Source organism: Rhinolophus sinicus, chromosome 3, assembly GCF_057876585.1.
Source record: "Rhinolophus sinicus isolate RSI-liver-muscle chromosome 3, RSI-T2T, whole genome shotgun sequence".
Taxonomy (NCBI): Eukaryota; Metazoa; Chordata; class Mammalia; order Chiroptera; family Rhinolophidae; genus Rhinolophus; species Rhinolophus sinicus.
The window spans coordinates 194,544,652-194,616,144 of NC_142503.1; the positions used below are offsets into that span (position 1 = coordinate 194,544,652).

Below are 71,493 nucleotides of genomic sequence, written 5' to 3' on the forward strand. Positions count from 1 at the left end.
CCATATGCAAAATAAGAACTTCTACAGAAGTCTCACACCTGATATAAAAAGGAACTCAAAATGGACTTACATGTAAAACATAAACCTATCAATATTTTAGAAGAAAACCTAGGAGGAAATCGTCAGGATCTAGGGCTAGGAAAAGAGTTCTTAGAGCTGGCACCCTAAGTACAATCCAGAAAAGTAAACAGTGATAGGTTAGATTTCATCCAAACTTAAAATAGTGCAAGCGGTCTGGCAGAGGGAGAATTCAGCCTTCCAGCTCCTTTTTGTTCTCTTCAGGCCCTCAGGGTGTTGGATCGTCCCCACCCACAGTGGAAAGGGCCATCTGCTTTGCTCCGTATACAGGTTTAAAGGGTCATCTCTTCTAGAAACGCCCTCATGGGCAAATCCAGAAATAATGTTTAACCAGCTATCTGGGCGTCCTGTGGCCCAGTCAAGTTGACACATAAAATTAACCATCATGGCAACCAAATCAGCATAGGATTAATGCAGGGAGAGATGAACGACGCACCAGTGGAACAGCATAGACAACAGGGAGACAGAGCCACACCTAGAGGGAAATCTATAACAAATTTGGTGCTGTAAATCAACCCCCAGCAGTGGGATGGAACGGTCAATAAAGGGGCTGGGATGTTGATTATTCATATGGGAAAAATCCGTATGAATTACAAAAGGCTTAAATACGAAAAAAACAACAACAAAAAACCACAGGTGACTATCTTTGTGGTCTCAAGTTGGGAAAGGATTTCTTAACAAGAGTTATCTATAGAGGAAAATACTAATAAAACTTTGACTACATGAAAACTAAAATCTTCTGTTCTCATGTCTCTTCTTATGAGGGCACTAACCCCACCCTGAGAGCTCCTCCCCTCATGAATTCATTTCTTCTCAAAAGTCCCATCTCCGATTACTGTCACATTGGGGATTACGGTTTCAACACACGGATTTTGTGGGGAACACAAACACGCAGCCTCTAAGTCAGTAAGTCCCATTCCAATAGCCCCTGCTGGGCTCCTAGCTGCCGATGACCTTGAATAAACCCCTTCATCTCTGGGCCACAGCTTACTTGCCCTTGAGAAAGCTTGAGACTGCCTGGGCGCCTTCCTCACAGGCTGTCTAGAGGCTCATGATGACCATAGGTGAGAAGATCCTGGGAGGAACACCAAATCACCAAGCAGAACCAAGTAATGAGACCTGTCAGAGCAAAACCCAAACCTACCGGTAAGCCCTCAGAGAAGGGCAAAGCTCCCATCTGCTCTTCTGTAGACTAGCCACCAAGTCTGGGTGTCAACACACACACACACACACACACACACACACACACACACACACACAGACACGGGAACAGGCTCCTTTGAGCATCTCTGCTGATGTCCTCACTATGGCGTCTGCACAATTTGGGACACTCGTTCGAAGCAAGGGAAGATCATAACAGAGACATGGTACCAGTTGTACAAGCTGCACACTATGCTGTTATCAGCCATGTTAGAACTCACATTTCTTGAAGACACTACATACCAACTATATGATCCCATTTAATTCTCAAGTTGTTTTCTTCATGTTACAGATGACAAAACCTACCTTGCCCAAGCCACACAACAGAGCAGAGCTGAGATTTAAACCTCCTTCTGCCCAGTTGCAGAGCTCGGAGCACTTCGGACTCTGGGCAATGAGTTGGCGCAGAAAGCCTGGCCACCCTGACCCTCATCCTCAGACCAGGGAGCAAGGCATGCCAGCCCCGCGAAAGCCCTGCTCGCCGTCCCTGGGGAGCTGGGCCCCAAAGCACCGGGAGGGGATGCTAAGACCCCTGGACTTGGGTTCAAGGCTGGTTCCAGCACTGACCAGCTGGGCGGCCTCGGGCTGCAGCTTCCCCATCCTGCCCACGCAGGCAGATTGTGAGTGCTCTGGGGTTCTGCCGGCCCCACCCTCGGGGGTGGGGCTGGGAGTGGTCACGTGGAGGGGCGCTCGGTCCCGGGAGCCCGGCCCCGCCCGGCTCGCGCACTCCGGGTCGTCCTCCGGGTAGCTGTCTGGAGGCGAGAGCTGTGAGCCAGCGGAGCGCGCGGATCTTGCTGGAGAGGCGCCACCGCGTCGGGGCTGCTGAGGTCGGCGCCGCAGCGGCAGGGTTCGGGGACTCCTGCTCACTGCTCCACCCGCTCCCGGCCAGCTGTGCGAGCGGCTGGACCAGCAGCAGCAGCAGCAGCGAGGACTCGAGCGCGGGCGGCTGCAGCAGCCGCGGCAGCAGTGACACCATGGATCTCTCCTTTATGGCCGCGCAGGTAACCGAGCGCCTTCCGTGCGCGCCCCGGTTTGGGCGGGTTCGGGGTCACTGTCCCTGCCTCCCTTCCTAGGCTGGGCACGCCGGGAGGGTTCCGGCCCCGCGGTGACGCCGGCCGGGGATGCACACCCCAGTCTTTTGTCCCCAGCCCACGCATACCCACCTGGTGCGCGCGTCGGAGGTGGCGAGCTCAGCTCCCCGGGGGTGGGGCGGGCCATGCGCCCTGAGCTCATTGGGTTGGCTTTTTTCCAGGCTGCAAGGGGCCTGGGCAGTGCGAGTCGCCCCTTCCCTGCCCATCCCCCACCTGCTGTTCCCCTCGGGAGCCTCCAGGCCGGGCAGTCCAGATGCTGCTAACCCGGGTGGGCGGGCAACCTCGCTCTTCCCCATTCTGTATCTTCCCGAAGCCCCAGGTAATCTGTCACTTGCACCCGCATCTTGCTTTTCTTCTCGTTAAGCGGAGACCACAGCCGGAGCAAAGCAGTAGACCCGCTTTGTGACCAGGCAAACGCAGAGAGTTTTATCTTGTTTTGCTTTGTGCTGAGTCTGTAGCCATCTGTGACAGCGCGACCATAACTCTTCCCTCGACAAAAAACAGGTTCCCAACGTCCGGGAAAACAGATGACCTCTCATCGCTTGATCGTTGCTCCACGAGAATCCCCTTGAATTCTGAGGTTGAGTGATCTATGTTTCCGTGACTTAACTCTCTTGAACCAGAACAAAGGCTCACACCGCTTTCTCGGGCTTTCTGTGGCCTTTGGGCGGACCCCGTGCTGATCGAAGTATGTGCCCAGGGAGAGGCTGCATTTGGTCTGAGAGAGTAGGTCCCAGTGTACCAAATTCAGACACTGCACCTTCTGTGGGGTTGGTTATGTTCGGAGCCCAGAGGTAGGAAGTCCACTGAGGTTCCCTTCCCCGCTGGGTGTGTGGCAAGGGCCCCACTTGCTGCTGTTTCATTTTCCAGGGAATGGAGTTTGAAGAGACACGTTTCCTTACTCCCTCTCCCCCCTTCACTGTGGTGGAAGCCTGTTTAAAAGGTAACAGCAAAACCCAGGCTATGTGGATGGTGAGTCCCCAGCTGCAGGCAGGAAAGGGTGCAGAATCCCCAGGTTGGCTTCTGGGAACCCAGATCCAGCTCTTGGCAGCCTCTTAACACGTTTTCTATAATGCTAATTGCTCCCAGAGCAACGCTGGCCTTTTTTGGCCTAATTTTTCAGCTTCCTGTTCTTAAACCCATGTTTATAAATATGGTGATGCGGGCATCATTTTAAATAGTGGTGACTTTAGCTACACAGTAACCAAGGAGGCTTTGCCAAATTTATTTCTAGAGGGGAGAGCAACTCACACAATGTCTGTCTGCCTTGCTCTCTGGGTCCCACAGAACAGCTGGAGTTCTGTGGTTAAAAAATTGATCTCTGCTCAGCCTGAGGCTGGCTGGACCATTACGAGTTGCTATGGCAACTCGACTAGATAAACATAGAGCTTTTAGCACCTATAGGAACAGAAATATGAAGTGCCATCCAATGGGGAGAGATACTAAGGTTTATTGAGCACCTGCTATGTGCCGGACACTGGGTAGTTGCACACTTTATTACAGTAAACCCTTACAAGTCTGTGACCTAGGTGCTGTTATCCTCATTTTACAGATCAGGATATCAGACTTCAATGAGATTAAATAATTTGCCCAGGACAGACACACCATTAGTAAGGAGGGGAACTGGGTTTCAGATTTCCACCTTATTGCTTCACCCTGAAGCCACAATGTAAGGGTCAGGGCAGACATATTTCAAGATGACTCATCTCTCCCTCTAACCCTGGGAAGTGGTCTTTCCATGGTGTGTTGTGTTCTAATGGTTGCTTTCTGGGGTTGTCCTGTCTCTCTTCTCCCCACAGGGGCGGGAACTTTTACTCCTTTATCTGGAGCATTCGCAGTGCTTTGGCCAAAGTAAAGGCTCCGCACATGCTCGAGTGTGCAGTGACCACCCGGTGTGTGGGACCGAGTCACCGTCCCCATACATCAGCAGTGGGCAGTTTGATAGAGAAATGGTAGTGTCTCCGTCCCCTTCAGCAAATGTTGAGTACCTCCCTGCCTTGTGCCAAGCTCCGTGCCAGGCATAGGGATGGGAATGCTGGGGGACAGAGTTGAATGGGATGCAGATTTTCTTTCTGGGTGCTCACACAGTGTTGGAAAAATAATAAGCCAGGCCATTCTCATCAGGGGCGACCAAGGTGGCTGCACGTCGTATGTCCTCCACAAATATCTGTTAGCTAATTAGATGAGGGTGAGAAGATGTCTGTGCGAAAAGACATTCACAGGAAAAGACAGTGAATGTGAGGTGTCAGATGCTGTCCTTCCGAACACCTGTCATCATCCGGACTTTGAGGATGGAGGTGCTTTCTGATGGATGAGAACAGGCAGGTGTCCTCTGGTGGGCCTGGACATGAAGGCATTCTAGGCAGAAGCATGGAGGAGGGAGGCCCAGAGCCGGAGGGTGAGCAGGGACAGAGGCCAGGGCCAGTTACAGAAGGTGCTGCCTGCTGGGGATGAGAAGGTCACTTTAGTCCGTAGGCAGTGGGAGCCATTGCAGGTCAGGGAAGAAGAAATGGTTTACGCCTGGAGCCGCGGCTCGGAAACCCCAGCCCCAGTAAAGGACAGAAGCTGGAGGGTGGGTGGAGTCAGGAGTGCACACCTGCCTGATTGAGTGAAAGAAACCAGGTCTTTGTGACCCCCGCACCCATCCCTCTTCTTTGGAGTGTTGTGAAGTGTGATGCCCAGCCATGGCTTTAAAAGACGCAGAGGCTATAAGAAAGATTGCCCTCTCGGAAGCTAAGCATTACAAAGACACCTTTCTTGGATGTACAAGGTAGACATCAGTCACCCGGCAAATCCTCTTAGGCAGATAGGCCGTGGTGTAGGACACAGGGCTGTGTGTCACGGCTGAGAAGAGGCAGAGGACGCTGCAGAGGCTGAGGACAACTCAGTTCATGGACTCCCACCTCACACTGAGCCTTGGAGGTGCTCAGCCGCCTTTTCCTCCACCCTGGAAACACCCCAGGCCCCTCTGCACAGTCCCTGGGTCCCTGGAGGCTGGGGGCTAGGGCAGTGAACAGAAGTATCCCTTTCTCTAGCCAGAGGAGGCCAGGAGGGCAAGGCTACCCAGACCCCCAGGGGGCTGGAGACTCACAGACTGAGGACTGAGTCCCAAATCCCTGTGTCAGTGGTGGGGTCGCCCATCTCCACAGACGGCCCCATCCATTCCTTCCCTCCCTCCTGGACGAGCATGCTGGCCCCCACATCAGGAGGCAAATCTGATACCGCCTCCCCTTCAATCTAGGCTGACTTAAATCTATGACTTAAATCTATGACTGACTTTGTTGACCAAGAGAATGCAGTGTAAGTGACACCCTGGGACTTCTGAGATTAGTTTAAAAGAAGCCTGCAGCTTCCCCTGTGACTCTTGGAATGCTTGCTCTGAAGGAAGTCCAGCATCATGCTAGAGATGCAGAGACCCTGAGACGTCTGTACTGCAGAAGGGGATGAACACTTAAGGAGCCCCCTGTGTGCTGGGCCAGCGCATGACATGATGCAGCGGAACCAGCAGCTCCTGTCCCCATTTTCCTAGGTTGTCGCGCCCTGTTGAACAAGCACGTCCATGGCTTAAGAGCTCAGTCTTTTTTTTCAATTTTTTCTTTTTTCTTTTTTTTTGCCTTGCACTGTCCAGCCAGTGACTAGTCTAAACCCACTAGTTCTCAGATGTTACTGCCCTTAGAATCACCTGGGAGCTTTGAAGAGTCCTGCTGCCCGGGTCCCACCCTAGACACTCCCATCAGAGTAAGGGCCTGGGGGCACCAGTGTTTTCTTTTTTTACCCTAGTTGATTCCAGTGTGTGGTTAAGGTTGAGACCCGGAGCTTAAAGCCACACTGTAGGGCTATCCCCTTCCCCTTCTCTAGATGGGACGGATGCTTGGCTCTCTGGTCCCTTTTAGGTCACAAAAGTCATGTGGTCCCTGGAAATCACTCCAGTATCAATTCAGCAACTTAAAATAGTGAGCCCCAGAAGAATCTAACCTGGGAACTTGCTTCACAATTGAGGTGCTCCCCTCCGCCAGACCACACCTGCTACAGGTAGGAAACCTGTAGTTGGGGTGGGTGCCCTTATTATTCCCATGGGACAGACAGGGAGGAAGTGCAGTCAGGGTGGCTGGGCCGACAGGTACAGGAGCCAGGTGGGGAGCCCTGTCTGCTGACACAAGGCTTTCCTGCACGGCAGCACACCACATCACAGGGCAGCCAGGTGATGGGGGGTGGGGGGCGCCCAGGGACCCCCACGCATCAGCTTCAGGGAACCGTCGACCCTCGACAGAATGTTGTGTGTACGTACATTTTAAAATAAGTCCTAGAAGAGGACTTGCGTTCATTTCCTAAGGCTGCTGTAACAAATGACTGCAAACTGGGTGGCTTAACACAAGAGAAATTCAATCTGTCCCAGTTCTGCAGGCGAGAAATCTAAACTCACGGGGCGGCAAGGCTGTGGTCTCTGAAGGCTCCCGGGAGAATCTGTTCCGTGCCTCTCAGCTCCAGGGTGTTGCCTACAATCCTTGCTGGTCTGGGCTCACAGATACATCACTTGTCTCTGCCTCGGTCGTCACGTGGCACTCTTCCTGTGTCTCTCTGTGTCTTATCCTTTTCTTATCAGGGCCCTGGTCATTCTGGATCAGGGCCCACCCTAATGACCTCATCTTAACTTGATTACCCCGGCAGACATCCCGGGGTAATGTCTCAAAGTTTTCAAAGGAGGTCCCATTCGCAGGACTGGGGGTAGGAGTTCAAGATATCTTTTTGGGAGACACAATTCAGTCCATAGCAGGGTCTGAAGACCGATAAAGAATAAGGATCTTAGTTCTTTTGTTAGTGGCCACTGCTCTTAGGCAGTAGCCGTATCACGTCCCTGAGCCTCAGTTTCTTCACCTGCGGCATGGGGACAAAATTGCCTTCCTCACCGAACTATTCATCTTGTCATTCAGCAAATGTTTCCTGTGTGCCAGGCCCCCCCTACCTGGAGCACTGGGGAGGATGGGGGTCATAGGCCCTGCCGTGTGATATGTGACAGGGTAGAGGTAGATGCAGATGCCCTGGGAACCCCAAGGTGACACCCAGCCCACCTCCGGAGGTGCTGGGGTCTCCTAGAGCTGAGTTCGAATTGAGCTGAGTTTGAAGGATGCATAGCTGTTACAGAGACAGAGGAGGAATGAAGACATTCCAGGCAGAGGGACCGCGTGCACAAAGGCTGGAAATGGAATGCGGCTGGAAACTGTGTTCTGTGGGGGGTGGGGGTTGCAAGTAGCCATATGGGGCAGGTGGGGAGGGAGCCGGAGATGAAGCCCGGGAGACGGGGGCCAAGTAGGTGACCTCATGGAGTGGAGCAGAGTGGGGTGGGGGGCTGTGGTGACTCAGAGAGGAGAGGTCTGGCTGGAGGGGGCATGTGCAGCATCCCTGGGCTCCAGCTCTTCACTTGTGCCATGCAGACACTCAGGCCCAGAATTGTGTGTGGGTTCGTCTGCGTTTTCAAGAAAACTGAAAATTCTGATTTTTACATGCATTCTGGATTTTCTAATCTTGGCTCCTAATTAAAATTTTTGAACAAACAAAGCAGCCATGATGTAAGTTGTTTCAGTTACTTATGGCTTATTATTTCAGCTACTTAGTAGCATAAAGCAATCATTTTAATTTTGCTCACAAGATTGTGGGACCAGAATTTGGGCGGGACTCAGACAGTTTGTTTCTGCTCCAGTGGCATCAGCTGGAGCAGCTGGGACTGGATCTACACAACCAGCGTGGCTTCTTCACACACATCTGGCAGCCCAGTGCCACGTAACCACTCTCTCCACTTGGCATTTCATCCTGGGAGTGCTTCTCCGGGCAGCTGGGGCTTCCTGCCAGTATGGCGGTCTCAGGGTCTTTGCACTTTTCATGTAGCTCTCACTGCCTTTCCTCCAAAAAACATTCCCAGGTGGAAGTTGCAAAGCTTCTTGTCACCCAGCCGTGAAAGAAAGTCCCAGAGTGGCACTTATTCTGCAATCTTTTGGGCAAGAAAGTGCTAAGGCTGGCCCAGACTTAAGGGGTGGAGGAGCAGGTTCCACCTCTTGATGTGGGAGCAGAATGTGTGTCCAAGAGGGAGGGAAGCAATGGATGGGGCCGTCTGTGGAGACTGGTTAGACCTCCTACAGCAGGTGTGTGGGCTGGATTCATCCTGGGGCTGCCACTGTACTTTCTCTAACTGGTCAGCTGTGTATAGAGTTTGACAAAACCTTGCAGTAAACGTCCAAGGCCGGGAGAGAAGTAAATTATTACTAAAAAGGTAGGCCATGATTTTGTTAGGCTGAACTTAGAAGTTGCTGAAATTTGACCATTTTGGGGCTACAAAACAACAATTTTACATGGTTCAATTGGTCTAGTAAAATAGTGGAATCACTATCTGCTGGGGAGGTCTGAGGAGCTTTCCTGTGTTTAAGGACTGAGGCCAAGCCCCTCCCCCACTTCTCCCCTCAGCCTGGCTCTTAGAACCTTGACTGGCCCTGCTGGTGGGAGGACAAGGTCACTCCTGGAACATTATGCTGACATTGGGCTGGTCTTTCTGGAAGACAACATGTGTGGTCTAATCATAGCTGAGATGCAGACAACATCCCTCTCCCGTCTCCTTTCCTCCACCCCGCACTCCCCCTGCACTTTGCGAGGCTCATAGTTAATTTGCATTTTAATCATTTTTCATGGAGAGAAAAAAACCCACCAAAGACATCTGGTAGTGTGAAGAGGCGATTCTGTTATCTCCTAAATGGTTATAGCTACACTCAGGGCCTGTAGGATCAATCCAGAGTTTCCGCAAGAAACCAGCAAAAGCTTTCCCTCCCCAGAGGAACCGAGCCCGAGAAAAAAGGAATTCTAGGGAGTCTGGCAATCTGCTACTTAGAAAATGTTTTCCCCAGCCAGAGACTGCTCCTTTTTCTTAAGGCAAGAATTACCATTAAAATACAAATTGTCTATTATCCCAAATGTTTTTAACCAAAGGGCCCGTCTTGTACTTCAGATTCTCATTTAAAAGATTTAAATATTTTATTATTCTAATTAGACCTGCCTCGAGAGAGAATATAGTGCTACATTTTTGCAGGGATGTAATGAGCAGTTAAAGAAGAAGTGAAAATCTGTAGTGCTTCTTGTAGACCAAATTTTTAGGTAGTGTTTTAAGAGCCAAGGCGTTCCATTTGACTTGCAATAATTGTATCTCACAGAGCTAAGGAAACGGGGGCATCTGGAGGTGGATTGCAAGTCTCTAATTAAATGCTTGAGTGTTTATAGAGCACCTGCTGTGTGCTCAGCCCTGCATTGGGGAGTCTGAACCCCAGCTCCTCTTACTCTTGAGATGATGGAAACCCATCTCTATCCACTTCTTCCCTGTTCTGTCCCCTCCTGATGTCCCTGTACCTTCCCATCATAGCTGCCATCAAATGCTTAGGGCTACCAGGCAGGCCCTGTGTTGAACAATGCACAGAATCTCACTAAATCCTTATAAGATCCATGGAATAGACAATTTTAAGATCCATTTTCCAGATGGGGAAACTAAGGCTTAGAGAGGGAAAGTCACTTGCCCTCTTTGCACAGAGCAAAGACTCAAACCCCGATCTCTGTGCCACTTCAGCTTATCTTTTAAATCTAATCCGACAATCTCTGCCTTCTGATTGGAATGTTTGAACCATTTATGTTTAATATAATTTTTTATATATTTGGGTTTAAATCTATCTTGTTGTTTTGTTTTGTTTTTGATTGGTCCCATCTGTTGTTTGTTTTCTTTTTCCTCATTTGCTGCTTTCTTTTTGGAGTAATTGAGAAATTTTTATTCCTTGTAATGTTTTCTCTTGGCTTATTAGCTATAACTCTTTGTTTTGCTATTTTAGTGGTTGCTTTAGGATTTCGAGTTTATATCTTTAACTTATCACAGCCTATCTACAAGTGATACTTTTTCTCTTTACATATAGTGTAAGAACCTTATAATACTATACTTCTATTTCTCCCCTCTCAGCTCTTGTGCTATTATTGTTATTGGTTTCATTTCTTACATGTTATAAACCTCATAGTACATTGTTATGTTTGTTCAAGTCAATTACCTTGTAAAGAGATTTAAGTTGTTAGAAAAAATTTTATGTATTTCCCCAGATGGTTATTTCCATTGTTCTTTTTTCTTTTGTATAGATCCATATTTCCATGTGGTATTTTTTTGTTCTTTTCTTTCTAAGAGACTTGAACAGTTCTACTAGTACAGCAGTGCTGTGATGAATTCGTTCAGCTTTTGTATGTCTGGGAAAAAAAATCTTTTTTTGGCTTTTATTTTTGAAAGTTATATTTTACTGGACATAGAATTCTAGGTTGACCATTTGTTTTTCGACATTTTGAATGTATCGCTCCACCATCTCCTGCTTGCTTTGTTTCCAGTAAGAAATCCACTGCCATCCTTATTTTATTCCTCTGAACATACTGTGTCTTTTTCCCCCCTTACGCTGCTTTTACAATTCTCTATTGATTCTGATTGAGCACGTTGATTATAATTGTGGTTTTTCTTCAGGTTTCTTGTGCTTACAGTTTGGGAGCTTCTTGCATCTGTGGGTTTATACTTTTCATTACCTTAGGAAATTTTTCTGCCATTTTTTCTTTTTCCCCCCAGTTTTATTGAGATATAGTTCACATATAACATTGTATAAGTTTAAGGTGCACAGTATAATGATACCTTCACATATGTATAGGTTGCAAAATGATTACCACAATAAATTTAGTTAACATTTATCTCCTCACAGTTACAATCCTATTTTTCTTGTGACCAGAACTTTTAAGATCTATTCTCTTAGCAACTTTCAGATATATTACAGTGTTATTAAGTATAGTCACCATGCTGTACATTACATCCCCGGGACGTACTCTCTTATAACTGGAAGTTTGTTCCTTTTGACTCCCTTCACCCAATTCCTCCACCCCCTGCTCTGGCAACCACCAACGGGTCTCTGTTTCTGAATTTCTTTTTTTCAGATTCCACATATAAGTTGAGATCATACAATAGTTGTTTTTCTCTCTCTGACTTACTTATTCACTTAGCATCATGCCTTCAAGGTCCATCCATGGTGTCACAAGTGCCAAGATTTCCTTCTTTTTTATGGCTGAATAGTATTCCCGTGTGTGTGTGTGTGTGTGTGTGTGTGTGTGTGTGTGTGTGACATTTCCTTTATCCATGTCTATGGACACTTAGGTTGTTTCAATGTCCTAGGTATAGCAATCAATGCTACAGTGAACGTGGGGGGTGCAGTTATCTGTTCAGGATAGTGATTTCATTTCCTTCAGATATCTATCCAGAAATGGAATTGCTGGATCATTACAGTAGATCTTTTTTAAATTTTTTAATTTGATGTTTTGAATATCCATACTGTTTTTCATAGTGGCTGCATCAATTTACATTCTCACCAACAGTGCACAAAGGTTCTCTCTTTTCCACATCCTCATCAACTCTTGGTTTTTCTTGTCTTTTTGATGATAGTCATTCTAACACGTGTGAGGTGGTATCTCATTGTTTTGATTTGCATTTTCTGATGATTAGTGATGTTGAGCACATTTTCATGTACCTGTTGGCCATTTGAATATCTTCTTTGAAAAAAGAATGCCTGTTCATGCCCTGTGCCCATTTTTTAATTGGATTGTTTGGTTTTTGCCATTGAGTTGTATGAGTTTGCCATTATTTCTTTACATATTTTTTTTGGTTCCCTCTCTGCTCTCCTTAGAGACATTTACACATGTATTAAGCTGCCTGAAGTTGTCTCATAGCCCCCTGATGCTTTCTAATTTCTTTTGGTCTTTTTTCTGTTTGTGTTTCATTTTGGATAGTTAATATTGGTATGTCTTCAAGTTCACCCGTATTTTCTTTGGATAGCTGATCTCTGTAATCCCATACAGTGCATCATCTGAGACATTGTAGTTTTCATGTCTAGAAACTTAATTTGGGTCTTTTTTATATCTTCAGTTTTCTTCACATGTTCAGTATTTCCTCTAGCTTTTTGAACATATGCAATACAATTATAAGAACTGTTTTCATGTCCTCTCTCCTCATTCTAAATCTGGGTCAGTTCTGGGTGCTTTGGGTTGATTGCTTTGTCTCCTCGTTGTGGGTCACACTTTCCTGCTGCTTTGCAAGCCTGATAAGTTTTGATTTGGTGCCAAACATTGTGACCTTTACCTTTTTGGATGGGAGATGTTCTCATATTCCCATAAATGTTCTTGTTTTGTTTTGTTTTTAACTTTAATTTATTTTAAGCGTGTTTTTCCAGGACCCATCAGCTCCAAGTCAAGTGGTTGTTTCAATCTAGTTGTGGAGGGCGCAGCTCACAGTGGCCCATTTGGGGATCGAACTGGCAACCTTGTTGTTAAGAGCACCGCGCTCTAACCAACTGAGCTAACCAGCCACCCCTCCCATAAACATTCTCAAGCTTTGTTCTGAGATGCAGTTATGTCACTTGGAAACAATTTGATCATTTGGGTCTTGCATTTAAGATTTGTCAGGTGAGACCAGAGCCATCTTTAGTCTGAGTAATTATTTCCCACTCCTGAGGCAGGGCTATTCTGAGTATTCACCCAATGCCTTCTGCGTTATGAGATTTTCAAAATGGCTGGTGGAGACAGGCACTATTTCTGGTCTGTGCGGGTGCCAGGCACTGTTCCCTGTCATCTTTTGGGGTGATTCTTTCCTGTGTCGGGTGGTTTCCTCACTCACATTCACTCATCAGTCCTCTGAATGTTTGAGCGGTCCTTCTGCCGATTTCCAGGATTCTCTCCCTGTACAGCTCTCACCTCTCCATACTCTGCCCTGTGGTCTCCAGCTGCCTTGCTCTCCCCACATTCAGTCCTGTCTCTTCAATCAGGAAATCCACCAGCCTCTGCCAGGGTTCCTCTTCCTTGTTCCACAGCCCAGGGAGTAAACTGAGGCAATTGTAGGGCTCACCTTGTTTGTATCCTCTTTCTCAAGGGTCACTGCCCAGCATGTCCTGATGTCTAATATCTTGAAAACCACGATCATATATTTTGTCCTTTTTTTGTTGTTTCAGTTGGGAAGGTAAATCCCGCCGCTGCTACACCATCTTGTCAGGAAGCAAAATTTTCTTAAGCCCGGTGCTGCTTTTCACAAGTCTGTTTCCATTCCTCCTTTCCTCCCTCGGTGGACAAGGAATGTAACACTTGAGTCTGAATCTGGCCTAAGGCCTCCCCTCCCAGCTGTGTGAGCTCCCCCAGTACTTCCCTGTCTCTTCTGAACTCTGTAAAACGTGGGTAATGTGTGTACTTACCTCACAGGTGAGTCACTGAGACCAGAATGGGAGAACCAAACTGTGCATGGACTGACTGAATTTCTTTCCACTCCGCCATTTCCACTTGCGTTTCTTCAGGGCGTCCTGTGACAGGATGTTCCATGAGACATTAAGAGAGCTAGTGACCCAGATGTGAGGTCTATGTGCCGCCAGCCAGCAGCTGGGCAGCTCAGGGACCGGGGCTGTGTTCCCTTAGGCTTCCACCCCACGTGCCTGGGCTCTGGCCAGCCTCATTCCCCAGAAGGATGAAAGCAAGAGGGTGGGCAGCAAGTTGCTCCAGCCTCAGGCCCACCGGGGTGGCAGCCAACAGCTGGGACCCTGTTTGTCCTCTCCAGACTCCACGACAGCCCCTCATCCATCTCCTCGGCACAGAGCGCTGGGGGCTGATTAGAAGGTCATTAAAATTTGGCTTCCAATGGCTTTGAGGGAGACCGGAAAGAGGTGACTAATATGCTCTCCGGGCGCCCTGGGTCCCTGGCTGTCTTCGTTGAGCCATGGCAGTGCCACCGGCATCTCCTGCCTCTTTTCTGACATCCTGCCAATCCTTTCCTCCCCACGGAGATTCTAATAACCAAATCAATCGTGCAGGTTGGGCCATGCAGGCAGCATGCCACGGACACACCTCTCTGCTGTGTGTACGTGTGTGTGTGGGGGGGTTGTCAAGGAACCAAAAAGAAGCCACTGCCTGTCCTTGTCACCTTTGTCATGCTCACCAACATGGTGCCAACAGGCATCACATACAGAGCATGGCCTCAGGCAAGCAGGCAGGGGAGGCAGGAGCCTGCCCTCAGGTGGCAGAGCAGGGGACAGATGGGGCAGAAAGGCAGATGAATCTTCAGCACCTGCTGAGGGCCGGGCTCTGTGAGAGCGGGACTGTCTGTCACATGCCCGTCTCAGAGAGGAGGCTCCAAGGGCTTGCGCGGCTGGCCCAAAGCCACCCGGGTAGGAGGGGTTCAGAGCAGGCTGGGTCTGAGCTCAGGGCCCAGGGAGCGGTATTGAGCAGCAGCTGACGGACTGCAGAGTGTTGAAGTGGGAGTGAGGCCCAAACAAACGTGGTCCTGTGTCACAAACCCCCGCAGCCCCGCCCTCAGAACCACGTCTTCCTTCCGGGCGCCTGTGTGGACTGAGTGGATTGTGGCTGAAGTGAGTTGTTCCAAAGCACAGATAGGCTGGCGCCAGAGGGAGGGCCAAGGCCCACAGGAGGGGAAGGGCCTGGCGGAGGGGAGGCTTGCACTTCTGCAGGTGACCCTCCCTCCCTCCTCCTCCGCCCCGCCCCGCCCTCCATCAGAGCATCCCTCCTGTGTGAGGGTCCCTGAAGGCAAAGGTTCCCCCTCCTTTATGTCAGGAGCACTGCTGTCCAGCCCAGGGCCAGAGCTGGTAAATATTTAATAAATTAATTGAGATAGACGGAATCAGCAAAAGCATGAGAAAAGCTGGGTAGAAAACCATGTCTTGCATGAGCTTGTCGGGCACTTCCTCCTGGGGTCTGGATCATAGCTTTCCCCCGAGGCCACCAGTTACTGGTAACACCTAGTCCTGCCATCCTGTCCCTCAAACTTCCCAGGCTCCCACACCTTCCCCTGTCCCCTGCAGGGAGACTGCTGCTTACTGGACCACAGGCTTTCCACTGCAGCATTTTGTTCTATCCTCTGAATAGTCCCATGGTGTGAACCTGTGATGACCATGGTATGAACTATGATGACTACGGTGTGAACTATGATGACATGATGTAAACCTGTTATGACCAGGATGTGAACTATGATACTATGGGGTGATCTTATGATGACTATGGTGTGAACTATGACCATGGTGTGAACTATGACCATGGTGTGAACTATGGTGCTATGGTGTGAACTATGATGATATAGTGTGAGTCTATGATGATATGGTGTGAGTCTATGATGACCATGGTGTGAACCTGTAGTTGTCTCCAGTTTAAATGAAGAATGGAGCCCAGGGAGGTTAAGACCTCTGCAGAAGACAGCTGATGAAACTTGAGTTTGAATAGAAGGCTGACCCCTCTTAACCTGTGGACTTCACTGTCAAAACGGTGATTCAGATGTAAGGTGACAAGCCATCCCGGTCTGCCCAGGACTAGGGATTTCCTAGGATGCAGGACTTTCAGTGCTGAAACCTGGACAGACCCAGGCAAACCAGGATGCTTAGTCACCCTTCTTGGAGGTTATCTGGGATTCATAAGGGCTTTTTGGATCCCTTGGGCATGATTGAAATACTCTTCCAGAGTTCAGTGTACCTCATCCTGTACTTCAGTAATGTTCTTGCTCCTTAAAAATGAATGGGGATGGTTGAAACTTTTCTAGGATGAGCACCTTCCCTCTGGCCCATTCATTTCTCAAATATTTCATAAGCACTGAGTGAGTATGGGTCAGATACCATTCCAGGCACTGGGCACACTGGAAACAAGCACTAAAGTCCCTGCTCTCCAGGTGGGGACAGGTAATGAATGCATAGATGAACACGTAGATAGCTGGTTATGGTCAGTGATGGCACCAGGGCTTGACACCTTGTCACCTCCCATAAAGGTGGCCAAGGACCACGAAACTACAGCCCCTGCTGTCCACCTACCTCTGTGCCCCAACAGCCACCCATATGGGTGCCCAGGAAATGTTGACATTGATTAGCTTCATCGGAATGTGGCAGGGGCTGAATGGGACCCATCACACCCTTAGCTGAGCTCAGGAGGCTGACTCCCCCCGAGCTGCTTAGGCCATGCAAAAGGAATGGTCACCCTTCTCTTCTGGGGTCCTAGCCCTGCCATGTGCCCTCACAGAGCCTGCTTGCACATGGTAGCCTCTCCAGTCATTTCCCAGGGTCATGGAGAGAGCACCTGAGATGGGGACACAGGAGGCTTGACTTCCAGACCTGGCTCTACTAGTCATGACTTGGAGCAAGATTCTTAATTTCTTAGAACCTCAGTTTCTCTGTCTTTGAAACAAGAATAGTAACACCTGGCTCACAGCGTGGGCAAGACAATGAAATGAGATGATGGATGTAAAAGTACACACTGTATAGGACTAAACAAATGCCAGTAATTATTATTATGTTTGAACCATCATCCTGTGTCCATCCTCCCTCTGCATCATTCCTTTTTTTGGGGGGAGGGGGAGTAAATGTAGCTGTTTCCCTCAACTATTTTCCCAAGTGACTATTGTCTCTGGAATCTTCACCAGGTCAGGCTCTGGTCTGTCAGTGTCCTTATAAACCAGTTTACTCAGAACAAGACATGATGCTACAGAAGAATCTATCACCTCCTTGGATCTAGCTCTAATACACCCATTAATATGGCTGCCGAGAGCTGAATCTTGCCTTCCGTGATGCTGTACCTTTGACTCACACCAATGAGTGGTCTCTTTCCTGAGTGTTACTGATCTGCCAGTTCGCCCTCCCAGAATTTGTGCCACTGATGTGTTTGAACCTCAGCACAGATACGTTTAGAACCGTGAAGAGTCTAAAATTTCACCCTGCTTGCAAGTTAGCTGCCACAGTTCAAAACATGCTGACAGGAGACATGAGGCTCCTGGATAAAGGACTCGACTATTCACTGCACAGCCAGCCCCTTATCCCACGCGTCCCCTGGGGCCAGGCAGAGCAGCCAGGTGGGTTCTGTGCCTGAAGGGGTTTGTGTATCAGCTGAGCAGCCCCGCGCTTAGGGAGCCCCACTCCTTTAAAGGGACCTGCTAGCAAAGCTGCCCGACCTTTTGATCTCAGAGGGAGATACCATCCTGGTCAGGAAAGAAATGTGCCCTCTGCTCCAGAGGGGACACTGTCCCTTTCCTCAGGGCTGTTTGTTGTATGAACATCTTTGAAAAGGTAATCCAGAACAAGAGCTGTCAGTGCCTTTACTCAAAATGTGTGCAGAGCACAAGAGGCCCATGGAGAATTGTCCCCCCAGAACCTGTTTTACTTACCTCCCCAAGCTGCCGTGCATAGATCTGGGCTTGTGTCTCGCTGGGCTTCGCTACTCCTGAGCTGTGTGACGTTGGGCGAAGTACTAGTCTCTGATGCTCAGCTTCTACAATCTGGACAGAAGTGCTATAAGGCATTCTGTGAAACAGTCCCTGAAGCATCCTCACTGGGCCTGGTGCAGAGTAGACAGTGGAGAGAACAAAGCAGAAAGTGCGGCCACCATGGTGTGGAGTCCATCCTTCCAATACCTGATTCTCCCCGTCTTTACCATCCCTCTCGGGGCTCCTGGCAAATGGGTCAGAATAACCATCCTGACAGAGCCCACCAGCCGGTAGTGAGGGCCTGGGAAGCTGGTGTCAGGAGGCCTAGAACAGAACGCAAAGCCTGGTTCACATCTGAGCCTCAGTTTCCTCATCTGTATCCTAAAACCGTCCTGGGATTCAAGGAGGAATGAAAAGGGACGGTAAGCGCGGGATGGTTAAAACGTTTCTGCATGGAACGAGTGCACAGCAGAGCCCCTGTGCTGCTGCTGCCCTTGAGGTAGTCCTGGAACGCAGTGGGCGCTGACGACAGGAGTTTGCTGCCTGGTGAGCAAAGCAGCCGTTCTAGCTGCTCTCTAGACAGAACTGATTAGGAAAAGCAAAACAAAGGGGACTGTGGGGCGAAAGCTGCTTTTTCAATCCTCTTGCAGACGCTCAGCATGCTGGCTGCATTCAGGAGCAATTTATTGTGCGTTCCTGTGGCAGCGCCCTCTGTGCGCCTCCAGCACCTCCTGTGTGGGGATACAGAGCAGCCCAAGGCATCCTTCCGTGGAGTTGGGGGAGGGGGCAGCTTGGAACTGGACCTCCTGGGACCTGCCTGCATATTGTGTGACCTTGGGGCAAGGTGACTGATATCCCCTCTCTGGGCTCCATTTAGGAACCTGGTGGTTAAGGAATTGAGACAAGTAGAGTCAGACAGACCTGGGTCTGAGTCCTGAGTTCCAAATCAGCTGGGAGAGGCAAGCATGTCAAAGGAGGTCGGACAATTAAGTTCGCGAACTCATCCTAGAAAAAGTGCTACATACCTCATTGCTGAATATCACTATGGTCACCTTCCAAGTGCTCCCCTTGGGAAGCAATGCACTGATGCCAGTGCCTAGTCCACCCTTCAAAGCAATTTTGGAACTCTTTTTCTGGAATGGCCATCAGAGCTGTCGTCGTATCACCCTTGATGTCCTGAATGTCATCAAAATGTCTTCTTTTATCTTCAGGTAAAGAAAGAAGTCATTGGGGCCAGATCAGGTGAGTAGGGAGGGCGTTCCAATACAGTTATTTGTTTACTGGCTAAAAACTCCCTCACAGACAGTGCCATGTGAGCTGGTGCACTGTCGTGATGCAAGAAACATGAATTGTTGGTGAAAAGTTCAGGTCGTCTAACTTTTTCACACAGCCTTTTCAGCACTTCCAAATATAATAGTAAACTTGGTTAACTATTTGTCCAGTTGGTACAAATTCATAAGGAATAATTTCTCTGATATCAAAAAGGTGAGCAACATCCTTGCAACAAAGTTCTCGAGCTTAATTGTCAGACCTGGTATATCCTTGCAAGCCTGTTTCCTCATCTGTAAAGTGGGGATAATGAATGCCCTTTCCCACCTTGTGGGATTGTGGGGCTCAGACAAGGCCCTGTGTGTGCAGAGCCTGGCCAGTAAGTGGCGCCTATGACATTGTGGCATTATTGCCTGTTTCTTAGTCTGCAAATTGGGGTGGCTGTGAAGCAGGCAGTGGGGTGGGACCACGGGACCACAGGATTTCTTTCTGCATGGAGAGATGGTCCTGGAATCATGGTCAGAAAATTCTGATCCTAATTCTCTTTAGCCCCTTCCCTGGTTGTGTGTGACCTGGACAAGTCACCTCAGTTCTCACCTGACCCCACCATCACCATGCCTCCATGGGACCCTGGCCCCTCCCAGCTCTGAGCGTGTCAGTCATCAGGGCTGCCGGCTTCAGAGAACACCCCATCTAATCAGAGTCACGGTCAGTAGGAAGGTAACAGACACGAGACGCTGGGTGGGGCCAGAGGAACACACAGGCTCTCAGTGTGGGCTGCAGACAGGTCCGAATGGCTGCCCGCTGTTCTGTCCCAACCCAAGCATTAGTCCTTGGGACGCTCACTGGAGTAGCTTGGGCTGGTCCCCATGGCTCACTGCACCCCATGGGCAAATGGGGAGAAGCAGCATCTTCTGCAAAAGGAGAATCTGCTCAGCCTCCTCCTGACAGACGTCTGCTGGGCCCTCAGAGGTGGAGTTCATTTTTTATACTTTGGTCAGGAAAACTAAGTGGTGCTAACTGATATTCTGGGGGGTTGGAGCGTGTAGGCCCCTCTCTATTCCCTGGATCCTTTGTGGAGAGGGGTGTGAATGCACCAGGGCTGCTTCTGTCTCAATTCATGTCACGCAGGTTGGAGGAGTTGACCTCCGGGACCCATCAGTCCCGCAGGTCACTATATAGTGCCGACTACGATAATGCCTGCCGTTTGCTGGGTGCCAGGCTCCCTGCTGAGTGTTTTACCTGGACTAACACAGCTAAGCCTCACCACCACGTGCTAAAGTAGAAATTACAATGATGCCCATTTTCCAGATGAAGGAACTGAGGTCCAGAGAGGTGAAGTAAGTAGCAGGGCTGGGATTTGGACTGGCTGCCAGGCACTTACCTGCTCTTGCTCACAGCCGACCCCCTGGGCTCTGTGGCTCTACAGTCTGGCTGGTGTATTTACAGGTCTGGGCTCAGTCCAAGCAGGGAATCACAGTAATTGTGATTTCCACAGAGCCTTTTGGTTTGCCATGCAGAGCAGGAGTCGGCATGAGTTCTGACGTGGGAGTGGTGATTAACATCTTTGTTTTCAAAAGCAAAAACCAAGGTGCAGAAGGGAGAAATGGGCATCGCATCGCCACATGGGATGCCTGCTCTGTGCCAGGCTGGATCCCAGCTCTTCCAAAGGGTGCAGCTCGGGAGTCAGAAAAATCGACAAAAGAAAGCAAAAGGGACCCTGTGGGAGGTGAGGGAAGGGCTGGTGTGCGGCCTGGGAAGGAGCCTGAGCTAGGGAGTGGGTGCTCCATCTGAAGGGTGCTCTGTGTGCAGGGGGAGCCCTGCTGGAGGCTGGCGGAGGGAGCTGCACTGAAGGTGGGTGCTTTGTGCCTATTGGGGATAAACCATCTGGGCCTGGAAAGCAAAAGGGCACAGGCCACAGAATGACCAGACTGATGCCACTCAAACCTTTATGCCAAACCTGGTCTTCATTCCTTGATTCACTTAATTCATTCATTAGCCATCCCCTGGGCCCCTTCCTGGGCCTGGCTCTGCACTGGGTATTGGGAGAAGAGGTGACTAAGACAGTTCCAGATACCAAGTGGCCAGCTGTTTTGTGGGAGAGCAGAGGAACCAAGAGAACTGACAACATTCAGAGAGAAGGCTAGGGCCAGGCCTCAGAGGAGGGCACCTCAGCAGTCTGCAAGGGCAGGCTCTCCTGGAGGGCTTCCTGGAGGAGGTGGTGTCCTGTGGGGCTTCCTGTCCTGCTGCTCAGGCTCCACACACTTGAGCCTTTCTTGTTGGTTGCAGCCGCTCTGGTGTGACCACGGGCTCTGGATGGAACAGGCTGGCAGGTCCCTGAGTTCTGTGATTCTGGGCTCCAGTGACTACAAGGTTCTGTCTGCTTTGGAACATCCAAAGTTTGACAGTGGGGCGGTGAGACCCCTCCGGAAGTAAGGAGGGCTAGGGCAGGGCAAGGGCCAGGGCAGGGCAAATCCAGGTGTCATTCCTACCCTGGGAGGCTCAGAAGCCCATTATGCGTCGCCTCTGCTAATCACACCTATAAAGCTCTCAGCTGCTACTAGCTCAGAGCCCAGGGGGCCTCATACCTGCCAGGTTCCCCTGGATTTGGCCCAGGCTCCTTCCTGAGACCCCTCCTGTGTGGGCGTTCAGGTTTCCAGGTGTCGACTCACCTGCAAGTGTTGTTTCCCCAGTGGGGCAGGCGATGCTGAAAGGCAGACAGCCAATCCCAGACTTGCATCCTGTTGCAGCTGGAGGGACTTGACATTGGTTCTTCGTCCGCACAGAGCACGTCCTATGTGGGGCTGAGCCCCGGATAGGGTCTGCACCTTTGGTTGGCGCTGGCCTCTAGAAGAGGTGCCCTCTTAGACCACCTGCTCCTCCTTTGCCTTCATCAGTCTTAACTGTCCATCCCTCCCAGAAAGCCTCCACTTTGGGGGAACATGCTGCTCCCCTGTATCCCCTTCCTCAGCTGTGCTTCTTCCTTTGGAGGAAGACACAGCTGCCTTCAAATTCTGGTCCTACCATCAGGCTGCTGTATGACATAAGCCAGCCACCAAATGGCTCTAGACTTGTTTCCTTTCCTGTGAAATCCAGCAAATGCCATTTGTCTGGCAGGGTTGAGTGGGGATTGGAAGAGCAATGGCACGGTACCTGGCACTGAGAATGATTTGGCTCCAAGGAAAGAAGGCCCAGGGAGGGCAAAGGCCCTGTGTGTCATCACGGGTTCAAGGACACAAACCCGTGGGGTTGAGGTCCCTCTTCACCCTGCTGGGGTCTGTTGACTGTTTTGTGCTCCCACTGACCGGCCTGGCTCCAGCGGGCAAAGGCTCCAAGTCAAGCCAGGCCCTTCTCCCAGAACCTTGTTTCAAATAGGAAGATTCAGTTCCCATTGTTTGAGTTCCTAGGTCAGGTGTGGTGCAGGGTGGCAGGTGAAATTCGGCATTGCGTTGGAAAGCTCCTCTGTCAGCCACGTTGTTTTACTTGCAAAACACCTGTGGGCAAGGAAGCAAAAGCCTTTGGTAGGTTCCTGATTGTCAGACAATGAGCACCGTTGGGTTGATTCACCCTAGTTTAGGAAATTGGCAGGCAGTGGGCTCCGTGTGGCTAGGCTGGTGGAGAAAAGCCTCCTGGGGCAAAGATAGTTCATAACCTCGGGTGACCAGCAGAAGAAGAAAACAAATATTCATGGACTCATGGTTATAAGTCAGTAGCCGTTAGACCTGTTACAACAAAATGTTCATTGTACGGTAACGGCAAAGCAGGTGGCACTTCTTGGTTACACGGAATGAAGTTTGACCTTTGGAGGACAAGATGCAAACTGGACAAGGCCCTCCCTTAAATGTAATGATATCTTATGTAAATATTTCATAATCGTTTCCCTTATCTGTCTAAATGAAGATAAACAAAAAAGCCCATTGTCAGTAGCTTCATAGTCTCTCAAATTTCACGCAAACGTGTCTGTGGATTCTGTTTTACTGCTTGTGTGTTTCCGGTTTTATTCTGTAACTGAGGAATGACTTACAGACAACATAGAGCACAAGTCTTAAGCGATCACCTGGGTTGTGCAGACTGTTACCCTTCCAAGCCTGAGCGCTGTCATGTGAGAGAAAGCCCTGCTTACAAAGTCAGCCCTTGGCTGGCGTCCTTGCATGTAGAGTCTGGGAGGGTCCCCACTGTCTAACTGATGGGGATGGATGGGATGGCGCCCTGTGCCGAAGCTGTTTGTGAAACAATACAGATCAGGTTCTTCCCTTCTGGGAGCCTGGGATTGGGGTCCGTGGGACCAGCCCCAGTAAAAACCCTGGGCCCTGAGGATCCCTAGTAGCCACATCTTCGTCACAACCTGGTGCTGGGAATTAGGTGCATCCTGTGTGACTCCACTGGGAAGCTGGCGTCGGTTTCCCGTGGACCTCACCTGTACTCCCTTTGCTGATTTTGCTTTGTGTCCGGTGCTCTAATAAATGGTAGCCCTGAGTCCTCCTAGGGAATCATTGAACCTGGATGGACTTGGGGCCCCAACATGCATGTGTGGACACCTCCATAAGTGCCACCCACATCAAGACATAGAACATTCCCAGGGCTTCTGAAGGCACCCTCTCCCAGCCAGTGGTCATTGACACCTGTTGCTCTCACTGTCCCCATTCTTCCCAGTCGTTCCTAAGAGTGCATCCTTCTCATCGAATCACACCTCTGCACCTGTCTGCACACACCGAATTGTTTCCTTTTTATGCTCATAGCTTACTCACAAACTCATCTTTCGTCTCCTGGAAGTAGCTGCCCCTGACCCGGTGACCTTTTTTATCTACCAGAAGAATGTTCCTGAATGACACCATTTCTACCTCCCTTCTTCCCGGACCCCCGGCACTAAACTCCCCCTTCTTTTAAAAACCTTGTGACTGTTGGCTTATATAAAATCATGCACCTTATTAAAATGCTCCCAGGGAGATTTAACAGTCTCCATCCTTGCTGGAGACACCTTAAAAGGCTCCCATCCCTCACCTGCTCCGAGAACATTTTAAAGCAGAGCAGGGTTTATCAGAACAGGTTTTAATCTAAGTTAACATGGTCTTTCCCACACAGCCGGACACTCAAGCATGTTGTAGCGACTGGTACGTGGTCTTGGACATGCTTCCATGACTCTGTCCTGGCAAGGAGGGAGCTTTGGGGGGTGGAGGACAGCAGCATCCATTCGGCTGTTTTCCTCACATGGAGTGACAGGCTTTTCACATTTTAAGCTGAAGGAGATGTAGAAAGGGTAGCATTTGCACCATGTTGAGCAGGGACAGTAACCTCAAAACATCGGAATGAGCAAATGGAGGTTTGAAAACGACATCACACCGTGAATCAATACTCTGAAATGCCGATGAATCTGGCATCGATATAATTTTTATTAAATTTTTTCTGCTGTAAAATTCATTTCCATGCAAACTCTCAGGAGACCAATACGTTTCTGTCTATGTTTAAATGAAGCTCTTGAAGTAAACATGGAGCCATGCAAATACCGGACGCTTTCGTGGCTTTTATGGAATGAAATAACCCGATTAACTTGCATTTACATTTCTTCATGTATAAATATCACTTTCTTATCACTTATTTTTGACCCAGAGCTTGAGGTCACTCCAGAACTTGTCTTCTAGAAGCTAGGAGGAGAATTAACATTACCATGTTTCCCCGAAAATAAGACCTAACTGGAAAATAAACCCTAGCATGATTTTTTAGGATGACATCCCCTGAACATAAGCCCTAATGCGTCTTTTGGAGCAAAAATTAATATAAGACCTGGTCTTATTTTCGGGGAAACACAGTAGACTGGTGTATTCCTTGGCTACCACACCCTGGACACAGGACACTAGAGATTAAATATTTGCTACAAAATGGAACATGTTCACCACATTAGGTTAAAAGAAGGTGTATATCTTTTATTTATAAATGAAATTTGAAAACGAAGAAAGTCTGGACATGCGATGAATCAGACAGGATGGACGTCAATCAGGAAATTCCGTGTTCTGGCCCGCAACCCCCTCCCCGCTGGCCCAGCACCTGTGGGATGCAGCCGGAGGGCCCAGAGCAGCTGGTGGGTCATGCCTCTTCCATGCGGGTGGGCAACGCTTGCCTGAGGGGCTCCAACTCCGTGGTCATGGCTCTGCCGTGTCCCACAGGTACCTGAGTAAGTCTTAATTCTGAGCCTGTTTACGTATCTCAAAACAGGCTCAGTGACGCCTGCCACACGGGTTTCTTCTTAACATTGGCGGTGCTGATGTGTGCAGACAGCGCTGCAAAGGTAACAGTGGTAACAGTGGTGTGACCTGACATTTATTGAGCACTTACTAAGTGCCCACTCCTACTCTAAGCCGTGTATATGTGTGAATCTTCCCAACAACCTGGGGCTGGAAGCGCTTTTGTCATCATTCCCATTCTACAGATGAGGAAACGGGGCCCAAAGGTTAGGTCACTTGCCCCGTCATAAGACTGAACGAATGGCAGAGGGGGATTTGATATTCGCATACTCTTGCTACCAACCATCATGCTCAGCTCACCTGTCAGAATGGCAGCATGATTTGCAGGATATTTTTTACTTGTGGCAGTCCCCACTAAAGGAACCCTGGTGATTTGGAGACATCTGTCCCCACATTCCAGTGCCATGCTACAGCCCTTGGCCAGCCCCCTCCCCTACCTGGACACCTGAGATGCCTCTCTCCTAGTGGATTATCTCCAGTTCCTTCCTGACCTGCTTTCCTTTCCTCACCCCAGCTGTCTCCTGCCGAGGCTCTTCAGTGGTTATCCTGCCTGTGGGATAAAGCCCCCATCCTTGGGTTCACCCTCTGTCCCCATAGCAAACCTGGTCCTCTTCTCTAGGCACAGGCCACACAGCCTCCTTTCTGCTCCCCGTTTCAGCCTCGCTGAGACATGGACAGCTTCTAGTGGGGCCGCCTGAACTCTCCATGCTTTGTCCCCTGAGTGCCACCTCACCTCCTTCAAGGCCAGGTTCAGAACCTATCCCCACGAAGCCAGGAGCCCTGGACCCTGCACTCCAAGGCAGTGCTTTTTCTCTGTAGCATTCTTGTGGCACTTCTTACCATCCATCCAGGAGGTTGTGATGTGTGCCGACCTCTGGTGGAGCCCCTGCTGGCCCAGACCCGTCGTTCTCCGTACCACAGGACACGCGGCTGGGATAAAGTCGATTCTGCACAGAATATGAAGGCAGGTGGGGCTGGGGTGGCAGACCCAGGTCTGAGCTGGCCCCACACACTTGCTGTGGAATCTGGCCAATCCTCGCCCCGCAGAGCCACAGTCTCCTAGCGGTCCAGTTGGAATGCTAGTGGACAGGTTGAGCCAGTGGAGATGTGCTTAGATGTGCTTCTTGGGGGCAGACTCCAGTGACGTGCGTGGGTGTGGGTCCAGCGGGTGGACAGGATGCTGAGCTTATTTGAGCAGATGGCTTGCATCCCCCACATGCTCTCTTGCTAGGGGCTGGCAGTTCAGGGCTCCGCTTACCCCAGGGCAGTGTCCTTTCTCCCTCTGTCTTTCTCACTCTCCTGTTACACCCATTCACTGGCTTTCCTCCTCAGCCAGGGGCCTCTGCCCTCCTACCCGCACCCAATCCCAGGGATTCTGCCCACTGCCACGAACCAACAAATACATCTGTCTGGGGCCGGCCCGGTGGCTCAGGAGGTCAGAGCTCCATGCTCCTAACTCCGAAGGCTGCTGGTTCGATTCCCACATGGGCCAGTGGGCTCTCAACCACAAGGTTGCCGGTTCAACTCCTCGAGTCCCGCAAGGGATGGTGGGCTCCGCCCCCTGCAACTAAGATTGAATACGGCTGCCGCTGAGCTCCCAGATGGCTCAGTTGGTTGGAGCGCGTCCTCTCAACCACAAGGTTGCCAGTTCGACTCCCGCAAGGGATGGTGGGCTGTGTCCCCTGCAACTAGCAATGGCAACTGGACCTGGAGCTGAGCTGCGCCCTCCACAACTAAGACTGAAGGGACAACAACTTGAAGCTGAACGGCACAGTCCACAACAAAGACTGAAAGGACAACAACTTGACTTGGAAAAAAAGGCCTGGAAGTACACACTGTTCCCCAATAAAGTCCTGTTCCCCTTCCCCAATAAAATCTTTTTTAAAAAAATGCATCTGTCTGAAGAAGCATATTCCCTACATCCATCACACCAAACGTCGACGGATCCAAGACACCATGTGCTTAGGGGGTGGGCAAAGGGTTCCCTGATCCCCTCAGCACACACCTCCAGCCCGTCTCCCCAGCTCACTGCATAGTTGCTATGCTCTTGACTTGGAAGGAGACTGTGGTGGTCATAATTCCACAGTTCGAACACGTTCTGCCCAGGGGATGCACCATCCTTAAGTAGTGAAAACAAAGACTGCCACCAGCAGCTACTACTACTACTAGTACTAGTACCACTAAGAAATGAGGTAGCTTATTAAATTATTATCCACCTGGTGCCAGGCCCTGTGCCAAGCACTGAGCTCAGGTCTTCACGTCTGTCAGCTCCCGAAGTCCTCATAGCACTCCAATGAGGGAGGTGTTCTCATCAGCCCCATTTTACCGATGAGAAAACTAAGGCTCAGAGAGGGTGAGGGATTGGTCCACGTCACACAGCTCCTTGGTAGCCTAATCGGACGTAGAATACAAATGGCCCAGCTTTTTGTCCTGCACTTTCTCTCTGCTGGAATCTTTGCGGTTTGGTTTTCTTCGTTGCCATTGGGCATGTGTGTTGTTACCCTGTATTTCTGTCCCTAAGTTCACTCAAGGAGCTGCTTGCTCTTGGTTAAGTGTTTGACAAATAGCAGACGTGGCCACCAGGAGAGTCCCATGCAATTTGTAGGGCTGGCTGTGATGGACATCTGGACTCAGCAATAGAGAAAATTGTGTGTGTGTGTGTGTGTGACTTACTGTATTTTCTTTTAAGTAGAACTCGTCAGCCACTGTATAACCATATGTAACAGATGATGCCTTTAGGTGAGCAAGATTTAAAGAAATAAACTCTTCAGCATAATTCCACAGCTTTCTCACTAATCCTCAATGGGATAATTACGGACTCTAATACTTCATCCCGGTAACCACATCCCTCCTTAATGAGGAGTTAATCAAACACCCTGAAGGTAAATCCTCTGTCCAGCTGGCCTCTGAGCCTTCAGCATGTTTTGAAGTCCAAAGCTCTCTCAGGCAGCTTTCTTATCAGCTCACGGCTTTTCTCCAGTAAGCGCTCCATTTACCGACTACCTGCTGTGTGCACACATCATCTCCGAACCTGCCACGGTCTGGCAGGCAGGATGCTGTCCCCCAGGTCAGACGAGGAAATGGGCTTGGGTGAGGTAGCATGTCTGTGGCTGCACCGTCAGTAGGCACAGAGCCTGAATTTGCACCCTGGCCTGAACCCCAGCCCCCCTTCTTTCCACTTCAGCCGTGGGACAAGCATCGCAATCTCTGATTGTTTCCAGTTACTCAGGGAAGAAAGCTAGCCCAAAAGACCAACGGACCTTTGTATCACCCTTCGTTATCTGCCCTTCTGTCTTCCCTGCCCGTTGCGAAGGCGGATATCGAGATTACAGCCGCCCACGTGTGTCTTTACAATAATCCTTTGAGACCCCAGGACTGCCTTTTCCAATTGGAAAGGAGGCCTTTGAGCCTCTTCCTAGAGAAAATTCCTCCTCCCCCTCTCCCTCCAGCTGCTGGTAAAGATCAGGGTCTCAATGTCACTTCTCTGGCCCCCTTGCCAGACCCCTCTGGGAACAGCAGGCTCAGATCACTTTTCGAAGCTTTTCAGCTGTAACTGGATCAGGGCATTTCAGCAGGAGGGAAGTGCTTTCTTTGCTCCTGGGCAATCAAGCACATCTCTCCGGGGTGCCCTGGGCCTCGTCTGCCTTCAGGGGCCCTTAAATACTTGCAGGAAGAATACAGCTTTGTTTCTGAGAGGATTTCTCTCCAGCAGACAGGTTTCCTGTGGAGAATAATACAGACTTGAGTTTGCCCTAACAAGCCAGTGAGCATTTATTGAGTATCTGCTGTAGGCAGAACACTTGGGATCAAAGGTGACAGCTCAGGTCCTCCCTGCCCCGAATCACAGAACAAGAGGGTTTCAGTACAACCACCACTGTCATCACATAAAAAGAATTTTTTCATCTGATGCTCACAGAATCTCCAGGAGGTGGATGAAACGGATCCTGTCTGTCTTAAAGTTTGGTAAGCTGAGGCAGAGAGGTGGTAAGCAGCTGTTGATCTGCAGCTGTGTAACAAGGTCTCAGCTGTCCTTGCCCCTAGGTGAGCCCCCAGTGGAAGATGGGACAGAGAACTAAGAAGGGGTAGCCCTCTAGCTGGACGTGCCAGATGAAAAGGAATTAAGGTTCTTCTTCAAAAGTCCTCTCAACCTGAGGAACTGTGGGGTCTTTTTCAGAAATAACAAAAGTCACGTCCCAGTCATTATTTGCTTTGCTGACACTTAGACTTCTCCACCTGGGACTCCTCTGTTCAGGCCAACTCTGGTGGCCTTGCTCTGTGGCAGGGATTATGCACGTGACATGGCGTCTGCCTCCTTTATCTTCTCTGCCCTGTTTTCTTCACAACACACTGAGTTCTCTCCCTCCCACGCCCAGGCAGGGGGCTTTGACACAGATAGGGGAGAAAAATCTTTCTCTGGCTTCTGACCCAGTCAGGCTTGCAGAAATAGCTGTCAGGGCGGCTGCACGTGTCCTGAGCTTGCATCAGCAATAGCCCACTCTCCGAGATGGTAGCACAGCCAACGAAGGATGGTGAGAAGTTTCTACCAACCAAGTGCCGACTCATAATATGAGCAAGCAGTGGACGGAACAACCCCTTTCTCTGCCTGACAGTCTCCTCCCTGCGTATCTAATGGGAACTTGCTCAAGGGACATTTCTTCATCGAACCTTCCAGAAGTGTCCTAGAACATTAATCATGCCCGGCCTTGTCCTGTGTCTGTCCCTTCTTTGTGCTCACACAGGTATCCCTGTGGGGAAGGGGTGCATCTTCCTTGGGGGGAGGGAGGAGACGCGTTTTAAAAATGTTTCCATGGGGGTGTTCCATCTTAATGGGTGTTTGCTGGTTTCTGTTCTGGAAGAGCTGCATTTAATACGTCTTTCAAGATGACACTCGTCATGATCTCTGCTACTCAAATTGATGATCATTGGACTGGTTTCGAAGAATAATGCAGAAAAGACGTTCCAGTAGAATCTGCAGACGTTTTGTGGTTATTTCTGGTATCACATTTGTCATCATTCCTGAGCTGATGGCCATTTATGAAAGGTACTGGGACCAGAGGAAATCACTACTTCCCAACTAGGAGAATTTTGGGGGTCAAATTGATGCCTTAGTAATGGAGGACCCAACAGACACCCCGTCAGTATGATCTTATATTAAACCTGGACATCTTTCGGCCTTTGGGCCTTTTTAAAGTCTCTTGAGCATTTTTAAATAGAAATAAATTCTGGCTTTAAAAAATAAATAAAAATGAAAAGCGTTTCCATGGACATCCCAACGTGCACCTCCAGTGGAGAGTCTGGCCTTTTGTTATTTGTTTCACATCACTATTGCTACTGAAAATGATTTTGTCGTATAGAGGAGAGGAGATTTAAAATGATCCAGAAGGATCCACTTAGGAGGTAAAGACGCGGGTGTGCCATTGCCCCATCCCACCTTCGCTCCAGGAGGCAGCGCTCACTGCTGTGGAGTTCCCTGCTCTCTTCTAATTTTATTTCTTTTGTTAGTTGTACCCTCCACCCCTCTCCCTTCCCTCACTTCCTCACTTCCTCCTTTCTCTTCCTCCAAGATAGAGATCACGTGGTTTTCCTCTCTGCACCTTTGGCTTCCCCAGCCCCGTGGCGTGCAGTAACTGCTTGTTTAGCCAATGAATGAGCGAGTAACTGAACAAGCACATTTCCCACCCACCACCCTAAGGCCCTGAGACGATTCGATTTGGCGAAAGGGAATTTAGTATGACGAGGAGGATGCACTCGCTGGGACAACCACTTGCTTCCACTGCTGCTATTAAATCGCTCCAAAGAGGCTATTAAATTAATTGGGGCAGAATAGGTACTAATTTATGACAGCCCATTGCTTTGTGTTTGCTCAGCTGCTGATGTGCAGTGAAGGTGGTGTGAGTGTCTCAACCGAGAGATGCGGCAGCCCCTCCACCGGTCGCAACCCCTCCACCGGCAGGAAGCCACGGCCATGTAGAGGATTGTCAGGTGCCCTGAGGGAAGGTGGTGGCCTCCCCAGCTGGCTTTCTCCTTTAGGTGTCAGCCAGCCTCCTCTACAGATGAGCATGACCCTCGACTTCTCACTGTGGGCCAGGGACACGCTTGTAAAGGACAGGGTCCTGGGAGCTCTGGCCTTTCTGTCCCCCCAAGGCTAATCTTCCTCCATGGTTGGTAATCCAAGATGATATAATCTGACGAGACAGCGTTTTCTCCTGCTGTGTTGTGCTGAGTTTCTATGGCAATGGCTACAAAAGTGGTGAATTTGCTTTTTCCTCTTAATTCTGTAGTGCTCTCAGCCTTTCCAGAAATATCCTGAGCATAGAACCACCTCATTTACCATATATATACCAGGGATACCAAAAAAATGTATACACAACTTGTATTTATCTTTTGTTATTGGGATATATGGAGCATTACAATTTTAATACAGTTTTTTCCTTTCTTAAAACGTGTATACGTTTTTTTTGCACCCTCTTTGATATATATGTAATCCAATAGTGCAATGTACAGCAAGTAACTGAGCAAACGTTTTTTTGTTTTTTAATAAAAAATGTTTTAGCGTCTACTCTGTGAGTTGATGTGCTAGGCGCTGGGGATTCAAAGGGAAATTAGATTCAGCTTCTGTCCTTACAGAGCTCACAGTCTCTCAGAAAGGCAGGCAAGTACACAGCTAACTATAATACCAGGTAATAAAATGCAACAATATACTATAGTGTAATGTTAGTACACGTCTAACTATAATAATGTAACCTAACACAATGTAAGACACAGCTGACTGAAATGTAATGTCAACATAATATAAAGTAATGCAACATAATATACAATAATGTAATAAATATAATGCAATGTAATGTAATAAATGTTTTGTCAGCTGTAGGACCTAATTAGTATGGGGCCCCAGTAGAGAAAGCCATTAGTTTGCCGAGGGTGACAACAAGGGTTTGGAGTTGGCATTCCTGGATTTTCATTTCTGATCAGTTTCTCAGGAGCTGTGCAAGCTCAGGGAAATGACTTCACTTCTCTGAGCCCCCAGTCACCCACCCTGTGCTGGGCTGGTGGGGGAATGAGGTGATACTGTGAAGTTACGGCACCCAGTTCAGAGCAGCTCCTCCTTGAGAGTTAATGCGCATCCCCGTTTGGCCTGCTCCGGAGAGGCTGTGAGCATAGCTGGAGGGCCTGCGGGAGAGGAGGGCCGCTGAGCGTGGGGCAGACACAGCAGTGTGAGCAGCAGGGTGGGCAGGTGAAAACGCCTGGCACATCTGGTTCACGGGGCGGTGAGGCGGCCAGTGTGGGCCGTGCAGGGAATCTGATGTGAGCTGTCACCATCCCTGGGCCCCGCCCGGACCACAACCCATGTGAGAGACGGTTGTCAGTGGTTCCTGGCTACTGAGGGAGGCACCGAAACAAACAGACGTTGCTCTGAAAGTTCTCTGTGTGCATTCAGGGCCAGTCCCGATGTCACTGTGGCTTGTCACATTTGGGATGCAGCAGGCATGACCTCTGCCTCCTCCTGTTGGAGGGAATGAAGGGTATCTCCTGTTTGCTGACACACGGCGGTGTCCACTCAGCATGGTTACAGAGCTGGTTGTGGGTTTCCTTTCCTATTAAACAAGCAAGAGGTACCCACCTCATAGGGTGGTTGGTGATAAAATGCACTTGTGCCCATAAAGTATCCAGCCTGCCTGGCATAGAGCAGGCTCTCAATAAATAGGAGCTTTGATTGTTATTTCCTACACATTGTCTTTAACTGAAAATTCCCCAGTGTGTAAACATTAGCCAAAAAGAGTGGCAAGTATTGCTGTTAGGCAGCAAATATTAGAAGAAAAACACAGAAGGGTTGGTGGCTCTCTGGTGTTGTAAAATTTGATGAAAGGGCAAAACTGCTTTTTCCCATGATGGACTCTTAACAATATAGTCAAGTTTGGAGGCCAGTTGTCTGCAGGACATTATCCCAAAATGTCTTGGGGCTGGACAACTTAATGAGACGGCCTGAAGGCTTTGGGGTCCAGAAGCCTGTTTGCTGTTCCCAGATGTGTGATGCTCATTTGAAGGATGCCGGAAGCCTGGGGCCAGGGATGCTTGCTGTATAAACCAGCGGGCACCGTCAGCATTCCCAGAAGAGCCTGCCCGCCAACACCTCTTCCAAATGGGGCCAAAGCAGGGACTCTCTAGGACCCTTTGTTTCCGCCTCCATCAGAAGCAGCACATGTATGGGGTGGGCAGCACACGGCTTTCATCAGCAAAAGCCTGAGCGTCAGGCTTCTGTAGAAAGTTTCTGTCCCTTGGCACCTTGGCACCTTTGACACGTTACATGTTCCAGGTGCTGAGCAGTGGGACACAATGGAATTATTGATTCCGTAATAAGGCTCCTGGAGTAGTGCCACATCGTTGCAATAATACTCAGGCCATTTGAATTCAGGCTCTGGGATTTGGAAATTATTGAAGCCTCAGTATTACCGTCTGTAAGATGGAGAAACACCACCTGCTTTCGAGGCACCTTCACTCACAGGACCGGTATAGGATGGTCATGAAGCAGATGGCACGAGAGAGGCACATGGTGGTCCATATGGAATTGGGGCCGCTGGCCTGGGCAGGCAGGACAGCTTTTGAAGACTTCAGCCTCTTCCACTGGCCTTAAAGGCCCCGGGCTCAGAGCCAAACATCTAACCATGGCCTTCATGAATTACTCATGAGATGGGGTCGAAGGGCGTTGATGATGTTGAGCTGGGCTCCGTGAAATGCTGCCTTTCTCTTACATCTGAGAGGACTTAAGTTGGTATTGTTTTTAGAGGGGATTGCTTCTGTTTATTTTGGGGTCCCTTCTTTCCAGCAGAAGCCACCCAACCTTTCATTTTACGACCTGGAAGTTTATATGGTGCCCTCGGCATAAACCCCTTGTTAAGGAGATGTCGCCAAACCTGTGCTCATTAGCATTTCTTCCAGCATTTTCCAAAGGTCTCGGGGTGGGGGGAATTAAGAGAGCAAGATATTGTCCTGCTGCCAATTAACACTCTACAGGAACAGGAGTTACCTTGTGTCCTAAGCAGGAGGATTTGCCGAAATGCCCCCTGGATCTCAACACCAGCAGGGGGAGCTGCGCCAGGAGCCGTGAGCTGCAGGCTCCCGTGGCCAAGGGAAGGTTTTCTGCTGTGGAGGGCACTCGGGTTGTCTTTCATGGATTGTGCATTACCCTTGGTGACTAACCCTTACGTGCCCAGAATCCTACGATCTTCACCTAGTTGTTTACTTTTTAAATAAATGATGTCCCTCTTTAGTGTCCCCCAAAGCATAGACGGCCACCCTTTCCTTGGGTCACAGGAGCTGGACTCAGCCCACCTTCTTTTTGAAGCTGGTTACCTGTCATGTCCACACTCTCCTCTGCTGTTATGAGCCTCTTTCTGGTCTTGTACCCTGAGGGAGTCCTCAGCAGATAAAACGCAAACCATGTTTGTAGAAACGCAAGGCCTCAGCCACAAGGAGTCACTTAAAGCATGTCACCGACAGTCCCAGAATCGGAGTTTGAACTGGTGTGTAGATCGCAAAGTTTCACTCACTTGTGCACATGAGTTTTCTTCTGCATGTATACTCTCTCTCTCTGTCTCTGTCTCTGTCTCTGTCTCTCTGTCTCTCTTTCTCACACACACACACACACACACACACACACACACACACTCTCACACTACTTCCCACACTGCCCTTTCCACCTGAGGAACTGACCTTGGCAAACTCCTGAACCTTTTCTGGAGGCAGTTTCTGCATCCATTTGGTTGAAGACATTAATGAAGGCGCCACTGGCAGTTGTGAAGATCCAAACTGAAGTGTCCTGGGGAAGCAGCTGTGTACCCGCTTCCTGCTCTAGCCTCGCCCCAGGCTGCCCTGCATCACCTCTGTCCATACCTGGGGCCTGCAGGGTCCCTGACAGGCAGCTAAACAAGTACAGGTCCCTGCCGGCCCTGGTGGCCTGCTCTGCAGGCACAGGTGCTCCCTCGTGTGCTGAACGGGAAAGTGACATCTGTGCAGTGTGAACAGTCTGAGCAGAGGGTCCATCTCCAAAGTCATTGGAATGAAATTCAAGATTCCTGTGCGAGGCTCACCTTTCCCTCCCTCTTCTCAAAGGACAACTTGCAAAGGATAATAAACATACAGGAAAATGTACAGCTGGACGCATTTCTTCCAAGTAAGTGCCCGTGTAACCAGAACCCAGATTGGAACATAGCCAGCCGCACCCCCAATCCCAGCCCGAAAGCCCCTCATGCCCCCTTCCCGACTTCACCCCCTTCCCCAGGGGCAACTAGTATCCTGATCGGACACCAGATATTAGTTTGGCCGGTTTTCGACCTTTGTAGAAATCAGGATTTCTCAACCTGCACACTAATGATATTTGGGGCTGGAGAATTCTGTGTTGTCAGGGGCTGCAGATGGGGAGCAGCATCCGTGGCCTCCACGGACAATTTTTAAAAAAATCAATTGACCACATTTATGTGAATCTTGTTTTTATACCCTCTGTTCTATTGATCTATGTGTCCATTCCTTTGCCAACACTACACTGCCTTGATAACTGTAGCCTTATATTAATAGTAAGTCTTGATATACTGTGCGCTCATGGACCTTGTTTTTCTTTTTCAAAACTCTTTTGGTTACACTTGGTCCTTTGTCTTTGCATATATATAGGTTGGGTCAGCTCGCCTGTATCTACAAAAATTCCTGCTAGGATTTTGATTGGGATTGCGCTGAATCTAGACATTAATTGGGGAAGAATTGACAACAGTATCGAATCTTCCAGTTCATGACCATAGTATTTCTCATTATTCAGATATTCTTTGTTTTGTTTGATCAATGTTTTGTTTTTAGCACTCAGATCACACACATGTTTTGTTAGATTTATACTTAGTGTTTTGGGCTTTTTGGGTGCTCTTATAATTGGGACTTTCTGAATTCCAATTGTATATCGTTTGAATAGAGAGATACCATAGATTTTTTTCATGTTTTATGTATGATGTTACCTCCAGGCTTTTTGTTTGTTGTTTTTGTAAACGTTCTTTGTCAGATTTAGGGAGTGCTCTTCTGTTTTTAGTTTGATACCTGTTTTCAGTTTGATACCCGTTTTTATCATGAATGGATGTTTGGTTTTGTCAAATGCCTTTTCTGCACTGTTGAGATGATTATGTTTTGTCTCTTGTTACTTCGCTAGAGTAGTGAATTATATTCATTGATTTTTGAATGTTGGGCCTGCCGTGCATTATCCTTTTTTCATAGTGATGGATTTTGTTTCCTAATATCTGTGTCTACTTTGGGTCTCTGTTCAATTAGGATATTGATCTGTTCTCTCGTCACATCTTTGATGGTGCAGGCAGGGTAACGCTGGCGTCATTAACATGACTTGGGAAGTGTTTCATAACATGACTTGGGAAGTGTCTTCTACTTTCTGGAAATGACTGTGTAGAATTGGTATTGTTCTTCCTTACGTATTTGGCAGAATTTGCCAATGAAACCATTTGGAGATTTCTTTTTTCAGAAGATTGCTGCCTCGCCCTCTGTAACCAGCGGTCCCAATGTCACTTCTGACTGTAAGCTTGGCGGTGCTGGGTCAGCTCACATCCGCCTCTCAGGGCTGGGTCTGGACTTGGGTTTGCATCTTAATTCCATTCTCAGAGGCTTCACTACTGCATCTTGGGATCGCTTCTGTGCATGCACCCCTGGGGCAAGTCCAGAAGGTATGTGGGTTCGGATACAGAATAGGGCATCCCCTTCGTCAGCTTTCTTCCCCTGGGACACTCTTTGGCTCCCAGGGGCCTTCTTCCCTAACCCTCTGGCTAGAAATTCAGTGTTTCTGTCAACTTCATCCTCCTGTGCTGTCACACAGCTCTGCACTGCCAGATGCCCGCTGGGCAAAGGAGAGAAAAGAGAAAGAAAAGACAAGGGGAGCTCCCCACACTCTTCTGACCGTGGGGCCCCTTTTCTCAGCTCCTCTGGCCTGAGAGAAGGGTTTTCTCTTGCGTTTTAGGGACACATGCCCCTACCGTTGCCATCCGTGCCACAGAAGCGCAGCCCAGCAACTGAGGCTGGCCCTGGGGTGGGGCTGGAGAGACAAGAGAACAAAAGAAATAAATTGGGGACCCCCTCAAATTCTCCCGCTCCAGGAGTCCCTCTTCTCAGTTCTCTGCCTAGGAAGAAGGGGTTTCTCCTAGGCTTTTGCTGTGGGAGCTGGACGCTAAGGAAGGAGAACCGTGTGTCTTCAGGTTTTTTCCCTCCCTCCAAGCCCCCTGCGGCTGCTTACTCGCGACAGATTCTCAGGGCCTCCATTTGTGTATCGTCCAGAGTTCCTAGCTGTACTCTATCATGGGCTTACTCGTTCTTGGCTGGCACTAGAAGCCTTGTCATTGTATTTTCACTTTGGCATAAGGATCCCCTTGGTCTGGGGCTGGAATTCTCATTGTTTAGACAGGAAATCCAGCCAGCAGAAGTGGCCCTGTCCTGCAGGCACAGGGGGGCATGGAGTCAGGACTGCTCTTCCTCCTGGGTGGGGGAACAAGCGCGTCTTCTGCATGTTCTTGGCCCCATGGTTCCTCCTGTCCCCAGGTCAGGGCCGTGACCTTGCCAGCGTGCTGCACCACCGTCCCCACCTGGGGCTCCTGGGAGTCTATGCTGATTAGTAAGATTCCATAGGTGGGAAATGAAAACTCAGGCCGCCTTTTTCTCTCCCTGATGCTTCTGCCCTGATGGGTCTTCAACCCTCTCCTTCAGAACACTGTCAGGGGGTCACCATTTATCTCCCAGGGGGCCTTCCATTTCTCTTCTCATGCTACCAGTGGAATTCACTTAAAATTAACCAGATCCAAAAGTGGAAAATGGAGAAAATCAAGAGTTCCACTAGGGTGAGGCCTTGAGAGGGCAGTAGGCCCGGCTCTGCCCTGGGCTCCCCGGGGCCACCCTGCGTGCCAATAATGATAATACTAACAGTTGTGGCTCAGGTGCGTTGAGATTGACAGCCAGGCGCTCTGTGTTTCAGGCTCATGAGCACGTTTCACCCCGACAGCACCCTATCAGGAGGTTCCCACTATTATCCTCTTTATATAGATAAGGAAACGGAGGCCCAGAGAGGGCCAGTCACTTATCCATGTCACACAGTCAGGAAGTAACAGCAAGGGGGTCCAGCCTCATACCCGATTCTTCAGCCCAACTGATGAACCCCAAGCCATTCTGCTTCACACGTGAGATCCAATTGCTTTGTTCTTATCTCTGTTAAAGGGCATGTAATGCCATTTTATGACGGTGCGTTTGAGTCTGTATTGTTTTTGAATGTTGAGCACTTCAAGGTCAGAGGTCACAGGTTACCCTTTCCATCCTTAGGTCTGTCCACCTCCTGGTGTACAGTGGGCCTTCAGCATTTGTCAAGTGAACAATGAATGGAAGGCTGGCCGACCGCATCCACCCAGCCTTTATATTTGAACCACAGAGACCTTGTGAGAATTTACTGATGATAGGAATTTATAATGTTTGTAAGCTGGCTGGAGTGGCACTGGAATTTTCCGATGAACTAGGTCACCCAGAGAGCCTGGGCCACAGATGGCATGCTCGGAAAAGACAAAACTGAGGGCGTGGTCGCTGTACAAATTCTGAAATTGCAGCTATTTCTCAGGTTGACCACACCTAGTATTGCCAGATTTAGCAAATAAAAATATAGGACGCCCAGTTAAACTTGAATGTCAGATAATTTTTTACTATCATTATAATTCTGTACTACAGTTGTGTCCAATGCAGTACGTGGGATATACTTATACTAAAAACCAAGGATTTTGCTGTTGTTGATCTGCAATTCAGATTTAACTGGTGTCCTCTTTTTCCTCTTGAGGATTTTATCTAAGGGTTTATCTGAGAATCCGCCCGGGGTTCCACCTCAGGGCCATCTGTAACTGACTCTGACCTTCTCAGGATCTGGCAAGGACTTTTGAGCACTGAGCGTGACCTTGGCAATCATGCATCTGAGCTGCTCCCCAGTAAGTGAGGCTCAGAGAAGGAGGCAGGGCTCCAGAGGGGCCAGAACCCCAGTCTCCTGGCTCCACAGAGATGGAGAGAACAGTACAAATGTTTTGACTCCTGTAGAAATTTAACTTTAAAATCCACACCCCACGAGCATCAAATACTAGTTGTGGCCGCCAGGCCCTGCGGAGGGCCTTGTAAGGGAGGAGGGTCCAGTGGGGACCCGAGCGTGGCCAGCAGGCCCATTCGCAGAGCCTCCCAACAAAAGTCCATTCTCCCTTGTTTTCTCTCAAAAGCCCATTCTCCGTTGTTTGCCCTCCGCTGAAGGGTGGTCATTATTCAGGGAAGTGCCTGAGCCACACGTCTGGTTACCGTGCTTTGAAGATTTCCTTTTGAAAGCATTTTCTGTTTCTTTCTCGGAAGAGGCCCAGCTTAGGGAAGACTTACGTAACCTCTGTCTCCTCAGCAGGAACAGATGGGGACCAGGAGGCCTCCCCTGTCTTCTGAGCAGCTCTGCTATGGGGGTGGGGTGGGGACTGCGTGGGCCCCAGGGGACAGTGCCCCAATGTCCATGACAGCTGTGCCCTCCTAAACCCCTCCACCCAGCGCTTGGAGACCATGTGCTAGGTGGTGACCCCCGCACTGAGAGACGGGACCCTGTGGGTGGGGGCACCATCCTGGCTTCCGAGAGTGGCTGGTCCCACAGTGGTGATAACCCTCTCATGCGCCATGCACGCTAGTGTTTGAAGCATTGTTCTTAAGGTTATAAAGTTTAAAATACCATATGCCCGCTGACCAGAATAGATCATTTTTTAAGTATTTCATCATGTTTGCTCATCTTTTCTTACAGTAAACTATTACAGACAAAGCAGCCTCCTTTATCCCCCATGCCCCTCTTTCTCAGAGGCAGCCGCTGTCTGAACCTGGCTTCTATATTCACTATTCATGTTTACACCTTTACTTACATATATGTGGATCCAAGAATAGTGTATAGTATTATTTTGTAGACATGTTTTTAATTTTAGGAATAGTATCTGCGTTTATTTTGTGGTTTGTCTTTTCTCCCTAGAAAACATTTTTCATGTGATGTGAGAGCCTTCCACAGCTTCCTTCTACAAGGAAATTTATATTAATTTCCCCATTTTTAAATGAGAAACCTGAGCCTCGGGGAGATTAAGAAATGGCCCCAGATAACATAGCGCATAGGTCTTAGCGCTGGGGCCAAATCTCATCATGCCCAAGGTTCCTAGCTTGTGGTCCTAGAATTCATTCATTCATTCACCAAATATTTTTTGAGTGTCTGCGCTGTTCTAGGCACTGGGGATAATGTGGGGAAAAGGGAAGTCCCTGCCTTCCTGGAAGTTGTGGCCAGGAAGCACAGCCCTTACAGATGACATTGACCTTGAACAGTGGGCATGGGTCCACTATGTCCTGGTGCCCCCTCTTCAACAAGCCAACAAGTATTTTTCTGATCTTGACATGATCTGATGGGGAGACGAGGCTCCCTCCCCCCACCCCTACCCCACCCATGTCGTTCTGATTGTTACTAACTCAGCAAGAGGAATCTTGTTTTCTTGTTCTGCCTCTGTGAGCCACACTCTCCTCTGCATGACAGCCCTTTCAGTGTTTGATGTTAAGGGGCCAGTGAGACCCTCCCTGCCCACTGGCGTGAGAAGACCCAGTTGCCACCTGGAGGACATCTCCAAAAGTGGCTTAAAAGTAGACCGAGGCTGGCTGGAGGGCCATTCCAAGGGACCTTCCAGATGCTTCTCTCGCCACCTGCTTCCAAGCTGGCTTCAGCCTCTGTTCCTTCATTCTAGTCTCTCTTCTAGGAACTGTGTGCCTATGTATCACAAGCTCTGAAATGTTCCTGCCATAGACCCAGAAGTTCTGTATCTGGGAGTCTGCCCCAATAAATAAAAATGCATGAACGCACACCCACATGTATGTACAAGGCTGATCATCTGTGTGTTACTTATAACACGAAAAATGGAAATTCCTTAATCTCCAATTCTAGGGGAAATGGTTACATTATGGCTTGTATTTATGATAGAATATTATACTACTGTTAAAATGGTATGTTAATGGACTTTTTATACAGGAATCTAAAACCACATGTTTAAACGTGTTCTGTCGCTCTTGTGGTTTCTCTCGTGGTCTTGGTCTCTCTTTCTCTCTCTCTCTCTCTCTCTCTCTCTCTCTCTCTCTCTCTCTCACACACACACACACACACACACACACGGAAAAAAGATTCAAAGGAAAAATAATCCCAGAGTGGTGGGATTATGATTCTCACTTTTTTCTTTATCCTCTTTTATATTTTCTTAATGTTCCAGGTTGAGCATATATTACTCTTAAAATTACAAGAAAACTAAAGGCATTTTACAACCCATGCTGTCATGGAGGGGCCTGACATTGAGAGGGGGGCGTCTGAAAGTCCCAAGGAATTGCCAGCTAGTTGTCGGGTGAGATGCCGAGCTGCTCTGTGCCTTAATGCTTCCATCTGCAAAATGGGTGTGGGTGTCTGCCTCCAAAGGTTGCTGTGAATACTAATTTTTGTAGACTGAAATACATACTGACGATTATAAAAAAGCAAACGCAAAATCCCATTAGATGTTGTATCTTCGCAGGCGGTGGCTTCACCACGCAGGTGTCCCTCTGGATGGCCGTTCCTCCCAAGCCCCCAGGACCCTGGCTAATTCTCCCTCTTGTTCTTCACAGCTGCCCATGATGGGAGGAGCCTTCATGGACTCGCCCAACGAGGACTTCAGCACCGAGTACTCCCTCTTCAACTCCTCCACCAACGTCCACGCGGCCTCCAACGGCCAGGGCCAGCCCGAGGAGCCTCCGCGGTCCTCCAACGACGCCGTCTTGCTCTGGATCGCCATCATAGCGACGCTGGGGAACATTGTGGTGGTGGGTGTGGTGTACGCCTTCACCTTCTGAGCAACAGTCTCCAGGAGCTCAGGGCGGCCTGCCCTGCATGGGGCTCACGGGGGATGAGGCTCGGTTTGCATGGGGCGCCGTCGCTGTTGGTGTTTGGCTGCGCCCACGTTCTAGAACCAGGACTTCGGATGAGCACATGGCCTCTCCAGGGACAGCGACCATGCATCTGGAACTTCCCCAAGCAACCCTGACTTCAACTATCCCATGCGGTGGTAAAGCGGATCCAGAAAATGTGGAGGCGTGAGTTTCCAGCCCCCGGAGGCCTGGCGGGGCAAGGCCTTGGAGAAGCAGATGGGGCGATTCTTGAAACTGCTTTCCAAGAATAAGAGAGAGACCGAAGGGAATGAGTTAGGTTCGAGATACAGACACGGCTGGGTGATCGCTTGCTGGCAGTAAATAATCACTTACCGTGTCTTGTTTTCATGCAGACTTACCTTGTGTGGAGTGTGGGGTGCCCCGCCACAGCACCCTCAGAACTTGATGTTCCCATCCAATCTCATTCAGCCCCTTGGAATATTGGTGGCCGTCACTTGAAGGGCTATCGGACATTCCTCGTTTGAACTGGAAATAGCACCTTTGTCACCAGACACCTGGCCCCGTAGGAGACCTCAAAGCATCAGGAAACCCAAGAATGAGAATGAGAAGATTACTGGTGACCTGGCAGGATTTCTGGGGTGTGTGTGTGGGGGGGGGGGGGGGGGGGGTGTTATCTGCTGGATGGACTTTCTCTTCTTTTTAAAAAGAGGAGAAAGAGCCTTTAAAAATTAGATCTGCCAAGCAGTTGACTCTTCAGGTCACTCACATGAACGATGCTCTCTGTTGTCTGAGCAATCACGGAACTTCAGCGATGAGTAAGGCCCGTGTCCCCTTAGTCATGTGATGGACGGGCAGGAGAGGAGGCTGGTGGCCTGTGCTCACCAGGCATGTTAATGAAGGGACCGGATCAGAAGGGACGTTTCCTGACTCAGCTCAGGGCTCTCGCTCAGCCCTCTTTCTAGAAGATTCCTGCCTTCTCAGCTGCCTTCAGGGAGAGTAATCAGAGGGTCCTGAACTGTGTGCGAGGTGGGCAGGGCATTCAGGTACCTACATTTTAAACTCGGCTTGGCTACCATGCACTCTCTTTCTTGCAGGTGTGAATGAGCTCTGCCCGAGTCAGTTTCCTTACATTCTTAGGGGGCCTGGCAAACAGGGGAGCCCCCACATAAAGACCAGAGCAGACAGGACATGCTGGGGGAACAATATGGGAAAGGGCTCACTTTTCTTCAGACCTTAGGAAAGGCTATTGCACAGCAACCCCCTTCCAGAGGCAGCCTGCCTGTGTGACAAGACTGGGTGTGAGAGGACGCACTTTCCTACAGGCGGGTGGTGCCTCTCCCCTTGCTTTCTCCCTGCGCCATACAAAAGAAAATAAATGGCACCAAGTCCCTCTTTGTGGTTGAGAAACTTGCAAGACTGGTTAAAAAGCTCTTGCGCATGGTTGGGAACAATTGCATAAAGATTGAATTTGGCATTGTGGTCTCAGGAGAAATGTGTTCTTGGTGACAGGCAAAGGGACATCTTAATTGTCCAGGGGCAGCCAGTCGCCTCTGGGAGGCTGGCACTGAGCTGCTGTGATAACAGGATTACCAGCCTGACCTCCAGACAGCGCCGGCAGAGGACCATCAGCTCTTATTGGTCACATCTGTCACTGCAGCCACTCAGCCACAAATGCTTCAGCTCAAGTGGAGGTCAGGAGCGCAGAGAGGGAGAAGGGATGTGGGGCCTTCTTCCGGGATTCCTTCTGAAATCCCCGATGGCCCTGCTCTCTGCAGGACCCGCCAAAGGGCTGGGCTGGCTAGTCAGCTGTTATGTGCCCATCATCCCAGCAGACTCCTCTCTGTCAAGTCCCCATGTCGGCCCCATGAGCAAGGTCTTTCTTAGAGAGCTGACGGGGGAGGTCAGAGCCAGGGTTGGGGAGACAAGGCGATGCTCGGTGTCTTCATGGGGGTCACTCAGCCCAAATACTCTGATTTTTCCCCTGCTGACCTCACATCCCTGGGGGAGTCTGCAGCCCTGTAAGAGGCAGATGGCATCTCCCCATTCTCCAAATGGCCTGTGGAGACAGGGTTCTATATTTGCTGTGATGGGGGGAGGAGAGAAAGGATGGCTTCTCGCTCTAAGAGCACTCCAGCTTCCCAGGGCATTCGTGTGGGCCTGGTGTTCAGTGGGTACTTCTGGACACAGCCATCTCCCCCATGAAAGGTTTTTTATTTTTTTTCCCCTGACCTAAATGTCAGTTAAATTTAACTTTCAAGTCTTTCTATTCGGTGTCAGGGCCGTGGATGGTCAGGAGCTGTAGGGACCATCTTGTCCAAACTTTGCATTATACACATTGCAGTGACTTGCTCAGGGTCATTCCATCTCAACCTCTTATGGTTTCATTATCCATCATTGCTCCAATACACAGATAAGGCTCCAGAAGCTCAGAGAAGTGGAGTAACTTGCCCGAGGCTGCACAGCATGAAAGTGATAAGCTGGGATTTGAACTTGGACCATCTAGCTCTAAAGCCAGCCTCTTTCTGCAACGCCATGCTGTCTTCAGTGGCTGGGTGTTACCTCCAGGGCACATTTAAACCAGGCCCTGAATCTAGAGGCCATTTCCCAATGTCCCATGTCATGGGGTGGCTGGGCCAGCACTGGCTCCAGCAGGTGGAAGTCTCAGAATAGGGCTCGGTCATCCCCCTGCCTGATACCCTCTCTGTGCCCAGGTTTCAGGGTGGTGGTCCCTGTTGCCTGCCCGCCTCTTTAAAGTTGAGCACAAGTCTCTTTGTATGGCCAGAGAAGTTCCCAGAAACCAGCTTTCTGAGGACGCATGCAGAGGGGAGCCCCACAGAGGAGCCCCCAGGAGTGAGGCTCGTGCAGCCAAAATTGGTGAGGAGGGTCATGGGACAGTCTGTTGTAGGTTGGGTCCCAGCCGGGGCTCCCCCAAGCAGGAGGAATGATGCTCCTCTCTTGGACCCCATCCTGGGGCACCCGTCTGGCTTCTACTGGGTAAGGTGGCCCCAGAGCCCACCTGGACTTCAGGAGCCAGAGGAAGGGCTGGCCTCTTCAGTAGCTGCTCCTCCGAGAAGGGGTCCTACATTTGACGGAGTGTTCTTTGCGTTTGCCCCTCCATTTCTGTTTTGCAAGCTGTCGGTGTCACGACCTGTGTTAGTCGCATGAGGGAACTTCACTGAACAGAGCAACAGCTGCTTTGTGAGGTCATGCGTCCTGTCATGAGCTTTGGTGGAGAGGCTGGAGGACACTTTTGGCCAAGTGTGTCCTAAGGGGATTCCACCCCCTGGAGGGGCCTGGGTAAGATGACTGCTCTGCCAGTTTCTTCTCTGTCATTGTTGTCCCTCCCTTTTTCCATGAGATCAAGGTCAGGAGGCAAATGGGACAACCCTCACCCTCTATACTCCCCCAGAGAGAGACAACTATATCTCCTTTCAGGGATCCCCGAGGATCCGAGGGGGAAAGGAAGAGAGGGCAGGCTAGTGGCACTTGGCTGGAGAGGCAACAGGCCATCTTCCAGCCCATTCTAAATGGAAGGCTTGGACGCCCGCCAGGCCACTTGCATATGTTGGACTCCCTCCCGGGAGACGAGAGATTCGCTGTCTGCGCCGCTGCCGGATTCCTTCCAGACGAGTGGTACTGTGTCAGGAGCGTGACCTTCTGACCTTCCTTCATGATTAGTAGTGACATTATCAATAATGATTCTTCATGCTGCTGTCGTTTCCTGTGCATCTTCCTTGTGCTGCGTGTGTTTGCATGTCATTTCCTTCTCAAGTCACCCCTCGGGGGCAGGAGCGAGGCTGCAGAGAACTGCACATTGATTGTCCATTTTTCTGTTGAGAAAACTGAGGCCAGGCTATGTGCCCGAGAACCCCCAGCGGAGGAGCTGTGATTGGGATCCACCTCTGTTGGCTGTACAGGCTGGGTAGTCACCCTACCGCCAGCTCCCTGTGTCCACACCCGCCATGGTGAGCCCTGGAACGGTCCGTCCCAAGATGGGCCTCTGAGGCTGGGGCTGTTTCAGTCCTGGAGAACGGATTTGAGTGTGAGTCCTGGAAAGGGCCAGGCAGCCATATTTATCAGTCTCGGAACCTCACAGCCTTAAGGGGCTTCAGGGAGCATCGACTCAGGACCTTTAGTTCTGGGGAGGGCAGCTGGGCTACCCGGTAAATTAGTGGAGCACCAACAAGACTCCGATGCCTGGCTCAGGGCACCGTCTATCCCAGAATGCCGGGCATTCGCCAGGGAGCTCTGGTGGCCCTGGGACAGGCATCGTGCTCTCTGCCACCTGTTGCCCTGCCCCTTTTCCATGTCCTGCAAATGCCCTTTGTCCCCAGAGTGAGTTCTGAGTGGGCTGGACACCCGAGATGCAGTTCTCAGAGCCAAAGGGAGCAGCTGGAGCCTGAATGCTCTGTGTCTGCCTGGGCCACCCGCCCGCCCACCCTGCCAGCTCCACGGAACCCTGACCTTGGTCATTCAGTGAGAGGGACGGAGGAGAGGCTGGGGAATTGAGCCCTGAGAGCCCAGAGGGCCAGAGTCTGTAATCTCCAAGTAGAAAAAGGCCGCTCGCAGAAACCCACTTAACCAGAATTACACGGAGCCCAAATGTTCCCAGCGAGGCACTTCTGAGATCAGATCTTGAGCATTTCCTTTCTTTTTTTCCATTTTCTTTTTTTTTGAGGGGGGGTGGTGGGATGGGGGGATGGTGGTTAAAGGACAAAACAATGCAAACCCTAGTGATGGAAGAGAGGAAGGATTCCCCCAGAGTGAGAAAACGCTAGCTATCAGGAACGTAATAGAATGGTCGAAAGTACATAAAATGGACTACATCAATTTTGGAAAGGAAGTCTGCCTTGTTGATTCTGAGTCACGGTAAAAGTCATAAACTGTTTTATCAAGATGGATAATAAAAGCAGAGAAAGCTCTTGGAGAGGCTGGACAGGCGGTGCAGTACCCGGGATGTACAGTGTGCACAGCGCTCCATCTCCATGGGGGAGTCCAGACCCACGTCCCTCACCGAGGCCCCTGTATGTGGCTGAGCAGCCGCCGATGGCCCCAGTGTCTGTCTTTCCCCAACATCATTATCAGAGAATCACTGCATTTTCCGTTCAAAGCATCGTCCCAGCAATCCCCGTGGTTCTGACCTAGGCTCTGTGATCTGTAAATTGGCAGGGAAGGGACTTCCAACCTTTTACACTTGAGGAAACTGAGTCTCCGAGGGGTTTGGCAGTTACCAGGTCAGGGTGGTCAGCAGAGAAGGGGGTCTTGAGCGCAACACATCTGTCTACAAAGTTTTGGAACCATTGGGCCAGCGCTTCTCCATGGGGGAAAATTCTGTTCCCCCAGAGGACTTTCGGCAAAGTTTGGAGACAGTTTTGGTTTTCACAACTTGCAGGGGAGGAGGGGTGGTTCTAGTGGCATCTAGTGGATAGAAGCCAGTGATACTGCTCGACAGCCTCCACGACTACAAATTCTCTGGCCCCCAAACACCATTAGAGCCGAGGTTGGCAAACCCAGTGCTAGGCCATACTTTCTCTGCTCCCCACACGATGCTATTTCCCCAAGGCCCGCGTGTTCCCATACGTGAGTTACTGAATAAATCAACAGCAACGATCCTGATCGCTGCCTCAAGTTCAAAGAGGCCCAGCCCAGAGCCGTGATCTGGACTCTGGCAAGACTTGGAAATCCTCTTGACTCCATTTTTACTGTCTTGTGCTTTCATGAGGAGCCCCAGCCTGGATGGAGAAAAGCCTACAGAGTGGGTGGGAGGGCAGGGCGGACATTGTCCCATGTCCCCCCACCAATGCCTGCGAAGCACAGCTTAGGGGGAAGCTTACAAAGCGTGTGGTGGGGGCGGGAGGCAGCTTCACAGCCTTGGGGCAAATCTACATCTTCGCTGGTTTCTGACCCTTTCCACGTGCCCCGCCCTATTTCCCCCAGTTGACGGCTTCCCACACACTTTCTACTACAAGTTTTACAGAAAACTTATTCTTGTAACTAGCCGCCCTCCAGATCCCAGTTCTTCCGAGAGAATCGGAACTGGTTCTGTGTTTTACTAACCTTTTCATAATCAACTTGTAAATGTAAGTCGTTTACTGAATAAAAAGGTATTTTAGCTATTCTCATAGTCCTTTGCTACTCAAGCCCTCCGGTTTTGCGATGAGATTGATCACTAACTTTGACTACGGTGAAAGGCTATTTCTTAATATAGGGTTTCAGTGCTCTTTTGATTAAAAATATCTAACTTTGATGGATGTCAAAACGTGACTGTGGAATTGTGTGCCTGTGACTATTAGTGCTGTTGGTGTTGTCATCATTTTTTATTATGATAATTAAAAGAAAATAATAACACCTAAGTGTCTGAGTCCAAGCTGTGCTTTATCCCCAGGAGACTGTCCACCACTCTTTGTGAGGCTCAGCTCAGGGTCACCTGCATTCTGCTCCTTCTGCCCAACCCCTTCCGTCCCCCCAGGATACCCTCCTCCCCTATGCCCCTTCCTGACCCCCTCCTCATCTCTCTGGTAGCAAACCGCAGAAACTCTGTTCACTTAGCCATCACCTGTTTCCCCACCCTCTGTCATCTGAGAGCAAAGTTTATCTCATTCAACGTTTTATCCCCTGCACCTACCACAGTGCCTGGTTCATGGTAAACATCCAGCAGACATTCAGGGAGTGAATGAATGATACCTGAAAGACCAGCCCTGCAAATTTGAATCCTACCAGGGACAGTGAGTGTACAGTTAGTTTTTTCACTGGTTCAGTGGTCACCACAAACATACAGCACTTCCTGGGTGTTCTGTGCAGTTCTGAGCTCTTTACATACACAGTGACTCTGTGTAAAGTGGGTACTACTGTTATCCTGCTTTTACACATGAGGAAACTGAGGCATGGAGAGGTTTCTCGCCCAAGGCTGGGTAGCTGGTGAGTGGCAGGACCAGGAGTGGAATGCAGGATTGGCTCCCAGTCTATTTTCTAATGGCTGTAAAATGTCTCCAGAATATTTGTTGAGCGCTGACTGTTGGGGGCCCTGTGCCAGGAGCAGGGACACTGAGGCAAGCAAGCAGATGCTGCTCTGGAACATGGTTCTGAGGTGGGAGAGGCACAAAGAATGTCAGGTGTTACATGCTGAAATGAGACGGATCAAGTATTGGGTTCTGCACTAGGGCCCCTTCTGAAGCATCCATACCAGGCCCTAAAGGAGGTCTGCGTGGTGGCCAGGACCTCACTGAAGCAGGTACAGTGGGTACAAGGATTGATTGGATCAGTGGCTTATGCAAGAGTGGACAGCTAGTGGAGCTTGGACCCAAAGCTCTGGGTCCCGATTTAGAGCCTGGTCACCCTAAAAGATAGGAGGGATCTGCCTCTGGGGCAGGTGCAGGAGGGGCCATGCCAGTCGAGATTCATGGCTCAAGTGTCAAGGTTTCATGACCAAGAAGCCTTGGGCTGCAGAGGTTCCCCTCCCCACAACTGCAGCCTTGGACTGGAGGACAAAGCAGTAATGGGGGTTAGGGGGATAAGTGGTTAAAACCAGCTGGAAGGGGCCTGAATGTCCGTGTGGGGAGCCATGGTGGGCAGTGGGCTGCCATCAGCTGTACCCGAGCGGGGCTGGTCCTCAGCGTGGACGGGGCACAGTGTCTGGAGCAGGGAAGCAGCAGAGGAGCTGGGAAGTGACTCCCGATTGGGCCTCTCAAACCCAAATCCACCCCTCCCACACCTCCCCCTGCCCCCAGCTTGGGCCAACAGCTTTGGGTCCTCCTGCCCATCACGCATGCAGACGTGACAGAGGTATTCACACAGCCCGACACACTGTTCTCAAGACGGAGGAGCATCATTTGGAAATAACCAAGAAAGCCAGCAGCAAGATTTTTTCAGGCAAGAAAGCGGCAGCCACAGTCCACTCTGCTGTACTTCTGTTCTAAGGTGCTATAGCGAGGCTAGTCCATACCCACAATGCCCCTGGCTACCCCCCACCTCACACCGACCCCCCCCCCCAGCAGTTACACTACATTTTGGGTTTTACAAATCTAGTTTATAAATACCTATGTTCACGTTCTATTTGCCTGCTGCCAATTAATCTTGGTATTTTCATGGTTTGAAATGGGTTTCGTGAGCAGAATGTCAGGATGTGATTTTGGGCCTGTAAAGAAGTAATCTTTCAAGCAACCAGAGCTCTTCACTTTTGTCCAGGATCCGGCTGAACTGGTGGGGCAGGTGTGTTCCCCTCTCCTGGACCAGCCTACCTATTCCACCAGCTGTGCCACCCTGGAGAGCAAAGGCCCCCTTAGGCTTACCCTGGTGTCACTACAATGCCCAGTCCAGGCATGGCCCATGTACTTCCACACAAGTGGGTGAATAAAGGAGAGGAGCTGGGATGAAAAATGCAGCCGCCCTTGGTACCTAGTAGAATGGCCACTTCCTGCATCACATCCCCAGAGTCGCCAGAGCCTAGAGAGGCTCAGGAAAGGGGGGTGGGGGGCAGCGACGGTGATGAGCCTCCTATGATTCTGGGAGCCTGGCCTGTTTACAGAGCTTCAAAGCCTACCCTCCTGGGTAATTCTGGTATTTTTCCATTTGACATTAGCAGGCTCCTGGTCTTTCATTACTCAGGTTCCCACAGAGCTCTGGCCTGACCAGGGCAGCAGAAATGTCCTGATCATTAATATTTATACAAGCCAGGCTGCTGAGGCCTTTTCTGCAAACCACACAAACAACATTAACCACCACGGTAACCAGCACTTGTGTGCTGCCCTCAGGGTTTGCAAACCACTTTCCAACCCAGCTTTGATGCTCTGGAAAAGTGCTCAGATGTGGGCCCCTCCCAGCCAACCTCTCCCCCCTCTACTCCCCCAGCCCCTGACCCCCACCCCTACCACACCACCTGCCTGGGCTGGGCTCTGAGACGCTGAGGAACAAGGCAGGGTCCCTATTCTTTGTCTTAGGGAGCAGTGTGGGTGCAAATGATCAGCTGAAGACAAATAGGGCGCAAGTGTGCACAGTGGGAAACCGGGGGGCCAGGGGGCGAGGGGAACCAGAGAAGGGCCTCTCAAACAGGCTGGCCCCCTAGGCCAGAGGCCAAGTCTCTCCAGCTTTTAGAAAAGAAAACTGAAGTTCATGTATTCATTTATTCAATAATTAATGGTTGAGCACCTACTATGTGCCAGGCACTATTCTAGATACTGGGGGTGCATGAGTGAACCAAACAAAGCATGTGTTACCACCTTCTGAGGGTGAACACAGACAACAGGGAAATGAAGAAATAGCTGAATAATGTGGTATCTGTGACGTAATAAGAAATAGTTAATAGTGTATTGCTAACAATATTGTATCATACACTTAAAAGTTTCTAAGAGAGTAGATCTTACGTTAAGTGTTCTTACAACAACAACAAAATAAGAATGAAAGGGATGGAGGAAATGTTGGGAGGCAGAGCCTTGATGACGGTCATGGTTTCACGATGTGTATTTATCCCCAAATTCCTCGTGTTATATACAGTGAATATACACAGCTCTTTACATGTCGTCATACCTCAGTCAAGTGCTTAACAATAGAAAGAAACACATGTTCGGTCTTTGGCCCTGGTTCCTGACAGTTCCCTGCAGGATGAGCTGAGGCTGCCCTCTGTAGGACTTCTCCTGAAACTGCTACGCTTGCTTTTCTCTTTGCCCCCTCCCTCAACAACCCCCGACACCCCCAGAAATACTTCCTTAATAAATTGCTTACACATGTCTCAGGTCTGTTTCTGGGGAACACATCTAAAGCCATCGCCCTAACTGTCCTGAGAACTAGATTCATTCATTTCCATTTTACAGATGGGGAAGCTGATGCTCAGAGAGGTCAGGTGAGTTGTCCAATGTCACACAGCCAGTGAGTGACGGAGTGGGCTTCAAACCCAGTTCTTCTGGACCCCACAACCGAAGCTGCCCCTGCCTCCACTGACTGATCTGATACCCAAGGTTGCCACCAGCCATCTGTCTTCATAAACTAGACTTTAGCACTCTGTCTCCCGCCACACCACGAGCCCAACGCTTGGGATCTGGCCGGGCTGACCTCCAGCCTGGTGTTCCCGGCCAGAGCCTTAGCGGGCTCTCCGCAGCCCACAGTCATTGCCAAATACCGGCAGCAGCCACCACAGCCCGGAGTTTCCTCCCCCTTCTCACTTTAATCCTGTCCATCCTTTCTCCTGCTTTGTGAGTTAGGAGTGTGGTTTCTGGGAAGGAAGTTGTCACCTGTCTGTCCCTAACAGCCCTGAAGAGGATGAATATGGAGCATTTGTTCCAGGATCCAAGCACAACTGTGACTGCTGCCCAGCCAGAAAGATGCTGGTTACAAACGTCAGTACTGAAACCTCATCTTGCACGTACTAACGAATGCATTTTGTTGCATTGTATGCTGCAATTAAAAAGCCGAGGAATCAACATGCGTTAGGTGCGTGTGCTGTTTCTGAAAACCACAGCCTAAGACTGTAACTATCAATATCGTTTAAGGTTATGAATTTCACTCCACTCTTTGCTTAAGTTTATGTAGGGATGTCCAAGGGATTATAAATTCAATTTGATTATAGTCTATTAAACCATATATTTTATGATAAAGTACTTTTACCTTAAGATTGCCAAAGCACTGATATATATTTGTTGTGAAGAGAACTATCAGAGTTTTAATTTTCTGGTATTAAAATTACTTAATAAAGACTTGCTTCCATTAACTTAAAACAAAAGATGCTTGTTACCAAGCCACTTACAAAGGGCTATTTATGTCCAGTCAAGTTGTTCCTCATCTTCCAGGGAGCTTAGGGCTACTTTGTTTTAAGTAGGGCGGGGACAGGATGGGGCAGAAGCAGTATCTGGTGAATACGAAAAATGCAGCTTTTTTAAAATACAGGAGTCATGTAGAGTTGGGACTGTCTTCAAAGGAGCATTTGGAAAACTCCACAGCTATCTTGCCTCCCTCCCCCACCTGCGGTCCCGTCCTACAGGAAAAAAATATGTGTGTGTGTCTGTACCTGTGTTTGCGCTCACTTTTTTTTTTTAGCCATTAAAAAGTTTTTGAATACCTTTTAATTATTATTATAGTTGACACACAATATTATATTAGTTTCAGGTGTACAACATGGTGATTTGACATTTATATAACTTATGATGCGATCACCACAATCTGCCACTGTGCAAAGTTATTATGATATTATTGACATATTCCCTACGCTGTACATTACGTTTCCTTGGCGTATTTATTTTATAACTGGAAGTTTGTGCCTCTTTTTCCTTTCACCTTTTTCAGCCATCCCTCCATCCCTCCTCCTCTCTAAATACACAAAACAAAAGACTAAACAAAACAAAACAGAAACAGACCCATAGACACAGAGAGCAAACTGACGCTTACTTTTCAATTCTCTGGAAACCTAGTCAACATCCCGTCTGGCCCAGAAAACTCCGGCGCATTTAACTCATTCTCAAACATTGCCCCTAGAGGGCACCAGGATTTGAGGGACGTGGAAAAACACAGCAGGCCAGGACCAGCAGGGGACAGTGTGGCGTTAGAAATGTGATGTGGCTAAGGTATCACTTGTGCAGGGTGAGTTACAGGCCCACCTCAGCCCAGCGGTAGCACCAGCAGAAGCTCCGATGTGGTACCTTTCAGAGCTTCTGTTCCCACACAGGGAGTAGCTCTAAACCACAGAGAAAACTTATCAGAACCTCCAAGTGTGGGCCCAGACCCTGCCCACAAATAAATGCCAAGCAGACACTAAAGCCAGGGTCTGAAGTGGTAGGCTCTGGGCCAACCTCAGCCTCAGACCTCTTCTAATGGGCCCAGGTATGACTCTGTTTTGTTTTAATAAAGCGTTTTATTAAAATACGACAAACAGACAGAAAAATGCATAGATCCTACGTGTACAGTTCAATACATTTTCACAAAACCACCACGCTCATAAATCGCCGTCCCAAGTCCCTGATGCCAGCATTCTCAGCTCATCCAGAAACCCCTTCCGCCTGCAGTGTTGAAAAGTTCAGTTTAATGAGTTGCCAACAACAGTAATAGAGAATCTGGATTTCTTGGCAAAACGAAAAGATCCCCACGTAGCTACCTGCCAAGCGGATGGAGGGCACGGAGGTGGCTGCCAGTTTCAAAGAGGTGTGTACTTCTCAGTTCATGTCAGGCCCAGGCAAGAGGGGTCCCTGAGCCCCACATTTTAAAGGGTCCTTCCCTGTCCTCCTCTACGTGCCACTTACTGGAGGACCAGGAGCCCACGGGGGCAGGAGGCCACGTCCACCCAGATCCGTCACTCCCCATTCTATACCACATTTCCGTATTCAGGACCCAGAATTCTGTGCCCTCCTCTAGGCCTGGGTGGTTTGTACTTTTGAGACTTGACAGCCGTAGGCCCCAGGGTGGTGCCAAGGGGCAGCTCTTTTCAAGATGGGGAGCAGGGCATGAAATGCAGCTCACATATGCAGGTTGTGGGGAGCAGGCGCCAGACCAGAGCCCACTGCCTCCAGAGATTATGTTTTAGCATAGAACCCCACAGATTCTGCATCAGTCAGGTTCTCCAAAGAAACAGAACTAATAGGATACAGACAGATAGAGAAAGAGATGTATTTTAAGAAATTGACTGCTGCTGTTGTGGGGCCTGGCAAGCCTAAAATCTGCGGGTAGGCCATCAGCCTAGAAACTCGGGCAGAGTTTCCAGTCTGGAGGATTCCTTCCTCTTCTGGGAAGAGTCTACCTCAGGCTTTTTTGTACAGCCTTACCTGATTAGATGCGGCCCACCCACATTACAGAGGGTAATCTGCTTTATGCAGCATCTACTGATTTAAATGTTAATCACATCCACAAAATACCTTCAAGCAACCTCAAGACTGGTGTTGGATCAACCAGCTGAGCCACCACAGCCTAGCCAAGATGACACATAAAATTAACCATAACAGAGTTCAAGAACTCTGTATCCAAATCCAGGTATAGTTGTCAAGACAGAAGAAAAAAGAAAGTATGTCTTTTACGCTGATGCATGAGCTGATTTGTAGGTTTTACACATTTGGACACATGGTATGTGGGCTCTGCTGGTACAATCGCCCTGGCCTAGCGTGTGCGAAGGGCAGCCCATGTCAGTCCCACCTTACTTGCCTGGCCCCTATAGGCTTTGGGTTTGAAAACCAGGATTTATAAAACATCAGTTTGGGAAGGGTTAGGGGAAGGTAGAAATAACAGGCTGCCTATTGGTATCAGCCGGGCTCTGGCTCTGAGAAGATGTAAGATCCTTCCATAAAACCCCACCCATCTCCCCATCATGCTGGGTGTTGATGCCGGGAAGTGAGGTTGTTTATGGTTCTATTTCCCGGGAATAGGACACCGAAGTGTCCCATGGACTTAATGAGATGATATCAGCAGCTGGCCTTGCACAGGGTACACACCCTCAGACTGCAGCAGTTATAGTCAGACCCCCTTATCCGTGGGGGATGTGTTCCAAGACTCCCCGGGGATACCTGAAACCACAGATAGTACTGAACCCTGAATACACTGTTTTTCCTATACATACATACTGATAATAAAGTTTAAACCACTCTTGCACTTTGGGGCCATGATGAAGTAAAATAAGGGTTACTTGAACACGAGACCGGGGATACCACTGCCAGTCGATCTGATAACCGAGAGGACGACTCAGTGACTAACAGGTGGGGAGTGTGTCCCGCATGGAGATGCTGGACAACAATGATTCACAGCCCTGGCGGGACAAAGCGAGACGGTGAGAAATGTCATCATGCTACTTAGAAGGGCATGCAATTCAAAACGTATGAATTGTTTATTTCTGGAATTTTCCATTTAATATTTTCATATCGTGATTGACTGCAGGTAACTGAAACTGCGGAAAGCAAGACTGCAGATAAAGGGGGACAACTTATTACCATTTTGAGGGCTCCCTGCTCAACAGATCGGCCCAGTCTCCCATTAAAACTGCTCTCTCCTGGTTGGAAAGAGTTGGGTCAGGACCTGTTCTGCCTTCAAGTTCATCAGGGAGCACCTGTCTCCCTGACTGGTGTCCTGGAGGAGGTTAGAGAAAGGAAAATGCCCTAGGACAGGGGCCAACAGAGGTCACCGCCTGTTTTAATAAATGAAGTTTTATTGGGACACTCACAACATGCCCATTCCTTTACGTCTTGTCTACAGTTGTTTAAGCACTAAGATGGCAGATGAGAAGTTGCAACAGACACCATGCGGCCAGCAAAGTGGAAAATGTTTATTATCTGACCCTTTACAAAAAATTTGCCAACCTCGTCCTAGAAGGTAAGACTGGGAGTCAGCCACCCACACGAGCAGACAGGTCCACCTGGCTGGTCAAAGCGGAGGTCTCACCTCCTGGCTCTCCTCTTTGCCATCTTTGGGGCACAGCTTAGGAGGAGGCAGCTCGGGGCACAGCTGGCACAGGGGAGGCAGTCCCACATCCATTTGCTCCCCTTTCCCCCATCTTTACCCCAAGCAGCCACCCATCAATCCTTGGGTTAAGAGGGAACATACATAGGGGCAGCCTTGGTGGCCACATTGGGTTGTCACTACACAGAGGTATCTGGCCTCCAGGGTCATCCATGGGCTGACGTCCAGCTCATGCCACTCACCAAGCTGAGCCTGGCATGGGCTATACCTGCCCAGGAAGAAAGGGCATCTCCTAATCCTCATAAAACGACCTGTGACCTATATGAGCTACTGTGGCGGCCCTGTTGGCAACGTGGGTTTTCAGTCTAGTCCTGGTCCTGAACTTGGGCAAGAGAAACAATTTCTCCAGGCCCCAGTTTCCTCATCTATAAAATGGCAACAAGAGTCGCACTGTGACAGGCGGAACAGAGGCCCTCCAACACCCTGCAATCCCATCCCTTGAACCTAAGTATGGTACCTTCATGGCAAAAGGGACCTTGCAGGTGTGACCACGTTGGAAACCTGGAGATGGGGAGGTGGTCCTGGGTTATCCAGGTGGGCGTCACAGAACCACAGGGGACCTTACGGAAGGGAGGCAGAGGCTCAGCATGAGTAGTGAGAGACGCGAAGGTGGAAGCAAGAGGTGGAAGTCATGTCAGGAGGGGTCATGAGCCAAGGAACACAGGTGGCCTCTAGAAGCTGGAAAAGTCAAGGAAAAGGGTGCTTCCCTCGAGCTTCCGGAAGGAATCAGCCCTGCCGAGACCTTGACAGTAGCCCCACGAGACTGACTTTGGACTTCGGGTTCAGAACTGTGAGATAATAAATTTGTGTTGTTTGGAGCCACTAAATTTGTGGCAATCTGTTCAAAAAGTCATAGGAGACCCACACACGCTCCTATCTTGCAGGGTGGTTTTAAGGATGAACTGAGAGTCTGAACATCCGGTGTCTGGACCGTGTGTGGAGCTCAGTCAGGGCAGCTGCGCCCTTGTAACCCCTAACTGGGCTGGCGTACCTCCGCCCTCCCCTCCCTGCCACTCCTTCAGGCCCCGGGAGGGCTGCCATCCCAGGAAGCTCCCGGGAAGATAAGGGATGACCTCTGACCATGTGAGGAAAGGCAGGAGGCCAAAGACAGCCAGATGGTGGACATTACAGTAATTACATCCCACAGCCATTTCCAGGGTCTCCAAACCATGGGAGGTGGCCTAGGGTGACAATGACGTCACAATGTGGCTTGCATAACTGGTTTCAAGTGCAGGCAGCTTTGAAAAGAGAAGTGATTTTCAGATTGGTCATTGGTGGCCTGCAGGCCAGATCTTTCCCCACAAAAACAAACCAGGCAGGAACACAGTCATCCCACACAAACTTTCCCTCCGCTGCTTCGGCCCCACCACCCCACTTCCGGGCCCAAGGACAGTCCTCCTCCTCAGACCTACAGGCTGCCTGTTTTCCAGGTCACTTAGACACAAACCATCCTCAAAACTGTCTACACCAAGCCTTGACAGGCTCCATCCCTGCGTGGATATAAACCAGAGCAGCTGAAGAGTCCCCAGCCAGACCTGGAAAAGCTCGGGGGCGCAGGCCTTAAGACCAGAGCACATGAGCACTGATCCTCAGGGCTGAGTTGCCCCCACGCGGACGCCCTAACCCCAGCGCTGAAGCTGTCCTTCCGCGCCCCCACTCTGTGCAAGCACATTCATCCTAGCGTGGCCATGGCACGACCACGCGCTTCAAGGTCCCTCTTTCCGTTCTCCCATGAGATGTCAAGACCGTGCGCAGGGGTCCTCGCAGGAGCCCTGGGGGACTTACCTTGTACTTGGGCCGTGCCTCCTGAACGTGCAGCTGCATGCAGTTCGGCCTGGATGAAGATGCCACCTCCATTCTTCATGCAGCCTTTCCCTCCGCAAAGACTTACTGAGCGTGCGCCGAGCGCCGGGTCCTAGACAGGGAGACGGACAGCAAACAAATAAGCAAGCTCATCCAGCAGTAGGTACAACGAAGAAGGGAGAAGCAAGACCATCCTTCTCCCGCTTTTGCCAACAAGCACACCAGAGAGATAGCAGGGCCGCCTCCCACCATTCCCCAAGGCTTCTCCCCACGCCTGGGAGGTGCACCGAAGGTAACTAATGAAAGATGAGGGGTAATAGCATAGATGGAAAGGCTGTGGGGAAATGGGATGTGAGCATGAACAGTCACCTTTGAGGCAGATTAGAAAGAGCCGTGAAACGTTTAAATATGGGTACAGCCCTATCACCCAGACATTCCACCTCAGGGTACCCACTCTGGAGAAATCCCGAGTTATGTGCAGAAACAGCGTACAAACGTTTTAACGATAGCATTGTTTGAAATTGCAGTAAACGGGAAAGGTTGTCTAGCGACCCAGGGACTATGAAGCAGCCGTTTAAAAGTAGGAAGCAGATTTAGCTGTGAGGATTCTCCAAGATGTGATCACTGGTCCATAGATACCCATGTAAATATGCAGAGAAAGGATGGTAACCATGGTTACCCTGGAAAGAAGCTAAGGAGGGAGGGTGTGGTCAAATGCCTGTAGGATTTCAGTTTTTACAGAGAATTATACACGGGTTATATGCATGATTTTCACATTAATGTAATTAAATGTCCTGAGAAAAAGAAAAGAAAACAAGGTGATAGAACTATTTCCATGTTTTACACCTCAATGCCACCTCAGATGTCATTATCTGGCATGACAGTAAAGACAAAAGCCCTAATGTCCTCCAAGATCATTAAGAGAACACACACACACCCCTCCACTCAAATGGGCAGGTAATAGCTCCATCAATTAGCTTGTATGGGTTCAAAAAGAAACCCCACTCCAAAGTGTAGTGGCTTAAAACCACAACCATTTTCTTTCTCTCACAAATCTGTGGGCAAGTTGGGTGATGCTTCTGGTCTGGGCCAGCCAGGCCGATGTTTGCTGGGTTTGACCACGAGTCTGTGGGCAGCGGGCAACTGGACAGTCTACAGTGATCTAACTCATAGGCCTGGTAGGTGGCACCTTGTTCTCCCCAGCCTGGCTGTCATCCTCCAGCAGGCTAGCTCAGGCGTATTCACATGAGGGAGTCAGGGTTCCAAGACAAGCAATAGTGAAAGCTACAACACCTCTTGAGGCTTAGGCTCTGAAATTTACAGTGTCACTTCAACCACATTCTATTGGTCAAAAGAAGTCCCGAGACCAGTCCATGTTCAAGTGGTGGGAAATAGATCCCGCTCTACCCGGCTAATAACAGGAACAGCTACTATGTGCCAGGCCCTGTGCTAAGCATTTTAGATAGATTTTCTCATGATCTTTTCATAGTAACACTGTGAAGACAGTGTATGATACCACTTTATAGATGAAGGAACTGAGGCACATGGGGTGTCAGAGAAGGGACTCTCTTCAGAGGCCTTCTGGAAGCCTTGACCTAACCCACAAACTCCCCTACAGATGCCTGAAGTGCTACCATTCTCTCCTGCTATGAATGAATTATGTCTAAGATCCATACAGCAAAGCCCTAACTCCAAGTGTGGCTGTATTTGGAGGAAGTGGGTAATGAAGGTTAAATGAGGTCAGAAGGATGGGGCCCTGACCTGATAGGATTGGTGTCCTTGTAAGAAGAGACACCGTGAGCCCTCCCATGCTCTCCCCCCATGTGAGGACCAGCAGGAAGGCAGACGTCTGCAAGGCATGAACAGAGCCCTCACCAGAAACCAAACGGGCTGGCACCCTGATCTTGGACTTCCAAGACTCCAGAACTGTGAGAAATAAATGTCTGTTGTTGAAGCTGCTCAGTCTGTGATATTATCCTCTATGGCAGCCCAAGCAGACTGAGACATTTCTCTGTCCTCTGTTAAAATGCAGTGCCCATCATGCTGATGGTTACACTCCCTCCCTAATTCCTCAGAGCACACGTGGTGTTCACTGCTCTCCTTCCCAGTGGGACAGACTTCAAGGTGAAGTTCCCAGGACACCCTGTTGCTGTATAGAACCAGTCTCAACCCCAGTTTTTCTCTGCTTTTTTATTATTCCTCTGCTTGGAAGACACTTGGACCCAATGACCGCTTGGACCCGACTTGTATGTACGGAATGAAAAGAGAGCAGGGAGAGAAATGGGTTTGAAGGCACCTCGCCTGTCGATGATGCGAATAGAGCGGGAGCAGAGCTCGACCTGGCGGCCCACCGGACTCCACCTGCCCCGCCAGGACCTAAGCGCCCAGCCCCCAGCATGGAAGTTAAGGGCAATGGTGCTGACACCGGACCGCAGGGGCTCAGGACCCATCTCTCACCTTTTAGCTATAACCTTGGCACATCTCTCAACCCTTAGTTTCCCCGCCTGTAAGGTAGAGATAACAGTGGCACTTTCTCGGAGGGTTGCTGTCATCGTTAAATAGGCTAATGCCCGTCAAGCTGTCAGACCAGGCTCTGGGCCACAGGAAGAGCCAACATGTGTTAACCACAGGGGTGGGTGACCACAGTGCACACCCTGGAGGGACGGGCTGGAGGGGAAGGGGCGCTCCAGGGCTACCACCCCGAGCCCAGGCAGCGGGCTCGCCTCCCTGGCCCTCCCCAGGCTCCTAAAGGGGACTCTCGTGTACATGGTGTGAACCTAAAAATAAAAGGCCAAGGTGAGAGAGGCAGCAAGTGTTCATTTGAGATCAAAAAAGAATTGCAGTTCTGGGAAGCACTGATTCAGGCAGAAACCCTCATAGCATTCCTATTAGGAGGTGAAGGCAAGGGGTTTTTATGAGACAGGGAAAGGGAACAATTACGTCAGTAGAAGGAAGGAATTTCTGTTGGGGTTAATAAGTGAAGGGAGCAATTTCCATAGGTGCAAATCAGCTAAGTCATTCTTTAGCGATACGTGGTGATACAAATTCAAAAGAATGTCTTTAATTTTCAGTCCAGTAGTCAGGATGTCTGTTTTCCTGTTAGCTTTGAAACAGTTGTTTGGAACGCAATGCTGCTTTCGGCCAGTCCAAAGGTTATTTTGCCCAGTTTAAACATTCCAAAGGTTTGAGGAGTAAGACAGTTCAAGGCAGTGCCTCTGGGATAGCAGTGCCAGCTCCATTTTAAAGTGTCTCTGTTTATAGTCTTTTTCACAAAGGGAACAAACCAGGTGCCTAGACTTTACAGCAACGCTTAGAGCAAAGAGTGAGGGTCCACTTTAAGAGGTGGGAAAAGACTAAGGAAATTTCAGCACCTGTCCCAGGTTACACAGCGGGTCAGCCCACACCAGATTCCCCGCTGTGTCTCATTCCAGGAATCTTTTAGCCGCACTTTAGATGAGACAGCTGAACACAGGGAGGTTCCCCAGACCTGACCCTGTGTTTCCATTTAGAAGCAGCCTCAGCCCTGTCCAGCCGGCTCCGCACACCCCTTGTCATCCATACCCTGCCTGCTGCTCACCGTGAGAAAAGGCAGACAGACCTGGGTTTGAATTCAGGCCCCACCACATATCACTTAGGCAGTGCCCTTGGCCTTTCTGAGCCTCCATTCCTCAACCGTAAAATGGGTTGGTGAAACAAGCTGACAGACATATAATATACCTGGTCTTGTACCTGTGCATATAGGGAACCAAGGATAAATGCCAGTCCCCGTCGGGCAGGCTGACAAACACCTGTGAGGTCAGTGACTCCCCCAGGGTGCTTTGCTGCGCCCATCCACACTTCTCAGCGTGCCGTACATTGTGGGTGCTTAATACACTTATAAAAAAAAAAAGATGGTTTTCTTGAAAAAGCAGGTCCATGTGTAAAGTGTTTCCAAGGTGAACGGCTTTCTCAACTGGGTCCACCCTTGGGAAACAGCATCTCCCAAAGGGGACAGCTGCTTCTGCTATAGGGCCTGGCCTGAGGGCTGGCACGGTCAGATCTGGGACTTAGAAAAGCAACTCAGGCAGCAGTGCTGGGAGGGGGCATGGGCGTAAAGTGAAGGCAGACTGGGCACGGGGCAGGGAGACCTGTGGGCAACTAGTGGGTGGCCTATGCCAAGAATAGAGTGGCTGTAGTGAGCCCGCCTGAGGAGAAGCCACGGGAGCTTGAGGGCAGGGATGCGGGTTCAAGTCCTGGCTCCTGAGTCCCAGCGGACAGGGTTGCACCTCCTCCATCATCTGTAAATGGGGCACGGCCAGGCCCCATCTCTAGTCCACGCACCGCCCTAGGTCAGCCCTCTGTCGTGCCGACACCATGCAGCCTGCAGGAAGCAGCACAGGCTTTGTGAGCTTGGTGAATTCCTGCTCTGCTACTTCCCTGCACCCATGAATAGGGGTCGGTTACTAACCACCTGAGCATCAAGGGAGGGTAACTCTACACCCCAGGACTGTTGTGGGCATTAAGTTAGACACTGCAGGTAAAGTACTTGGCATGGTGTAACGGCTCAACAAAGGCTAGTGTCCTTTTGCCTGGCAGGTTGCAGAATGGCAGAGAAAAGACCAAAAGGCACGGGGCCTCCAGCTGCCCCAGGCCAATCATTTCATGGCCCCTCCGTTCTCTCCCAAGAGCCTGGGTTCTGGTTGCCAGATCCCTCCAGGGACTCACTGGTTAACTTCTTAATCTGCTCTGGGAGGTGCTGGGTCCAAGGGGAAATTACACTTTGGGAGCAAGTTCCTCAGCAGGGGGCCTGACTGGAAGATTTTGGAAAGCCTCTTTATCCAGCCTGATTCTGTACTTTTCCAGGTTAAATGCTTCTCACTTTCCAGGGTTCCTGAAAATTCATTTGTCTGGCCTTCCTTTGAAGGAGGCTTTGTTGAGCACCTACTGTGCAAACCACTAAGGAGACAAGAGCACCCTCTCTCAGTCGCTTGTGCAAAGAACATGCCCTGAGTGCCTACTATGCGTCAAGCAGCGTGTAGGGGAGGAAAAGTAATTGTCCTTCTATGCTTCCGCGTCTTGGCTGAGACCTCCTGTAATAAAGACAGATTACTAAGAGAAATATAAACAGAAGTTTATGAACATGCATACTTCACGTAGACATGGGGGAGACCTGGGGGGAAATGAGTAACTCCCTTGAGGTGGCCTCAAGCACCAGCTTAACCATCATCTTTAACTAAAAACAAAGAAATGGAGTGGAGGAGGGGGGCAGTTATGGGAGGTGACCAGGAAATCACAAGGGCAAGATTGTTGTGCCTTCCAGGTTAAGTCGGTACCTTTTCCGTTTATAAAAATCTCTTGAGATTTAGAACCATCCTTCTCTTCCTGGTACAGAGAGGGAGACACACTTATAAGTGGAGAGTCCCTTTACAGAGGCAAATGTCCCTTATAGGATGGTGACTTTTCTGTTTTCAGAACTCCTCTTGTACCTGCTATTTCTCCAAATTAATCCATTTGCCAGAGGCATATTTTTGGGGTGGCATATTCTTCAAGTGCAAGACCCGAGGACACTGCTAAAAAGACAAAATTCAACTCAGTGAATTTCAAAGACCTTCCTGGCTTTATTCAACAATTCATGAATCGGGCAGCATCTCATCCAGCAGCTAGAAAGGAGCTCCAAAGAGCTTTACAAAATAATGGACTTTTATAGACAGAAGGGAATGAGACAGGAAGTTATACCAGCAAAATGCTGCTTGTCTGTGGCAAGGTTACCTTTCTTTAGGGGATGGCAGGGGCCTACCAGACAGATGGCCTCACTAGTACTGACCAGGGAATTCCAGATTGACTGGTTTATGATTTCAGTCCTGGGGATGGCTGAAACTGTAATTAAGTTAGGTATTAAATCTCTGTTTGGTGATGTGGGGCTTAGCACAAGTGACTCCATTTTGGGCCTGTTTTGTCTTTTTTAACAACACAAGCTGGAATACCCATTTCCTCCTGCAAAGGATTCCATAGTTCCAAGTGCAAACTGCAAGAAACACAGTTAAGAACAGAAAAATTACTCCCACCTGTCCTCTAGAGCCTTCCTTCACACTGAGTGTTAACACATTGCGTACGGATCATGAGAATCTTCATTTTTTTTTCTGAGCCCTGCATTAAGGACGGATAACGAGAATTCTCGTTTTTACTGTTGACTCTTTTTACTTTGCATATTTTATTGAATTATTTGTTTCATTAATATCTAATGGGCAAATGTCATTAATGAATAAAGTCTGCATCATATGTACACTTTTTAGAATTCATATTTTTTTTCTTTCTAAAAAAATAGTGATTTTGAATTGGATACATTTTTTCACCCTTGAGTCATTTCACGTGTTACATTCACAACAGTGGATGTACGAATAAACAGAGTTTTCCAGAACTGTAGTGATTTGTTTATAACATTTGGAACCTTAGTATCCCTTGGGCGATTTTGAATTATGTTATTTTTGGAAAAACACCGAATTATTTTATTTAACTCTTCGGTGATACCTCATGAAATACATATTGTCCCACTGCACAAAGGAAGCTGCTTTCTGCAGTATCACACCAGGAGGGATTACTAACATCATAGGTGAGTAAATCCTAAAAAATTCCATAGAAAAATAATAAATGACATAGAAGCATTTACGCTTTAAAGAGAAGAGTGCATTTTAAAGTAGTTTCTTTTAAAAACCTGCCGGACAGAGGGGTATGAGGGATTTAAACCCCGCCGTACGCAACGTGTTAATAACATAAGAAAAGGAGCAATGTTTTAAGCTACAAGTGATCATGGAGAAATTCCAGGCTTCTCAGTAAAAGTAAAGGGGAGTTTGGGAGGAGGGGATGGAACTTCCACAAGTCTCTGAAAAGTGGACGACATAGGTGATACCTAAATGCTGATTCAGGCATCCATTTGACAGATATTTACGGAGTGCCCGTTATGTGTTAGGCATGGTACCAGAGCTTAGCTAATGCTCAAGGCTTACTTCTTGTTTTGTCTTCATTTCTGCTCTGACTGAAAACCTACATCCCAGCACTATGGATATTGGCTCTTTATGTGAATGCCCAAGAAGTATATTGGAGGCTCTTAAGAAAAGCACTGCTTTTTTTTCTCAGGAGAACCATTGCCATTACCAATTCAAGAACACCTTGGAGAAATGACTCCCTGTCAGAGATGTCAGTGTAGGGGCAGAAAATTTTTCCCTTCTTCCCTTCTAGTTTCTTTGGCTGGTCTAATAACTAAATTGACATAAGACAGATTAATAGGAGAAAACCAAATTTAATTTTGTATATATGGGAGCCCCATAAAAATATGAGACTCAGAGAAGTGACCAAAGCAGAAAGCTTTAATACTTTAATACCTTTTAGACAAACGATACATTTGTGAACAATTGACAGGATACAGGTTTGAGCTTGGGGTAGTAATTTGGTGAAGTTATAAAAACAGTCCCCTTTGTCCCCTAAAAAATAAAAGTCATGGCCGGCCCGGTGGCTCAGGTGGTTGGAGCTCCATGCTCCTAACTCCGAAGGCTGCCAGCTCGATTCCCACATGGGCCAGTGGGCTCTCAACCACAAGGTTGCCAGTTCAATTCCTTGAGTCCCGCAAGGGATGGTGGGCAGCGCCCCCTGCAACTAAGATTGAACATGGCACCTTGAGCTGAGCTGCCTCCCAGATGGCTCAGTTTGTTGGAGTGCGGGCTGTCAACCACAAGGTTGCCAGTTCAACCCCCGCAAGGGATGGTGGGCTGCAATCCCTGCAACTAGCAACAGCAACTGGACCTGGAGCTGAGCTGCGCCCTCCACAACTAAGACTGAAAGGACAACTTGAAGCTGAGCGGCACCCTCCACAACTAAGACTGAAAGGACAACAACTTGACTTGGAAAAAAGTCCTGGAAGCACACACTGTTCCCCAATAAAGACCTGTTCCCCTTCCCCAATAAAATATTTAAAATAAATAAATAAATAAATAAATAAATAAATAAATAAATAAAAGTCAGGCCGTTTGTTCAGTAGAATCTCCCTATATCCTTGTAATGTCCTTTAATGAGTTCGTCTAACTTTTGCATTTCCTGTAAGCCGGAAATTCTATGTGAAGGCTTGATTACATTCAGATTGAGTGAGTTTGACAAAAAGCATTCATAGATGGTACTGGGAGCTTCCTATTACATCGCACACGAGGAGACACATAATGTCTATTGTTCCACAGTGAGCGGGATAAAAATCCCTTATAAGGTCCCTCATTAACCTTTCAGTGGATGACTTTAGCATCCAATAGTGGTTCTTAACTAGGTCCTGAGAGGTTGCAAAATCCCAGCTGAACTTGAATAGACAGCACCCCTCTGAGCTCTGTCCTCGTGCCTCTTCTTACCTCACTTTATGTCTCACTTAGAAATTGGTGGCTAACCCTCCAAACACAGCCTGAAGATGTGTTTTGCTTGATCTTCACAGTGTTTTTTGCAGTTGAGCCCATATTTTAAACGAGAGGTAGCGGACATTTTTTAAATGCATCTTTTTAACTTCCTTTGAAAAATCAGGACTCAGCACTGGGTCAGCCCTACCACAGGGTGGCGCTCTACAGGATCTGACTAGTTAGTGGCTGACACTCTAGACACAGTGTGTGCTTTTCCACATCCCTACTATACCTCCCTGTATCCCCCAAAGCTGAGACGAAGCATGAGTTGTATCTACCAGGCACTTGCTGTGCTGTTTTTCTTATGACAGAGAAATTATTCTCTGTGCTAAGGCCTCCATCAAAAGTAGGAAACCAAAATATACACCAAAAGGGAAGCTGTTTTCAAAAAAAATTAGCAAAGAAAAACTTTCTTTGTGAAAATCACTTGTTTAAAAAGGAAGAGCAATTGTCAAATAAAGTGTAGGTGTTAAAAGAATATGACCTGAGATGCCCGTGAATTACTATGAGCCTGCTTTGCTCATTAAGCTCCACTGAGTTTGCACCCCATTTTACCTTGTTCCTCAGCAAGATCATCCACTCCTGTGATTTCAGCTACCATCTTGCTGTGGACTGAATTGTGTGTCCCCCCCAAAACCATTTATGTTGAAGTCCTAACCCCAGTCCATCAGAATGTGACCATATTTGGAGATAGCGTCTTTAAAGAGGTGATTAAGTTAAAATCAGGGCATTAGGTAGGCCCTAATGTGATGTGACTTGTATCCTTTTAAGAAAATGAGATTAGGACCTACAGAGATACACAAGGGACGCAAGCACACAGGGATGACCACGTGAAGAAGCCACAGGAGGGTGGCCGTCTGCAAGCCAAAGAGAGAGGCCTCGGAGGAAACCAAGCCTGCCTGCACCTTGACCTTGGACTTCCCATCTAGCAGATAGGGACTGTGAGACAATAAAGTTCTGTTGTTTAACCCAGCCAGTCTGCAGTATTTTGTTATGGTAAACTTAGCAAACTAATGTACGTCTCTATGCTTTAGATCCTGGACCCGTGTCTCCAGACCACATTGCTGCCCTAAGCCCTAGACCTGCATTACAACTCCAAGCAAAAATCTCACAGGTTTGAGCAAAGGTACAGAGACAGGCACTGACATGGTGGGAGGATGTTGGGGTAGCTGGATTAGAGAGTAAAGGGAAAGAAGTCTGGACAGGTAGGTTGTGGTGAAATTGTGAAGTGAGAAGAAATAGTAGGTTTTCCAGACACTACCGGAGGTTTTCAAAGTTCCATTTGGGGAAGATGAGTCATGTAACTGTTACCTTTCCTTATTAGGAGCTGTTAACATGCTTTAAGAATGTTTTGTTGTATTTTAATCCTCAATCCCACCAACCAAACAGAGCAGACCGCAATAAACATTTGTTGCTTTTGATTGGCTTAAGTTATTCCACATCAGAACAAAAGGGCAGCACAGGCCTGCATTACCATGGTGCCAGGCTGTGCAAACAAACACCATTTCTTGTTCTAACTGCCCCAGGGCAAAGAAGGCCTGGGTTTGGGCCCAAGTCAGGATGAGAATATAGGATACAAACCCAGTGGGAAAAAAAACAAAATTCTCCTGTGTCAGGTTAGGCATTGGGCCACTGGTGGAGATGGGGGAGTTCCTGCTTAAACGCCACTCTCAATGGGTGGCAACAAGGGAAGAAAATACAATAGCTCCCCCTTATCTACACGAGTCCCAGTGGAAGCCTGAAACCGTGGATAGTACCAAACTCTATATATACTATGTTTTTTCCTCTACATACTTAACTATGATAAAGTTTAATTTATAAATTCGGCACAGTACAAGATTAACAACAATAACAAATAATAAAATAGAACAATTACAATAAACTGTAATAAAAGTGATTTGAATGGCTTTGGGGCCATTATTAAATAAAATAAGGGTGATTGAACACAAGCACTGCATGTCTGACACGGTCCATCTGATGGCTGCTAAGTGAGTAACAGGCAGGAAGCATATACAGCGTGGAGACGCTGGACAAAGGGATGATTCACGGTCTGCGTGGGAAAGAGCGGGACAGCGCGAGATTTTATCACACTACTCAGAAAGGTGTGTAACTTAAAACTTGTCAATTGTTCATTTCTGGAATTTTACATTTAATATTTCAGACTGCAGTTGACCATGGGGAACTGAATCCATGGAAAGTGAAACCGTGGATATGGGGGAGTACTGTATAAGAAAGAGATACCCATAGAAGACATCCTGGGACTCAACAGCAAGGGGTGCATCTTTATGAACTAAAAGAGAATAGGTATGCAAAGCTTTGAGTGAATTTCAATGTAACAAGGAGGAAGGTTAGGGCTAGACTCACAGATTATAAAGTCAGGGCACGGGTTGGGCGGTAGGGGTGAGGGCGGTGGATGGGAAGGGCTCAATTCACAAAAGGTACTGGGAAAAAATGGCCCACTGCCAGTGACTGCAGCTTTGGGGTAAGAAAGTTGGGTAGTAGGAAGGTAGGGAGGACAAAGGCTCTGTGTCTGGCCCAAGGGCTTCCCACCGCACTCTCTGTCACTGGATTGTGGCAGCCTTGGTGTTAACGGGAAGCAAGAGGTGCCAAACCCACTTGCAGAGCAACGTTCCATTCTGACAGTCCCTAGGTCCAGGTGGGAGCACAGAAAAATTCACATAGATAAAAGAGTGAGAAACAAACATTAAATGCAAAACAAAACAAAACAAAAAACCCTCAAATTTACTTTGTTAGTGAACCAAATATCAGAAATATATTTAAAAATTAATGCTATGCAAGAGAGGCAAACATACTGAACAAAGGAACTTGCATTCTGATGAAAAAAGTTTTATGAAACACTACATATAATAAGACTATAAAATGAATATGTTTGGATGCTCAGAGAGTAAAGGAATGTATTGCATTTTTTAAAGGAGGGATACAGCAAAACTAGGCAGAAATTAAACAAGGTTGATATGGAAAAAAAAAAATGAAATCTTGGTGTATGCTACACACAGCCAAGTTTATATTCTCAAAGAACATAGCAAAGAGTTAGAAAAATAATGTTTATTTTCATTAGAAATCAATATAAAATGGGCTACAGCTAAACTTGAAAAAATTTAAACAATTCTTGATGTTGATGAAGTGGTAATATTCATAAAAAGTGTTCCAGAAAGCAATATGCTAACACACACAAAAAGCCATGACGCTGTTCGTAACATTTGACTTAGTAATTTCACACTGAGGAATTTATTTCACAGACAGAACCAAAAGCAAAAGACCACATGCACAAACATATCCTTTGTTAACTATGATGGCTAATTACTGAAAATAGTCTGAATGTGCATTATGAGGAGAACAGTTTAATAAAACGTGCTACTCAAATGAAAGAACACAGATTCATTAAAACAATTATGACGACTGCATGAAAATATTTTTAAATATTTATGATGAAAAAGTTAAAGTTTAAAAATAGATTTTACTTTCTGGCCATGATGGAGTAACTCTATCCAACTAATCCTCCCATCATAAACAACCATAAAACTGGGCAAAATACATGAAGCAACTGTTTTTCCATACTGGACATCCACAGTGGTAGAGTGCCAGCTCTGAAAGAAGGGAACCGTACAGCATAAGCCCCATTATAACCCCAGTCCCCTCCACGAGGACAGTTTCCCAACTGTGACGCAGAAAGCTGGAGTCTAAACAGACCAGGTAGTTCCTCTGATCTGAGGAGGCAAAGTCAGCCATTAGAGAAGCTGCAGTGGTTGGAATCTGAGGGGCAGAGCATCAGGGAGAGGGAAACGTGCAGAGAGGTGAGCATAAGCCTGTGTTTGGGGTCCTCACAAGTCCTTTGGTGAGTATTAGGCTGCATGTGGGCAGGGCAAGAGCACCCATTTCCAGGTAGTGTCTAGTAGGGATTGAGAGCAGAATAGCCGAGACTGAGTTGTGCTTGGGGCGATTAGATTTACAGCCCAGCCAGATTTCACAAACATTTAAAGAAATTAAGGTATGTGGTGAAAATCTTAATGCCAATAAATTCCAAAACTCAAAACTCTCAGCTTACCAAAACTGATTTATGAAAAAATAGATAATCTAAAGCGCCCTGTATCTATTAAAGAAGTTGAATTAGTTATAAAAACCTTCACACAAAGCAAACTTCAGGTCCAGATGGCTTTAATGGTGAATTCTGTTAAATATTTGAAAAGGAAATGTTACTGATACTGTACAAACTCTTTCAGAAAATAGAGGAAGAGGGAATATTTCTTAACTTGTTTTATGAGGCAAGCATTACCCTGATTTCAAACCAAAGAAAGACATTTTATCTTTCATGAACATAGATGCAAAAATGCTCAAAAAAATATTAACAGATCAAATCAATAATATATTAAAAAGTATATTACATTATGACCAAATAGGGTTTATCCAAGAAAGTCAAGTTTGATGTAATATTCAGAAAAATCCATCAATGTAGCCATTTTGAAAAACATCTTGGCAGTTTCTCAAAAAGTTAAACATAGAACTACCATATAGCCCAACAATTCCACTTCTAGGTATTTATCCAAGGGAAATGAATATGTTTGCACAAAAATTTGCACATAAATGTTCATAGCAACATTATTCATAAAAGCCAAAAACTATAAACAACCTAAATGTCCACCAACTGGTGAATAGAGAAATGTGTCTGTACAATGGAATATTCTCCTCCCTTCTACTCAATATTTTACTGGAGGTCCTAGCCAGTGCAGAGGTAAGCAAAAGAAATA

The 71,493-nt window shown here is 48.7% G+C and overlaps 1 protein-coding gene across 2 annotated transcripts; it reads left to right on the forward strand.

Annotated features, from left to right (window-relative positions):
- The first annotated feature begins 1,978 nt into the window (after positions 1-1,978).
- C3H14orf132 (chromosome 3 C14orf132 homolog) lies at positions 1,979-48,451 on the forward strand. 2 transcript variants are annotated; one of them, XM_088797471.1, is made up of 3 exons: positions 2,172-2,279; positions 41,453-41,581; positions 41,838-48,451. In XM_088797471.1, the coding sequence occupies exons 2-3, from the start codon at positions 41,516-41,518 to the stop codon at positions 42,060-42,062; spliced, it is 291 nt and encodes a 96-aa protein (XP_088653597.1). In that variant the 5' UTR covers positions 2,172-2,279; positions 41,453-41,515; the 3' UTR covers positions 42,063-48,451. The 2 variants fall into 2 exon arrangements, with proteins under 2 accessions (XP_074182841.2, XP_088653597.1); XM_074326740.2 differs by lacking the exon at positions 41,453-41,581 and having other exon boundaries at positions 1,979-2,279.
- The last annotated feature ends 23,042 nt before the right edge of the window (positions 48,452-71,493 follow it).

Excerpts from the sequence above, each read along its gene's own strand:
- C3H14orf132 (XM_088797471.1), top strand. The coding sequence starts at position 41,516 with ATGGAGGGGCCTGACATTGAGAGGGGGGCGTCTGAAAGTCCCAAGGAA. Across the intron at positions 41,582-41,837 it reads AATTGCCAGCTAGTTGTCGG|CTGCCCATGATGGGAGGAGC; the intron begins GTGAGATGCCGA and ends TGTTCTTCACAG.